General features: G+C 36.5%; 2 protein-coding genes across 6 annotated transcripts; both read left to right on the top strand.

Moving 5' to 3' along the window:
• Positions 1-39,195: 39,195 nt before the first annotated feature.
• On the top strand, positions 39,196-51,048 carry wrm1 (wurmchen 1 transmembrane protein). Of its 5 annotated transcripts, none has more exons than XM_081727955.1 (3): positions 39,196-39,331; positions 45,388-45,598; positions 50,891-51,048. In XM_081727955.1, the coding sequence occupies exons 2-3, from the start codon at positions 45,409-45,411 to the stop codon at positions 51,046-51,048; spliced, it is 348 nt and encodes a 115-aa protein (XP_081584081.1). In that variant the 5' UTR covers positions 39,196-39,331; positions 45,388-45,408. The 5 variants fall into 5 exon arrangements, with proteins under 5 accessions (XP_081584081.1, XP_081584082.1, XP_081584078.1 ...); XM_081727956.1 differs by lacking the exon at positions 39,196-39,331 and adding an exon at positions 39,362-39,493; XM_081727952.1 differs by lacking the exon at positions 39,196-39,331 and adding an exon at positions 39,440-39,596.
• Positions 51,049-51,060: 12 nt separating this feature from the next.
• wrm2 (wurmchen 2 transmembrane micropeptide) lies at positions 51,061-54,988 on the top strand. The gene has a single exon (XM_081727958.1). It carries the CDS (start codon positions 51,061-51,063, stop codon positions 51,235-51,237), a length of 177 nt encoding a protein of 58 aa, XP_081584084.1. The 3' UTR covers positions 51,238-54,988.
• Positions 54,989-55,218: the final 230 nt, after the last annotated feature.

Here is a 55,218-nt window from a genome sequence, read left to right as displayed (position 1 = left end):
CAAATGAATAATACAGATGGTATGTACAAAGTTACAATAGAAATTTGTGTAGTATAGTGATTGGGGTTTGATTATTAAGGAGATACTTTTTGAATTTGTGTGTGTGTATATGTGTGTGTGTGTGTGTTCATAAAATCATGCGTTCCTTTCACACGGTGTCAAGTTATGTAATAACATAAAGCACAAAGCATACTGACAGGTCATAGAGTCCTCCTATGATTGTCAGCACTGAACGAGACATTTTGAAGGTTCAGTAATCAAACGATACGCTTTGAGTAATAACTGACTGTTCGGATGACGAACGAATGATTGAATGATAATGACTGTTCAGAATTGCTAGTTTTTATACTAGTTTGTAAGTTATTTTGAAGTACATTAAAAGAAAAATATTTTTTTTTTTTTTGGTCAAAATAGTCACTTAGACAGTGTTTATGTAATGTGTTTTGCTTATTTTGGAAATTTTATTTGCACACTCGTTTCTAACAACAAGATCATGGGACTTGTTATTTCGTTTTAATTTTGTTTCTGGATTATTTTTAAAGTTACCTTCACGGAAGAAACACAAAATTCTAGTGAGTATAGCAATTGTTTAATTTTTTCATTACTTATGGCATTGGAACATAATCACACATCTACAATACATTCCCATCCATTTATTGTCGTGCAAAGTTTCACAAGGAGTTTCAGGCCTCCGCCTTCTTTCCACACCTTTACAGGAGCTAACCCAGTGTCTACTTTTGCAAGTATTGGTAAAGCTACCGCATGGAAAATGTGGATGGCATTTCATGACGTTGACAAAACTTCTTTAGACTATTCCAAAGTTCCTGACGACATCTGTGAAGATGAAAAATTATCCTTACTCATTCAGGATTTCTTTGTTCCAATGTATCATTTCTCAAGTTCAGTGGAGACAGCGAATGAAAACTGACGGGTTTTATTTATGCAGCTAAACAGATCAATTGAAAATCTTCCACCAATATGTAATATTCTGCTGCACCACCTGTAGAGAGCTATTATCCAGTGCTCTTTGTGGACAAATTGTCTCACTACTATAGGGATTTCTCAACAGTCAACGCCGAGATCACTATGGACAAGCTACGACATCTAATATTATGTAAATCCAAGAGAGCTGCAATGTGTAAAATTTGGCTTAAATTGTACTTTGCTGTGCAGATGTGAGGCTCAATGTAGAAATCAAACAAAACCATAGATTAAAACAACTTGTTTTTCACTTCCTTTCAGATTGCTGCCGCAATAACTCCTAAGCCGTTCATTTTACTCAAAATATTTCAAATGACATATGAAAACATTAGAATATCCTGTCCGTAACTTCAGGGAATTTTGGGGGGAATTTGGACTGGGGCTGAATCCGCGCTGTGTAAGGAAAGATGAGTCAGGGGAGAATGATGTACACCATCAACAATAGACCTAATATACATATTTTAAGAACTCAGTAAGTTTTCATAGTAGTTGAAAGTCTTCATAGGTGTATGATCCCAGGAGCGAAAGCGTTAAAGTTCCTCTCCATGAACAATATACTACCGTTATTTCTTTAAGAAAATTTTCTCTGGAAGAGACGAACACAAAATGTGAGAAATGTTGTAATGATTTTCAACAGCCCTTAAAACATTAATATTTCTCCTGCCGTGCCATCGTTTCCTGAATGGTGAAGAAACACTATTCTTTAGTTTTGGTATACAACGACTTTCAAAATCTCTGTTAGCCACTTCTTCCGTCGCCGAATTGTTTACATTACCAGTAACTCCGAGATTCCTAAACTCAATTCCAGACATTACCTTGTCTCTGTCCTACATGGACATATTTTGTTCGAATATCTCCTATGTGGGTTCACATTTCATATATGGTCTTTATGCTGAAAAGAGAAGTTAATTTGCAATTAAAAGCAAAGTCTGTTCGGTTTCCAATTTCCTTGGAAGTATTTAATTGCATACGAGGATGATTCAGACACTTTTTCAAGTTCTGACTATGGTGTCGAACAACAATAGTTATGAGATTTTAATTACCACTGGTGAATTCGATGAACTTTGACCTATGAAAACATATATCAGTGTAAGTTCAAATCTACACAATGTGAGTAAGGCAACTTTGGGAGTTCAGTTTAGTTACAGTACCTGATAGTTAAATATGAATTTCTGGAAGAATTTTTGATTGTACTTTTACACAAATTACAAGCTAATTGAGAGTTAGGAAACTCCATGAGAACTTGAAAGAAGTTTATAAGAATCTAGTGTATTCATTGGGCACCACTGCCCAGAGTCGTATCTAAAATGGGGCAAGCAGGGCACGTGCCCTGGACGCAGCTGCCAGAGAAGCCCAAAATGTCGTACCGGAGGATATAACAGCTAGGCTCCACATCAGTAGCTTCATGATTGCTATTGTGCACAGTGTCAGGTTCTCTTGTATATTCCTTTACCTGTAATATTTGATTGACTTTTTTCTGATACATTTGAACTTTGATGAATTCATCTACTTAATGGAATCCTGTTCCGTAGAGGTTTTTGGAAAGCTAAGAACTATGGCTTAATATTTGACTCCACTCCCGATCAAAGACACCAAGAGCAGATGTCAGAAGTAGTAAAGTATGTTGAAGTTATTCTGATGAGGAAACGACTCAAGTGTGATACGAAATTGTGGACGAGTTTATGCTCAAATGAAGTGTTTTTGAGTACAATTAAACCCATTAGAGGGAAAAACCCTCGATCTCAACCATTCTGGAGATATAGAGGAATAAGGGAAGGCTGGTGCTCCGATATTTTGCAAATTTTTGAATATGTAGCGATACCGTAGTACAAGTAAAAGAGACTTTTAAAAATGAATAATTCCTTCATCCACGAAACTTTAGTAATGAGTCGCCTTAGACATGAGGGTTACAAAACGTAAGAGTCCATAAAAATTCTAGGGGAAGAATGTTTTGGAGAGGGAAGGCAAAAATAACGGAGTTCTATTGTTGTCTGAAATAGGCGTGTAAGGTGTCTGTGTATAGGTTTCTTGGTACGCTGAATCGAATAAAAGCATCATCAGGTCAAATAGGTTGAAAAAGGTAAAAAATGGTGGCCGTCCGAATTTCCCAAACATTTGTAATTTCTACAATTATTAACTGATCGGACCTTTTGCACAGAATATTACCAGAATTTTTGTTCACATAAAACGTTTGTTCTGTTCCTTTGGCAATATAATTAATGCATTTTCATATCACCGTTTCTCATTTCCTACGAAATAAAGACATGACATATTAGCAAGTAATATCATACAATTTTGTTCTTCTGTCGACATTTGTTATTCCTCATAGCCCCTTCTTTTTCTGGTCCCAGGTAAAATTCACGCCACTCACCTCAACACTACTTTTTTTTTCGCTCTGGTGCATCTTTCGTAACGTTTAAATACAATTTTCAAATATATTCACTCGCAACATAGCCGAAAATCTACAAAATTCTAAGGAAGGAATTCCCGTTCTGCCTAATTTTCGCAAAACCGATATTTAAATTTCAGGGAAACTTATTAGTACTAATTTTGTTTCCTTGATTTTCAAATATATTCCAAAATCCTTTATTTGAGCGGACGAGTGAGGTGCAGAAATTGAACGTCCAGTTTTCTTAGTTAGATTGAACGCATCAGCAGAATGTTTTATATGATTAATTAGAGTTATTTTATGTGATCAAACAACCCTAAAAATCATTTTTAGTATAACAAATCTAGTGAAAGTGTCCAGTATGATGTAAAAAAAGCAAAACACTACAATTGCGTTGAGTAAAGTGGTTATTTATTTCAGATAAATACTTTCAAATATCTACAGCAGAAAGCTTTACAAGAACAAAGCTTGCACTACAATAACAAATTAAAATATGCAACAGGAACCACAGTTCTAATTTCTTAAAGGATTCACATATTGTGTATATGTTGTCAATTCGAAGGATAACAGAACCTTGAAACATTTTAAGAATCCTACTTATAAACACATAATATTGACACATATTTTGACACCTGCTTACATACAACCTTCATTGTTCCAAATGTAAGCAGTATGCGACAGCATCTACATACGAAATTAAATCCAAATAACCTAATTCGAGTTTACGCTGTTAAGAACTTGATCCTTTGGTGAACATGTTTATAGTTAAGTTTTTGTTTGGAAACGTTATACAGGATGTTTCAAAACAACACTGACAACGTTTGGGAGGTGATTCCTGACACCAAGATAAAACGAAAAGTATAGACCAACCTGGGTGCACAAATGCTTCCTTTCGGAGCTATAGACTGCCGAAAACATGAAAAAATTAACTTCAAAGGTCCATAGCTCCGAAACTACGGGACCTACAATAGTCGGGTCAAGACTTTAATTAGGAACTAGTATGCGCCCTATCCAAATATCCGTTTCAGAATCCTGCGATACTTCCGTAACAATTTTTATAGAGGTGGTTTGTGAGTACTTCAAATTATAAGACCGTAACCAAGCTCATTCTCCAAAAATTGTTTTGTGAGTACCTTTAGATTCTGGAAAGCCCCTCCCTGGCTCACGAAAATGTATTAAATTTCTTAAAAGTTTCTTAATACAAATAAAAAATACCAAAGTTAATATAGCAACCAGGGAGATGAGTCCCCAGAATATTTTCTTCGGGAGCCCATGAGATACACGGATATTAAATAAAGGAGGCGAATTATATGAGTGAAAGTAAGTGATTATAAAAGTGTTTGTGGCATGAACATTTTAGGAACGAACGGAAAACACCCTTCTCAACGTGGGTATTAACGCTCCGCCAGGAATGTGCCCTGATTTCCAAAGGGGTGCTGGGAAAGGGGCGATTGGGTGAGTTTGAGATTTCATGACCTATTAGGCCATTTCCTTATGAGGAAAGCCATTATGCCTTTTACAAATTATCAAAACTTTAAACTTTATTCTTTTTCTTTCTCATTTCTTTTTTTTTTTTAAACTAATGTAGATTCTTCAAGGCTGGTTTTAAAAATTGAAGCCGTTTGCTGCTTCGTCATTACTTTTGTCCAAATCTTACATTCAGCTCTGTCCATTAATGGATTATATTAAGATGAGGGTAGAACCTTACGACAATCGTATTTACCCAAGGAGAAACTAGGCTCGGAAACGTTGTGAGCCACTGCCCTAGATTACCAGCAACGTATATATAAAGTTACATGCTCTATGAAGTTGAATCAGAAATTTCTAAAATTCATACAATTTAATAGTATTGAAACAAAAACCCTCTGCATTTCAAAATAAGTTTTTGTTTCCACTTCATAGTGAAAAGTTAAAGAAAGAAATGTAGAATGTGCCACAAAGCTCCTTCTACTGCCATTTTGTTGCCTAGCCTTTCAAATGCTGAATTATTATAAATTATTGTAGAGATAATAGGGTATCTGTCCTGATGTGTTTTACAAATAACCTATTTCAAATATGGATTGCCCTGCCCTCTTCTGTTAAAATATTACAATTTTCAGTCTTTCAGAAATTCTTATTGATTTTGATACCATTATAATTAAGAAGTTGTCTGTTCATTGTCAAATGTATGATTTTAGTGTATAAGACATTGAAATGAAGTTTCTTATCATAAGTTAACATTAAGAAAATGCTAACCTTTTCAGAACATGATTTTTCACAGATTACAACGTATTATAGAGTAGTAATGAATTGAAATGCCATTATATTCTATTATTATGCCATTTAGAGTGATTGATAAAATGAACGAATATGAAGTAATTGGTGGAATGGGAATGTGAGAGAATACGGAAAAACCACATACACGATGTCGTCCACCACAGTTTCGTGCTGCCGGGGACGGAATCACGGACTTCTCGTATCACACGTGAGTATCTACCACTAAGACACCGTGTCCCGAACGATAACGTTTCTCATCCTGAACTTACATTTGAATCTGCAACCTTTCACACTAAAGATTAATCATGGCCAATGAATCAGAATATTCTCCCTCTTACATCCTTATAACTTAAAGCTGTTCGATATATTTTTCGGTATTTTAATATATTTTTAATAATCAAAAATAATTAAAATTTCACGTAATACGCATGTGCTAACTTACCAAAATTCTGCAATTTTTTGATTATAAAATGTTTGAAAAAGTTTTTTTTTTTCACTTTTGACAATTACATCATCAAAGCGCACGGTTAACTTTATATGCAGTATTGTTGAATAATGGAAAATGCCTTAATAACAAATACCAATTAAATAACTTATTCCACATAGGTTTCGTTCATTAAGCAGAAATAAAAATATATCTGATTTCTATTTTGTCACTGCAACATTATGATGAATGGATAGTTGCACTTTTACTTCCCTTTCCTTATAATGCTCAATTTAAGTCAGCACAACGTTGCTAATTTAATTTCAGAGAAGCTGAAATGATATAATGAAATGAAGGGGTCCTGAAAACAACTGCAATCGTCGGGAAAATAATTAGTATTTAATTTCCCTTAAATCTAAATATCTCTCTCTCTGCGAATATGAGGCAGAAAGGGAATTTGGCAGAACAGGAATTCCTATTCTGATTAAAGAAAAGATTAGATAGAAAATGTGTTACAAACTGCTGGAGGATCATTAGGCAGAACAGGAAGATACCGGTGAGGATAGAGGCAGGAAGTAGGGACGCACTTTTTGCTCTAGCCCCAGACGCTGTTAACATTAACACACTGCCGTTCTCAGATTCAATGATTTGAGCAGGGGGGGGGGGGGAGAACTGCAGTGATAATAAACACTCTGACAATCTCGGAAATTGTGAACAAGAGGACCATTCACAGGTTGAGACAGATAATAAAAGATTGTCATATCACCGTGTAGTTGTTAAATATGGAAGTTGGCATTGATGCGAAACTCACTATCATTTATAAACTGCGAAGGATCACCAGTAGGTTATTGCATACCAGAAGGTTGGACCATAGATGGGATGCTATGTATAATAATTTTTCATTGGACCCTATAATTAAAGAATTAAAAACATGACATCCGAAAACAGGAACCTCGAGGCTACTGCTTTTGCATAATAAAGTATCTGCTCACAAAGCGTTTATTTGTACAGAAACTGAATGATGAACAATCCAGTCTCTTGAAGATCCACTCTACAGTCCCGATCTTGCACCATGTGACTGGTTGTTTCTTCGGGTGAAATCTGTCATTGGCAGAAAGCCTTTTACAAGGATGCAGGACCTTGCTTATGCCATAAATTCAGATCTTCTGACAACACTCTAGTCGGGGCACCGTGGTGCCTTTGATAAGTGATTAAAGCACCTTAAAAGTATGTGGAATGGAATATAATGGAGGACACTTTGAAGAATATTTAGTACATCTTATCAAATGGATTTTGAAAGGCCACTTGCAAAACTTTTTTAATTAACCTCGTATATTTACACAAGATTCAGAGAACTATGAGATTTGAGGTAAGCTACTCGGAGCTTGCAAAAAGAAATGTAAATTATAAAATAATGTCCAATTCGTTCATTTTTTTAAAGTAAATACCATGTAGGAAAGAGTATGCTTCGTTCATGCTATATATCAACTAACAAAAAAAATGTTTATTGAACGTTAATACGATTTCCTTCCAAATGGACACACTGTTACCTGGTAACACTTCAATCAACAAATAGCTTTTTTCTTTTTAAACTTCTCTTCAAATTCTGATCGTTTCGCAGGTGATGTTTAATTGTTTATCAAGATCTTGAAAGTAAATTCTTTCTATCCTCTTCATTTTCCTTTCCGACTGCTAAATGTTTGGAGCTTTGCTGTTTAAATAAGCAATTTCTAATCCGAGAACATTTGCTTTGTTTGTGCATCAGGCCTAATTATCCTGCAAACTTGTTTCCAGGGATTGAATCTGTTAGTGAAGCAACAGCGTTCGTTGGTCCGGGCACGCCTGTAATTGCAATTTGATTTCTTTCTTTTCTTCTTCCACTCTCAGCTCTTGTTGCGACGGGGAAAAACAATGTTGCTTAACGGGGACAATGAATTTACAAGAGATTGTTTGGAAATCTAATTATAAATGTGCTGTTATGTAGACATGTTTTGGCAATATTTGGAGAATTTAGTTTTGATAATAAAGGGTGAGGTTTGTGACTGTAAGAACTGTTTGAAAAGTTTTTTTCTGTTTGATTGTCGAGTGTTTCTATGATTTTCTGAATGAAATTCATTGATAAGACAATATACGTATTCTTCATATTACTGAACTAGTGTCTTCGTGGTAAAAAGTTCACTCTGAAGAACAATTTTGCGGGTTTGAACCCTTGTCTTCCCATAGGTGTGGAGGTTATAGTTACCTCCGGGCTTTTCCATTTTATAACTTCATTAATTTCAAAAATCATTGTTAACATTTACAATAGTTTTCCATCATGTAAGCAATCTTAAACTTTTATTCATTTCACATATTATGAATCTGAACCACATATTATGAAGTTGTTTTAGGCCCTGCCGCAAAATTCGAAAATAGACCCCTTCTTTTCATCTTTCTCTTAGGCTAGTTTTAGACGGAAGCATTTATGGTAGCATTTCTCGTAGCAAAAATCGTATCATCAATATCCTACCGTGTAAAGTAGCAAATGCTATAGTATTTCCCAAGCCATGGCATATCCTATGACATTTCTTGTCGATAGAACCTGTTCTATTTCGTAGCATTTTCCCCAGTGTTGCCAACAAGTTGATTCAAAAAGTCGCTAAATAGGGGATGAAATGACTAATTTTGGGTGAAAAGTCGCTAAAAAAAAATATTCCTGCAAGTTCGTCTTTATCTCTCTCTCTCATATATATATATATATATATATATATATATATATATATATATATATATATATATATATATATATATATATGGGGGGGGTGTATAAGATATGTGATCAATTCAAGTCATAGTACTACCTAGGCCACAAAAGCTTAAGTGAAAGAATCATATCTAACTAACAATAACTTCACTTTTAATTTTTAACTTTATGATCAATTTCACTTCAACGAAATCAAAAATAAGTTTAGGAAAACGAACAAAAGTAAAAGTCTACAAAGAAGAAAATATTATTTCTCGTCTACTCACGCTTCTACAGATAATCAGTTTGTATTATTTATGTCTCTAAACGGTAGCTCTAGAAACTAAAGAACATTAAAAGGTTTTAGTTGTTCCTCGTTACAGAGCAAAAGATAACAGCAATCAAAGGGAGAACACGGACATAAATGCTATGTATTTTCCCAGCTGGTTAACGCTTGCGCTGATTCAAACAAGAAAAAGGGAAATAAACATAGGTCTATATCTGTACTGATTCGAGCTAAGAGTACTTGATAACAGGGCAAGTTGTTTGCAACAAAAAGTCGCTAGATTTATAAGTAAGTCGCCAAATTGTAATTCAAAAATCACCAAAAAAGTACCTATTCGAAAAAAATATTTTTTGTCTCTATCCTGGAAGTCGAATCCCCTAGATTTAGCGATTTTCCCCCCAAATTGGCAACACTGATTTTCCCCAGCATTTCTGGTCCGATTGCGGCGCCGTGGTGTGTTAAAACGAGGCAAAAGATTTTGTGCCAAATATCCAGGCTCTATCTTTTGTGTGGGAAATTGAATTGTAGTAAAGAAAAATGAGTTGGAGTAGGGATGCTCTTTGCCCACATACTTCCTTGTGATTTTCTTTTTTAATATGACCGGCGAGAACTGTTGTTACAATTACTATAGCTTTAGCTACCTCACACTTAATTTCGGAATCATAATTGCGCTTTTCTCCAGTGATTTGTTTGCTACGTCACGACAGAAGCTTTACCGTTTAAAAGCACCATATACGTTTGATGCCATAGAATATTATATGAAATTTTTGGGAGCACATCTGCTACGAGAAATGCTACGATAAATGCTTCCGTCTAAAACTAGCCTTACTCTTTGTGGGGCCCCCGGAGCCTGTGGGCTCACTCCTCTCCCCAGGGCCCGTTCCATACATGACAAATTAATTAAGGGGGCAATTGTCAAATCTCAAAGCCATACGAATAAATATTTTTTTAGGGCCCTTAGTAGTAGACATTTTTTTATTAAAATGGACCCACAACTCATTCTTGTTTTATTTACCTTTTGTGTGCTGTTTTGTTTATGTAATGTAGTGAACCTGTTTGATGCTTCATTTATAATTTCATGTTCGTATCGTAGCCTATATGGAGTAAGAAAATTTTGTCTTAAAGTGGGCCCTCGTCGAACGGCGGGAGGTTCTCTGGGGGGACAGTTGCCCCTCCTGACCCCCACAAGTTACAGCTCTGATAAAAAGGAAGGGAATATTATTGTTTCTCCACCAAAATACTAGTTTGTGACCCTGGCTCACTTGGTAGTGATCATTGTTCAAAATAGTGTGGACGTATGGCATAAAATCTAACGCATTAAACACGAACCAACTTGTGTTAGATGGTCACTAAAAAGCGTGAATGCTATCTAACCGAGTCAGGACAGGAGCGCAGCAGGGGGACCCGAGCGGGTGCGTTCATAGGAAGCAGGCTTGTCAGTGGCAATGGGTATACGCATAAATGACGATAGTGGAAAACACTTTATATGTCAAAATGCATGGCGTATGCATTACACAGCTTTGGAGAAGATACTGAATGACATCCAATAAAGTACCAAAATCTACTAAATTATGTTAGATTAGATTAGGTTTGGTTAGATGTTCCTCTTTTCTGTAGTTTCAAATCGTTTCTATATTTACGACAAATTGTTCTCCTGTTTACCACATGCCGTAAACGTCGTCAACGCCTAGTGGCTCACTTGCCGGTAAATGTCGATCGTCGCTATAGCGACGAGTCAAAGGTTTGCCGTTAGTGTGCCACTGGCGGCAGGGTTTCATTGAGTCGAAACAGATATCTAGAGCTGGGGTATTGAAGTTACCACCACGTAAAAGCGATGACTTTATTTTGGCCCGCGCTCCTTCGATTCTCGGGGAGAATCGCAAAGGGACCAACACGAACTATCGCCAGTCATGTGCATGTGGTTATTGCTGTATTTTATTTTTTCCTGACAAATTGTTTCTAAAGTGAGCTCCAGGGATCAAGTGTAACCCCTGACACTTCAGCATGAAGTGAAAAATCTTAACATGAGTACTTATAATTGCATCAATTTAGATGGCAACTGTAGCCGATCATTTGAAAGTGAATATGGGAGAACCATGAAATAAATTAAATAGACGCGCGTCATTTTGTTATAAAATTACATGGCGGGCGGATTTTATTTGATCCCAAACGGTTATCGTCGAATATACACGGTTACAGGAACACTCAGATTAGCCAAATTAAAAAGACCTAAACAATTTATCACTCTACAAACGACGTTTTCTTCATTGGCTCCGTGGGTAAGTCGGAAGAGCACGCGGTTGGTAATCAAAAGGTTGGTGGTTCGCACCCACCTCGAGGTATTCTTTTAGTGTTTTTCAGACTCACCTTAATGTAAACAAATTACGCATATAAACGATTTATCATATTTTGGGGGAGTAATTTTGTTCATTGGCGTTTCGTTGTGTCTCTGCCGCTGGTGTATAATTTTCAAAACGGAAGTGGGGTCACCAATTTTTGGCGAGATGTTGGTAGTTGCCCATCGATAGTCCATCGACGCTTACGGCATGGGGTAGTCCAATTTCACACAATTTCAATAACTGATACTCCTTATTTTTGTGCAACTCGAGAAAACTCAAACACGATATGTGATAATCTTGTCATTTACGCACGATTTCCATACTGCCTTTCCCATAAATCAAACAAGTGTACCTCTCCGCCAAATAATCCCTTCCGCCTCCTCATATAGTGCCATTTACAACATCAAAAACATCTAACAATTAACAATAACAAACATTTTCTTAGCTTCAACTATTCCCAATTCCCCTTATCTGACTTTCACTCAGTCTTCCTCACAAACCAAAATAAATTATCCAATTCATCTGGTATTTTTTTTTAAAATTGGTTTGGCGATACAGCAGTTAACCCGTGTTTCAGGATACAAAAGATTTTTGAATACACATCTTAACATATTTTTTCCCGTAATATCCTATTGAGAGGGGAGGTTAAAATCCATAAACCCAATTCTTGCATACGCTACTCTGTATCATGAAATGTGTGGTGGACAAACACCGTGTGCGTGGGTTTTCTCGAGGTTCTCCCGTTTCCTCCCACTTTCTTTATTCCACCATTTCATTCATTTCACATAATCACCGTCTCCTTTAGCCTAACCAGCATATCCGTGGGACGTAAAACTCAAAGATTTCATTTCATTTCTACGCCACTCTGTATCACATATCAAGTCACAAATGGTTAATGGAGATTGCTTTATTTTCTTCTATTAGTAATAATATATTAAATAGAAATTTGTCTGTCATGTGATATGAAATGTGTGTAAATACTATTAATCGCTTGTCTCACCCTAGGGTTGCCATCTTGCCGAAGAAAAATGTCAGGGCGCTTCATGCAACTATGGAGGCGGGAGGGGAAATATACCAGCCTCTGTTTCTTTTTCCGTAATAATGTAATGCTTTATGTAATATTAATAATAAATAATTGTATGTGTAATGTGTTGTATGGTCTGTGATTGTATATACTGTTATTCTCAGATGTTCGCTTTCTCGGGACCAAGGTGCGTTTGAGTATATCACCAATTTAACCAGCTACAAGTCTATATTGCCATCACAGAAGAATAGCTCGCAACCAGAGATGCACTCATTCACTCCATAGTCGTGGAAGAAAGAATCGGAACTCAAATGACCTGCCCTAAAAATGTGTACAGTCTGTATGAAGTTTGCGGAACGAACAAAGAACTCGAAATTTAGGAAAATAAAACAAATTCAGAACTCGTGATATCCAGCGATGGGTTCCCTGTAAAATTTCCTCTATGCCATTTTCCTACAGTGACTTGTCAGCATGGCAGATAGAAAGTTGAGTTGAGTTGATTTTAGTTTAGCGTCCCTTTCAGCAGCGAGGCTATATGAGACGTGGACCTACTGATTAACGTGGAATCCGAACCACATGAGCTCCCGCCGGGAATCGAATGACAGATAGGAAGACGAACTATCGTGCAAATACTGATCAAGCTGTACTGTACCAACCATTAAAAAAAAAGTTATTCTACTGTACTACTTCTTTGAAATGAAATAAAACAGCTTTTTTCAATCTAAACCTTTACTTGTTTCAAGGAAGGTGTGAAGTATTATAACAAAAGGGTTTACAGAAGATAGGGAGCAACAATACGTTTGCTTTATACTCCTATTGTCAAGCTGTACCAAAGTACATGTCAACATTTGTGACCAAGCATTTTAAAATTGCACATACATACATGACATTCTATATTTTTCGCACACATCACATCAACTTTCATACTATATACAAATCTTTTGCTTTGTTTACATGTATGTGCCTTCTTTAATTTATTTTTAGTATTTTCATCAATTGTTTAAAATTCTAATTATCATAGCTGTACACTACAGCTTGCATTAATAGGCACCACATCCCACAGTTATTATCCTGTCTAGGCTAAATGAGACGGTAATGATGAGAAATAAGTGAAATTATGGGATGAACAAAGTGGGAGAACCCCGAGAAAACTCACACACACGGTGTTTGTCCACCATAAAGTTCACTTGGCGCGAGCTGGGATCGAAGTAAGAACCCCATGCACCAGAGGTGAACACTGAGTCACCGCGGCCCATAGCTTATTTGAATAAGCAGCCTATATATAGTAATTCAATAATACAAACACGAGACTAAAAAGTCTCCTGTGATTTTTTTCTTGCTGCCACCACAGAGTAGTTATCATATATCTGCTTCATAAATATGATATTTTTTGGATAGAATATGAATATGTGACTAAGTAAATAATTCATTTTTCTTTTTTTAACGTCCCATGATTATGCACTGCGGATAATGGAGATAATAATGATGAAAATGGGTAATAATAGTGAAATGAAGAAAGTAAGAGAAAAATCCCCAGAAAACTCACGCATACAGTGTTTGTCCACCACAAAGCTCACTAGCGCAGGCTGGGATCGAACCAGGAACATCACACATCAGAGGTGAATGCTCTATTACTAACAAGCAACATACAGAACAAGGCACGATCAGATCCGACTCAAACTTCGCCCAGAGAACATATAATACAAAAGAAGAAAAAATGCCAAATTAGAGCTGCCCCCATCCAGAAACACCGGAGATATGCTCCGCAACATAACGCACCACGCGACAATATGATATAAGGTAAACGTCGCTAGATACCCCTTTATGTCGGAAACGGAAAGGATGGGCAGCACCAGGATATCAAGATATTTGATATGCTATAACACTGACTTGGCGGCCATCTTGAAAGCCGCCATCTTGGATATAGCGTAAGGTATTGAAATGAGAAGCGGGGTGTATGATATATCAATGTAAGGTAAAATGCAAAAGGAAAACCAATGATGTAACCGCGAAAAACATATGTATGATGGTATGGACGGGACGAAGCGTAGAAGACTCGGGCAAAACAAACGTGTATTCTATGGACAGAATAATAGGGCACGACTCCACGATAAATGGTACGCGACAAGTAACTGCAACAGTGTCTGTGCATGGAAGTGCATCCTCCTTGACAGATTATGCCTTCCGAGGATACTGGGATTCCGTTTGGAACAGTGAAAACAACAATTGCAACCCGCGATACGATCACTCGTTTGGAGACTACATAATCTACAAAGGACTACCTCTTATGGAACAGCAATTCGGCACCTCACTCCGGAGTGTAGGACATATCATCTTGGATTGGTGATCAAAAGCGCGACCTACCTGTGATTGAAGCCCACTCCTGGACACCGTTTTGTACGTTTCTTGTTCAATTTTCTTGTTGTTTCGTGTGAACAAGAGACATTTCGGCCCACGTTTGTTTAAACAACACTATCTGAAACAAAGTGCGTACGGATGGGAAAGGCCAGCCCTGTTCTAGCTTACATTTCTTTACGAATGTATCTTTTCCTTTGCACGGTTTGCTACACTGTTTCACGACGGTCCCAAACAGTCACAATATCAGAGAAAGGCACCAATATCCTCGGAAGGCATAATCTGTCAAGGCGGATGCACTTCCATGCACAGACACTGTTGCAGTTACTTGTCGCGTACCATTTATCGTGGGGTCTTGCCCTATTATTCTGCCCTTCGAATACACGTTTGTTTTGCCCGAGTCTTCTACACTTCGTCCCGTCCATACCATTACACATATGTTTTTCGCGGTTACATCATTGGTTTTCCTTTTGCATTTTACCTTACATTGATATATCATACACCCCGCTTCTCATTTCAATACCTTACGCTATATCCAAGATGGCGACTTTCAAGATGGCCGCCAAGTCAGTGTTATAGCATATCAAATATCTTGATATCCTGGTGCTGCTCTTCCTTTCCGTTTTCAACGTAAACTGGTATCTTGCCATGTTTACCTTATATCATATTGTCGCGTGGTGCGTTATGTTGCGAAGCATATCTCCGGTGTTTCTGGATGGGGCAGCTCTAATTTGGCATTGTTTCTTCTTTTCTATTATGTGTTCTCTGGGCGAAGTTTGAGTCGGGTCTGATCGTGCCTTGTTCTGTACATTGCTTGTAAACCACCGCGGCCCCTTTATATTCTTCACGTAGCTTAAGTCTTTTTTGCAGTAATGTGTCTTGAGATAAGTTACATCTATACAAAATTAAATTTTATAGCTACAGATTAAGGGAAGAAAGAAAAGCTGTAAACAAGAATGTGTGAATTAGATAATCTTTCTTCTCTTGGCTTGTAAGCAACATTTAATAAAATTTTAATTGCCGAATAAAATCTAAATTTTTACCTATGTTGTTTCCTTTAAGAGCAACAATTGGTTTTGTAAGATAAAATATTAAGGACTGTAGAAAATAAAATAATTGGTTGTTTAAATAAATGTAGGAACATTTTCGCGTCTCGACTTCAGTTGAAAAAATTCGGGATTAGGACCGAAAAAAAAAAGGACTGTCCCGAATAAATCGAGATGCCTAGTAACCATACGCATAAATCAAATAAGGGACCGAAATATTGCAAAACATTTGACTCGTGTTTATATTATTATTACAAATTGTGTTATGTAATCTTTAAAATACAGTAAAGCCACGATTATCCGCGAAAATATTTTTTAATCCTAATGCAGTTACTCTTAATTATTTCTCGTAAGTAGTCAATGCGAAATGACACCCCGCATACAAATAAGTACTGTATGTTCTAAAACAAAAACAAATTGCTTTGTAAAAATAAATATTTCCAACAATAGTGCACGTTTTGCTTCGAAATATAACTCTCTCAGATAAGCAGGAGCCGATTGTTGTAAGGTATGAGAAACGGGAATTAGGAGAAGTGATTTGTGTGGTAGTAAATTGCATTAGTTGTTCCCTGCGGAGTGAAAGTCCGCGGGTGACCACTGAAGGGTTAATTACGAACCTATAATAATAATAATAATAATAATAATAATAATAATAATAATAATAATAATAATAATAATAATAATAATAATAATAATCGAAACCAACAACTGGGAAAATACAATAGGTCCTACAGTGCAAAGGCCGAAAATTACTAACAGGCTTATTGTGCATTGTAATCCTATAGGCCCTCTCGTAATTTGTGGATGGGAGGCAGGCTCTTGCTCTTTTGTTTTGGTCATGGCTTTCATATTCTCTGATCATTGACTTTAACGATCCGAGCAATGCAGACAATAAAACATAGTTCTTATGCTGAAATACTGTATTTTTTTCCGTGTTCGCACCTCAGTTTTAGTCGTTTTTCGGGTTATTTGTGATTTTCGCTATCCGCGGTGTCCTTGCCACCCATTCCGTGGATAATCGAGCTTTACTGTATTAACACAGAGTTTTAATCATGAAAATATTTTTATTAAGAATACAACAGAATTAATGAGCACGCTACCTAGTTAATAACATAAGTATACCAAAACTTTCCAGAATATTTAATATGTAATTGTGATGGATTATTTTTCTGAACGAAGTTACTCGTATAACTGCGAATATAATCAAAGCAACAAGAGCGATGTTTAAAAACGTTACAAAATATTGTAAACAAACAAAAAGAAAGTATAATTTATTTAATTATGATTAACATTGTAAATTTTGCATTGAAATTAAGTGTGGCTATTGTAAATGTTAACAAATTATTTTGTACTATTATTGTGTTGTTCAGCTGAATGTATGTTAAATGTTGTAAGCTAGAAAAAATATTGCAGATTTTCAAAATAATTTCATTTTCATACAAACAAGTCCATTAAAATGTTCAATGATTTGATATAATTTGTACTGACAGCAGTGGCGGATCCAGGGGGCGATCGGGGCAATCGCCCTCCCCCCAAGAAGAGGAAACTTTTTTATTTTATATATAAATAAAACCCATACCAGAGTTTGGAGCTCTTAAAAGTAGCTCTAAGTAGTAGTATTACAACCCACCGCCCCACCCCAGAAGTCGGTCCTGGATCCGCCCCTGACTGACAGAGTAAATTGCTATCAGTTGAGCATCAATGAATAATAAAGAAGGAGCCACCCGTTTTAATATCACATAAACGGTATTAACTTTTGTTTTAGAGGGAAAGCTGGACATTCTGAGTCCCAAATACTTCCTGGAAGGACAAATTATTCAAATCTGGAACTATCTCAGCTAAACTTAGACTTCTAGAGCTCTTACTCATATAGAATGTTTCTCTTGAAACAATCTGCAAATTCAATTTTACGTCTAACTTAAACTGTACTACAGGCTGCAGCAACTCTTCTCCGGTTTGAAAACGCTTTTCTTTGACAAGACAAAACTTATCTTCGATTGTTATGGATTAGAATCTGTTTGCGAGCACAGTTCTGATACTGTTTCCACAAGAATGTTACACCATTTCTTGTAGACATTTTGGCTACTTCACTCTGATACACTAACAAAACATGCGACTTCATTTAGATAGTGTCCAATGTAACGCCAAAATATAATGACCAACTTTTGATATTCTGTTTCATTTTTGCTACGACCCATTTTAACGATCTGTTTTCATAGAAAAAACTGGCACATTCACATCAATTTAGTGCAGTTGCAATATACGTGAGGGGTTGATTCATTTAGTCATTTAGTCACCAGTGAAACATAATCTATAAAAATGTTAGCTCTAGAGAGGGTAACTAATTTTTTATTCCTATGTGAGGGAAAACCATCTCATTTGCTGGTATGACAACTGTGCATGACCGTCCAAAACGTGGTCTTTCACTTCACTTTCACTACTGTTGAAATGTGCTACCCACCTCCTAACATTCACTGTCTACACTCCATAAAAATTCAACAAGACTCGATGGATTTCAATCGGTGCTACTTTTTTTTTCTGCGCGAAGATATTCAATTGCACATTCAAACGGGTATCCAAGTCAGACTTTGCACCTACAGGATTCTTATCTGCCGCTATCTATCCCACAGCAACGAACTATCAAGTACATTTGCAGAATGATTATGAAAGCATTACTTTCGGAGCAACCCTCGTAAATATATATATATTAATAAATACAGAACTCAGTGGAAATACTTCACCAATTTGTTCGCTATGTTGCCACTTGAAGACATTGTAGATACCTACATTATTTGTGTAACTGCACTCAGAAATTGAAGTAAAGTGTCGAAACAAGGAAAATGTCTTTCTTTTGCATTTTCTTCCTCCGCGAATGGCAAATAAGAATTTTCATGTCTTCGCTATTGACAGTCATCGAAGAATTGGAAAATATAAGAAGCAAGAGCTGCTATTTCCAATAACATGATACTATTTTTGAGCTTCTCTGAGAAAATGTCATACAAAGACAGATACAATGTAAAAAGTTGAGAACAGGAATGAGACGAAGAAAAGCGATAGTTTGGATCCTTGTGCGTGTGAGAAGAGAAGAAGTTTACGACTTGTCAAATCTCTTTTTCATCTTCTTCTTCCTCTTCTTATTTTTTCGTTGTATCGTACCAAGTGATAGGAAATTCCACGAAAATTGAGGTAAGAAATTCTATCCCTCTCCAAGTTTCTTCCTTTCTTATACTACCAACTTTATTATTGAAGTTTTTTTATTATTATTGAACAAACTGTGTCATTTATGATACTACAAAAAATATAAAACAAAACTTCATCGTCTATATCTCTTCCACAAACACTTTTTTTTAAAAAAAAAAATAAAAGAAATCATTGTCAATTTTTCACGAATTCTCTGGTTTTTCTCTGAAGAATCGGAAGAGATTATTATACATAAATAGCATATGGATGATGTCTTTTATGGTGAAAGTTGCAGAAACAAAAATGAAATGAAATCTTTCAGTTTTACGTCCCACGATTATGCCGACTAGTCTAAAGGAGACGGTGATAATGAGAAATGAAATGAATAATTGAATAAAGAAAGTGGGAGGAAACGGAGGAACCCCGAGAAAACCCACACACACGGTGTTTATCCACCACAAAGCCCACTGAACCACCGCGACCCGCAGAAACTAAATCACAGGCGTAACTATCGGGGTCAAGCCTCTCAGGAGCCGTGCTGGTCATGCTCAGAATATTGTACTAGACGAAAATAATATAATAAGTTTACCTCAATTTACGCAAAACCCTTTTAAGTGCCATTCGCCTTAGACATATTTAATAAGGACTTTACTTCGACCACCCATCTATTTTTTTAAGTATGGCCTTGGCTCCTGAATGTAATGAAACTAGCTGGACCACTGTTATAGTGAATAGTGCAGCGGTCTCTCAAATTACACTACATACGTTTTTCATTTGAGTAACTTCATATATATAGTGAGAAAGTTTATTATTATTATTATTATTATTATTATTATTATTATTATTATTATTATTATTATTATTATTATTATTATTATTATTATTAGTTGTTGTTGTTGTTGTTGTAGTAGTAGTAGTAGTACCATATTTATAATAGTAATTTTTGAAAATCACTATTCAATTTGATTCTTGCTTTCCCTTTTTCTTTTTCTCTCTTTCTTTCTTTTAATTGCTATTCAACTCTAATATCCTTCTTTCCAGCCATTACATTGTTTCTCCTTTCTTTTTCTACTTTCTACAATAAATTAGTAGTGCTTTCTACTATAAATTAGTAGTGCTTTTTGTGTTCTACCAGCAGTAGCTCTAGAATATTACAAATTATAATATGAACTAATTTATATTGATAGGTCTAATACAAAATTTATATTTGTATCAGAGGCGGCCCGTCATAAGGGGCCCGGCCCGGCCTTACATCGATTTTGTATTAACATAGAAAAATGTATGTATCTTAAGTTATTCTGCTAGTATTGTTGCTATAATTTCCCTCTGAACCAAAAACAGTAGTTCTCACTCCTTCAAATCAGTTTTTTCATGTACTACCTACGCTTATGGGTACGCTATTCACGCGGTCAGTACAAAATAAAGGCAGAAAGGTCCTTGGTATAATCTCGCATTGACTCGTGTCCATGTGGCGAACAACGTGAAAACGCAGCTTGAATGTACATGCCATGGGTGCCATTTAGGTGCCATGGGCCAAGAATCGTAGGCCCTCATCACACGATTGCACCCGACAAATTCCGAACGAAAAGGTTTGAAGCTTGCTTGTGCCAAAATTCGTTCTGTCTATAGAGGCAGTGATGCCAACACATGGGGAAAATCCCATTTTGTGGGATATTTCGACATTAATTTTTCGAAAAGGGATAAAGGGAATTTTCGTAGAAATTGGCAGGATATATGGGATTTTTATATATTCACCTCATCAACTCTAACAAAGGTTCTTAATGGACGGGAAGTAGACTAATAAGTTTACAATAGGTCTAAAATCAGTGCTAATTGTCAAATTTTGTTACTGTAAAATGTATGCTGATATGGAAGTGATATACGCAGCGGCTTGAGAATCTCAACCAATCTCTTAAGAATCAAAATGGGAAATTTTGCCCCTCGAGATAGGATTTTGTAATGTTTGAGGTTGGCATCACTGTGTAGAGGTTGTTGATTCCGCACTTTCAGTTGTTTTGTCCCTTGACCTTGCTCTCCTGTCTTACTTCCGCTGAAGGAATCCAAAATCAACCGTGTGTCCACCCCTCAGTTTAGACGTTCATCTTCCTAGTGTCTTTTGTGCTATATTTCCCCTGTGTTTTCGTGTGGTTGTGCGAAAATGAATAAAGTACGCGTGTTAGAAAGTATTACGCGTGTTTCCAATACGTGAACTCTCAGAACTTTTCCACATTTAAACATTCCTTCCCGGAAAATGACTTAACAGTTGCATCCTGTTCCTATACGATGCTGAACAAAGAAAAGCTCAAATTCGAACTACCGGCCACATTGAGCAATGATATTCTCTGTGCAATTAATAACAAAAGTAACTTATTACTATTTCCGCATAACAATGACTTAACAGGTACTTTTTCTGATGTATCAAAACTGGTGGCCATAGTGTTGTTGCCTATGATTATACTTAACGTGTTAGTATGATAAGTTTTTCTGATTGCAATTTCGGGTTTTTAAAGCAATTCACTTAATAATAACAATAATAATACAGTAGTAGTAACCATAAAGAATTTCTCTTGAGGCTTGGCCCACTCCCCGGAAAATCAGCGCCCGGGGCGACAATATACGGCGGCGCCCCCATACATATATTCCAAGCAATTTTTCCTATCTTTTTTCCTTTTTCCTCCCGAATTTTTCGCCCCCTTACTTCGGCGCCCGGGGCCGTTGCCCCGCTCGCCCCCCCCCCACGGCACGGCCCTGTTCCACGAGCCGCCACTGATTTGTATTATGCTTTAGTATCTTCTTTCAATGGTACAAGTTTCTCAGAATTTAATGCATTTAGGAACATCCACTAGCAGGTTTGAACACAGTCTATGCAGCAGAAACCATTTCTCTAGTTACTGCAGCAAGAATCGTGTACTTAGCGCATTCCCCTTCGCTCCACCTCCACCCACATGGCACGAACGAGCTGTCAAGTAACACCAGTTAGTTGCCTCTAGAGTATTTGATTTCTTGTAGCGTGAGGGAAGTATAAACCGAATCAAAATAGCGCATTTTGGAGGGGGGGGGGGTCTTTGATAATTATCTTGGACATCTTGAGCCCGTTTTGTAACGTTTTGCTTCAACGCTACACAAACTTTGTGTTTTACGGTACTTTGCGATAATCGGTATATCTGCTTGGGCATCTTTACATTCAAATTACTGGTCGAATGGACCAAACCAGAGCAAGCCAACAAATAGGCTTCTATTTTGATTGAAATAATTGAACAGAATGCAAAGAACGCGTTCCGTATAGTCGCTTCAATTTAGTATTAACTGCAGAGAATCGATTAACCGTGCGACTAACTGTAAGTCGAACAAGTGAATACGGGAAAAGCTCCCGTTTCCAGCCTGCTCTGCCTGCTTAGGGGGTCCAATAACCCTTCACCCCTCTGGATTCGCCTGTGAATGTAACCAAGGTTAATGGGGGTAGTAAGGTTGGATCATATCGAAAACATGACGCTGAATGGCTGGTGATATTGCGTCGCTACAGGGGCAGAGCGAAAGAAATGCATAGTCACAAACAATACTTGACATCTCTAGAAGAAATAATGATATTTATCGTTGAATATCTTATTTTTCTGGTTAATTGTTTTGGACTTCATAGTAGCAATGTCTGTAGCTGAGGCAAATTTGGACTTTGATCTTTGTGCCCCTGGGTCCCTGCTCCAGGACCCATGGTTCCTGGCTTGGTCAATGACCCAGGAAAATCCCAAATCTAAAAATTTGGTATGGTAGTATAGGACCATGATATGTACCTCTGTATGTTTTAGGGGTCCATCTCGTTCCCTTTCATGGCTAAAAAATTGCCAAAAATTCAAATTTCGGAGGTTTTTTCACCCAATTTATCCCCTTTGATGAGGTTTTATTACTTTATATGGTTATATAAGCATGTACAGAAGACCATTCCCTTTATAAGATGTGAATATATTGGTGCACTCCTTTGAAACATTTGGGAGGGGTACATTGGCTCACCCCTTAAATTTTGAAAATTGCCAAATTTAAAAACTCGGTACAGTAGTATAGTAACCTAACATGTATCACTATAAATTGTAGTGATCCATCTCGTTCACTTTTATGGGTTAAAAATTCCCAAAAATGAGTACGACCACATGTTCGGTTCTTGTCCCTATTGATTCCTTTTGATATAAGGTCTTACTATCTTATATGATTACATATGTATGTACAGGGGCCAATTCCCTTTCATAAGGCATGGGTACCTTGCCTCACCTTCTAAATTGAGGGAAGGGTACATTGGCCCACCTCCATTAAATTTCAGAAATTGCCAAATTTAAAAAAAAATGATATAGTAATATAGGACCATAATAAATACCACTCTAATTTTGGGTAGTTCATCTCGTTCCCTTTTATCGGCAAAAAGAATTGCCAAAATATAAACGCAAACAATACGTTGTATCATGTGGAAGGTGTTCGATTGACATAACTTATCTTCTTTGAGGTCATATTATCTTATATGAGTGTATATGTGGGTCCATTCCGTTTCATGAGGCATGAGTACATTAATGTTTCCTTCGGAGAGGTACCTAGGACCGCCTCTTTCAATTTATCAAAAAAGAATTTGGTAGCACCCTTTTGTAAGTTTTGGTGATTCATCTTGAGTGTCAAATATTAGTACGGTTACGTGGTCCTAAGTACCTTTGATGATTCTTTATTACCTTAGGGAAATTCAAACAAAGTTTTCAAATAAAAAAAATTCAAATTAAAAATTCAAAGCAATATTTTAATATAAAAAGTTTCAAATCAAAATTGTCAAACAAAACTTCAAACTAAAATTTTTAAACAAAATTTTCAAACAATAAATTTTCGAACTAAAATTTTAAACAAAAATTGAAATTAAAAATTACAAACAAAAATTTTCAAACAAGTTTAACTAAAAATTTTCAAAGAAGTGCATCAATATATCCACGTTTTATAAAAGGGAACCGACCCCTGTACATGCCCATATAACCATATAAGGTAATAAGACCTCATCAAAGTCATGTAATCAAGCAAAGATTCAATCAAATACAGTATATCAAAATTATGGGAAGTCCAATCAAACTTTAGCGGGATAATTTACCTAATTGAGAGGAAATGCATCTTTGGGCGATGTATCCTGCAAGATATGGAAAGTTTTTTGCTAGTTTGATATTTTGGAAACACACAAAGAAAGTTGAAACGTAAGTAGTCATTCCTTTGACACTAGAGAAATCTACCTTTGACACTGGTCTTTTCTTGGGGTTCTCCTATTTCCTCCTATATCCTCATTCCACCAATTCTTTCATAAACAATCACTTTAACTAATTATGAATCTCCTTACACCTACAGGACATAGGAGGGGAACGTAAACCTGAAAAGTTTTATTATTTCTGTGTAAAAATGTGTTGTTTGTAAAAGAAGGATATACTATGTTTGCACCAGATCTCCCTTGTATATGCATACGGTATATGGTTATCGTATACATCCTCGGCGCGAGAGATTGGGGTTAGATTTCCCGCTGGAGCTAATGTGGTGTGTGTGTTAAGCAGTATATATATATATCCTCACTGCTGAGACACTCAAGTCACATACAACAACAAGTACATTTGTATTTCTACTGCACTTGGCACATCGCGCACCGAGTTATTCTTTTTACGTTGCCTTATGTAAACAGTGTACCCTTGTGACCATAAAATAAAATAAAAATTCTTACTTAAATTTGACTTAAGCACAGTATGTAATACTCACACATGCACACACACACACACACACACACACAACTATCACTAAATCTTCTAAATAAGTCTATATTATTTTTTAAAAAAGAAAATAAGCACTTCAATAGCTCAAGGCCAATTGAGAAACCCGAGAAATTTCAGTTAAAAGTTCTCTTAATAGAGTAATTTTTCACGCGAAAAGTATATGAAAAGCATTTAAAATACTTTTCTATCCTTTTGGATATATATTTTAATCAAAGAGAAATGATAAATACATAAATCAAATCAAGAGCTAAGTACAATATTGCAAGGATCCCCACATCACAACAGACGCACGTATCAGCTCAACACGTGCTAATGATTACAAACAACCTAGCAGACAACAGGCCAACCCGGAAGACACCGAGGAACACCGAAAGCAGACGGACCTCACGGAAGGACCCGAGGAGGACAAATAAAAGGAGGACCACCGAGGGACTCAGCATCAGTGGGAGAGAGAGCTACGGGGACATACTTAGAGAGGAGTTAATGTGCAGTGTAGGAGCAAAGCTGATTGATCGCCTTGCGAAGATAGAAGTTTCGTCAATGAAGAGAGGCTTCAAGAGAGAAGATAGGCATTCCGGGAAGACCTTGCGGTGTTAACGAGGAATTGCCGTGAAAACAAAGGATTGCACATCCTTTGCATAAAGAGAAAACTGTTTATCTAAATAAAGATAGCTAACAACACACTACACACATCGCTTCCTGGAGAAATAGGCATTGTTTTCCGTCGGCTGGACCCCCTATTGTGAGTCAAGCTTCGCGCTGGCCATATAGGTTGTACAGCCTTTAGCGACAGTCGGCTGACGGGAACTCAATACTATCTCTTTGGGATAGCATTAGAGTGGCATTTTACACTAAATTAGAGCGCCAAACCCTGCATAACTCATAACTTAACTCATACTAGAAGACCGGCCCTTACTAGAGCCATGCCAAGACCCAGAAAGAAGACACCGACGAGAAGACCGCCAGAGAAGGAAGAAGATGAAGAGTTCATCGATGTTGTCACCGTCACTGAAGCAGTCCCGCCAGATGATACGTTCCAGAGAGTTGCCCCAGTGACAATCGAGAAGACGTTCCTAGGAGCTACAGAAGCCTACCTCAACAGAGTCATAAGTCTTAGGATACTCAAAGAAGAATTCCATGTAACCCAAATAGAAGAAACCACATACAGAGTGCTCTTCAAGACTGAAGCCACCAGAGAGAGATTCTTTAAGTTATTCCAAGACGCAGATTTTGGCTCGAAGGCTAAGATCCTGGAGAAACATAACGAAACCAAACACAGAGAAGAGACCCAATCGTCGAAACAGAAAACTAAAACAAAAGTCCCCGCACAGGCAGAGAAACCAAAGCACACGCAGGTGGAAAAAACCAAGCTCAGGCTCTTACGAGGACCACGCAAACATACAGGTGAAAAGCCAAACCATCCAGACGCAGAAATCACCCGCAAATGAAAAACCAGGCCCTTATGAGGACCATGACGCATCGCCCCAAGACGAGGACGCGCCTAACAGCCACAAAAAAGAGGATGACTTCCAAACAGTGAAAAGAAAAAACAGAAGGAGAAAGGCAGCAGAAGATGTTGAAGCACCACAAGAAGACGAAAAAAGAACACCAAGACGTGAATCAACATTCACATGCGTGATTAAAGGTGTACCCACTTCAGTAGATATGAACGAAATCAAAGCAGCCCTTAGAAAGGAGAAAATTCAGTTCACCAACATCATTCGTGTACAGACAGCAACAGGACCAGCGCCAATGTTAAGAGTATTCTCGAAGAATGCCGATGACGTAAACCGCTTAACTTCTTATGGGCTGAAAACTAAAGACCACCACTACAAAGCAGAGAACTCAAGACTTCAACCAAGACCGATGCCGTGCTGGAACTGCTACCAATACGGCCATCGTAGATTCCAGTGCAATTCCGAACGTGTTTGCTTCCGGTGTGGTAACACTCATAAAGAAGATTGTGGAAAGCCCATAAATAAGAACTTTTGTGCTACATGTAAAACCAGTAACCACAGAACAGGAAGCAGCAACAGCCCATCAAGACCAAAAGGCAATATCCAACAAAGAATAAGAAACATCACCTTCGAAAGAGAAGCACGACCAGCCAGGCCTACTGGCCCTTTTCAGGTCCAGCGCAGCCAACATCAGATCCCACCAGCTAAAGAACCACAACAATCAGATACAACAGAAGAAAACCTAAAAGAAGCAACTGAAGCAGCAACCAACCAAATAATAACCTGGCTTACTACAGTATTAACCATCTCAAGCCCACAGAAGGAACACCATAGGATGTTAAGCGCAATACAAATAGCCACCAAAAAAGTTTTTGGAAAAACAATTAACGCTCTTACCACAACAACAGGACACCTTCATATCACGAAGCCAACATACGCACAAAAAATCAAGGAGAAAGTAGCCGCACTCAACACTGAAAACCAAAGCAGACCGGAAGTACATCCTCAACCTACACGCAGTAGAAGCAGTGGAGGAGAAACACAGGGGAGAAAGTAGCTGCAACCTGCAAACCGATGACGACTCAAGCACAGACAATGGCCCATGAATTGGAAAATTGCATGTTCAAAAAAATAACAGATATCCCCACTAACATAACACCTCCCCAATACAGACAACACAGATAGCTTAACATATACAGATAGGTTTTTTGTAATTTAAATTAAAATTATAATTTATTAATTTATTAATACAGACATTTTTACATGGATTTTCACCACCCTTCACAAGTGGTTTTGCCATGTAAATACTATTGCATGCAGCATGACCGATACAGGGTTTTTTTCCTGGTTTCCAGGTTTTTTATCCCTCTATCAAGACAATAAAATCTTCTTTCGCGCTTTCCTATCTTCTATCTTACCCTTCTTTCTTTCTATTTACACTTTATTTACAGATACGCGAGTAAATGTCTTCCGAAAAGATAGAAACCGCGAGACATACCCACCGACAGCAGCTTTAGGCTACTAATTGCATGTGAGGAGAGGCATGTAGATAGATGGTTGATGCCTTACTCTCTGTAAGGGCGCGGGCTTTCCCCAGCGGCGTCCTTATTTTCTGTTTCTGTTTCTGACTCAGCATCAGTCGACCAACTGATCGCCTAATCTTTACCTTCCTATGTCGCTGTGGACTAGGAGCACCTCTCCCTTACCCTATGTCGCACTGGGCTAGGGATCCATCTTAAACTTATAATCCAAGTCTAACCTACAACCTGCCAAAGTGTTCTGGAAACTGCCATGAGTGGAAGAGGCACCCAGCAAAACATTTAGTATTCCTTCATTTGGTCATTGAGGAAGAGACATTGAATTAGAGACACTTGTATTTATTATATTATATTTTGTAATAAAAATTGGTGAAGGGGAAAAGACACCCGGTCTATCATTTGACTCTACCAAACATTACAATATATTCAAATTTATTTCAAACAGTTCAACTGATTCTTCATATATCATAAATCGGAAACAAAAATTGTATAGAAATTAACCCCTTCCCCCTTTACAACTGACATTTTTGCAAACACTCAATACTTGTTCAGTTTTCATTTTAATTAGTATCCCTAGCTAGCTTTCACCTAAGTCGAAATTTATATACCAAATTTTCTCTTTTTAACTTGCTTGTAATATATTCTATTTTTGGCATATAATTTGGACTATCTCTGTCCGGCCCTGGCACTAAAATGAATATTGGAATAAAAATGACATTATATAAACGCGACCCGAGCCTCATGCTAAGCATATTCGAAAATTCATTTCAATCCATTCAACTATTAGTCCAGTGCATTTAGGCAGATTTTGAGCCAAACCTGGATAAAAATAATAACAAAGCGAAACCACTTGGGTTAAGTTCAGTGTGCTTTCCAGAACCAATCCTGAAAATTCCCACCTTCTCCCACTTTGGGAAAATCTGCCATCTTGGATTCAATATGGCGACCAGACCGAGACATAGACTCACACTTAAATGACAATATCTACTCACAGAATTAAGATGAAAACTTCGTTCTTGTGACAGTTTCAAGATAATAGAATGGGTTAAAGAATTTACGTTTACATCGTTTTATGTGTTGCAGGACATTAATACTGGAAAATGGCGGACATTATGCAATTCTCCTTTCACAATAATGTTTTAAGGTTGGTGTAAAGGGACAAGTTTTGCCAATAGATGTCACTGCAGTCTTAGTCTCTCTCTCTCTCATGTATTTTTTACCTTTCACAAAAATTTACAATTTTTCTTACAAATTTCGACCTAGAGACTTCAAACTTTTGGGGAAGGAACTTCATAACCTATCGAAGGCAACAATCCGTGCCGATTTCTTATTTTGAATTTTCTTCATTGTTGAAAGAGTTATATTTTTAAAGGTTTGGATATTCCTTTCAATAAAAAAGCCATTTCAACAATGAAGAAAATTTTAAATTAAAAAATCGGCACGGATTGTTGCCTTTGATAGGTTACGAAGTTCCTTTTCTAAAAGTTTGAAATCTCTAAGTTCAAATTTGTAAGACAAATTTTGAATTTTCGTGAAAGGTAAAAAATACATGAGGAAGATATGAAGACTGTAATGACATCTATAGGCAAAACTTATCCCTTTAAACTAACCTTAATGGCATATTACTCAGAAACTAACCGAGATAAACGTGATAGAGAATAATCGTAGCTTTCAAACGATGTAACTTATGTCGGTCTATTTTAAAAAATAAGGGAATTATTCGAATTTTTGTGGCACTGAGTGTGCAATTTTCCATAAGATGGCATTATCTTCAGGTGCCTGCTATATACGGTTTCATACGCTCTCATATGTCTCCTCTATTTGACTTGTGATACTTGCTTAATTTTCTTAGAGCATAAAAAATATTTAATCAGATTCCCTGAATATGGTCGATAAGACCGCCATTTCGGATTCAATATGGTGTCCAGATGAAGAGGCTAATATAACACTTAGAAAATAATAACTTATTAAAGATATAAGCTGGAAACTTCGTTCTTTTTGTCAATTTCTAGATAATAGTTATTTCCTTCTTACCCATTGTTGCCATATTAAAATATTGCCGTTATTGTTCTAAGAGAGAAATTTTCTGGTTCCTAAATGCTGTGTCAATGCCTATTCTTTATGCTGCATAGGACGTTGAAAACCTAGCTAAATCAGAGAATAGTTTTCGTAAACTTTGATCAGCCAATTTGTCATAAAGCCTTTGAGATTCTATCGTCGGCTGCTCCTGAAAGCCCCTTGTCTGCGCTGGAGTCCGTCTGGGAGGATTTTTTCACCTCTTATTGTATTTTGTTGGTGCAATCAGTATGATTATGGGAGGAAATAGCTTAGAAGATCTTCGGAATACACTCTATGCAAGTAATAGTATAGTTCAAATGATGAACTGTAGCCAGTACTCAACAGCCTTACGTGCACATTTTCTCACACAGTAAGCTTTGGCTGAACTAAATTTTGAGCTGTTAACTGAAGGAGACATTATCAAGCGTCAGTTGGAGGCTATATATATATATTTTAATGTTAGGGATGTACAATTGCTTCCAAGTTCTGTCAGTGAAAACACAAACATTCAGACAGCTCTTACTGTGTTCTATCAAAAAGTAGATCAACTGATAACTCACAGTCGAACAACAAAATTATGGGTCCAATATTAGCATCTTGTAGAAATTGTGCGACTTTATATTATTGCAGAACGTGCTGATGATTGGAATCTTCACTTGTACTGTATTCAAATGATGTGTTTTTTTCATGTTGCAGGACATTTTAACTATACAAAGACAGCACATATTTATTTGCAGGGCATAGAAAACACAAAAAGCCTCCTAATGAATACATACAATTTGTCAGGAGTTCCTATTTTACTGTAAGAAGAACAGATAAATATTGGACTGAAATTTGATCATACGTGATCATTGAGCAGTTTCTTATGCTCTCGATGAAATCTATTGGCGGACTGACCCATAGACGAAGGTTAAGTACTTTCACTGGGCCTTATGCAGAGTCGTTTTGAAGCGCAATTAGTGCCATACTAAAGAGTTCTACTAACATAAGTCTCCTGCAGTAGTCAGTGCTTAAGTACGATCCTAATCATACGTCGAAACGACTCTGCATAAAGCGGACTGTTGCTAAATGGATAAACTATAACTAGCTATAACTAGGGTTGCTGATAACAGAATAAAAAGTGAAGTGTTACATTCGACTTCAGATCAGCACGTATAACATCGAAATTCAAGATGAAGCAGGGACGCGTCTGATACTAAGATGATCGAGTGGTTATACGTACACAATCCCTCCCATAAAGAGTCGTTTGATTTTGTGTCTCTTACTAATGGATTGGTTGCTACAATTGGCATAAAGTGTGATTCGGCTAAATAAGGTGGCCTCCATGCAATGAAATCTATAACTGACGAATCTTTTAACAACATTCATCTTCAGAGAAGAGACGCGGTCAAAATTTTTGGAATTATGACAAAAGGTATCAAAATCAGAGAAGACATTGTAGATGTTAATTCTACCCAACATTTTTATCACATACTCTACGTTGTGCACTCTGACGAACAACTTGCAACGTATCTTCGATTCGAGCTTGCAGCTTGGTCTCAGGAAAGGATTTTGAAGAATGTATTCTCAGAAAAGGATCGGCAAAATCTGCTCTCATTCCAGTCCTGGAGAGTTATTCAAAGCCAGAGCATAGATTTTCTATGCCCAATTTGAGAGTTTCTTACACCATGGATGGAGGATACTAGTTGCATACAGTAGTTCGGCAACAAAGTCAAACATATATAAACAAAAATGTGGAGAAATATGTTACAGACATTACAAGCTATTACGATATGGATGTGATAGTTGTGTTTGATGATTTCAATAAGTGTACTAAGGGTAAAGAACGCACTCGTCGTGAAACATCCCCGAAGTATTTCTAGAGGAAAGTCATATGGTGTATCCTCTCGTAATGTGTTCCTTACAAATTCAAAGAACAAGACACGACTTATATCAACACTTTCAAAACATCTACAGCTAGCAGGAGTTAAAATACTGCAAGCAGAACCCGATGACAATACATTAATAGTGACCGCTGCAATTGATACCTCACATACCGAAAAGAGTTGGAGAGGGTACAGACGTCTTAGTTTTACTAATTGCACATGCTTCTTCTCAGGATGATATTTACATGCTCGTCCCAAGCAAAAAGAAATATCCTCAGAGAATATACAGTAGTAAAGCACTTCAATAATCTCTAGGTGAAATAAAAGACTTCATGCTCTTTCTTCATGCTGCTAGGGGATGTGACACCACTTCGACTCTGTATGGAAGTGGGAAAGCCAAAGGTTTTTATAAGCTTATGAATGATTCGGAACTACGAACGAAAGTTACTCTCTTTTAATGAAGAACAATCGTCACCGGATGATACTACAGAGGATAGAGAAAAGTTTCCTTGTGTAGTATACAGTGGAAAAAATAGTAATAATCTGAACCAGTTGCGATGCGAGCTCTATTTGAAAATTAGAGTGAAACAGTGTTACTAGAAATTTCAATCTAGCTACTTTTCCACCTACCTCAAACGAAGCAAGACAACATTCATTAAGAATTTTCTTCCAAGTTCAACAGTGGAAGGAAGTAACTATATATTCTACTCAATGAGGATGGAAATATTACAATGTAAAGTTAAATCCAATAAAAACTATGAAAGAGCCTGTTCGACGAAAACTAATTCGCATATTATCTTGTAACAGTAGAAAAGGATTTAACAATAATAATTGTAAATGCAGAAAAAGTGGACTTTAGTGCTCTAACCCTTTGGGGATCCCATGGTACAATTTGTACCATACGGGGTGTTTCATGGTACATTGCGTTATAACTCTCCTATTTGAGCTTTTTCGTCCTTTTTTTTTTTTTTTTGTTTGTTTGTTTGTTTTTGTATTTCAAGTCCAGAGGCATTGTAGAAGACATTACGTATGGTTTCACACCTTCCTGCGTCGAGCCATAGGAGGTGATGACGTCATAAGTCTAAAATTTATATTTTCGTGTAATACCTTTTTGGGGGGGTTTATGTAAAGTATTTTTGGCGGGCTTATTTTTGCACGTAGAAGATTGAAATTTTGCACAAACATGCAGTCCACCGAGTAGTATTTACCAGATTTTTTTCAGATTTCTGCGTTAAAACAGGGGGGATCCAGAGGGTCAAAAAGTTGAAAAAAGGGATATTTTTACCAAAAATTCCCGTTTTTCCTCATTTTCCCGCCTTAGATACATGATGGCGACAAGTGAATGGTACCGCCTGAAAGGCAGTTCTATTCTGAAGAGAATGATGTGCGACACATGGCCCTAGGATAAATTAGGGAAGTGTCAGGGAATTTTTATCAAAATATACTTCTGTATAGGGGAATTTTGGACATTTTCGGTATTATTCTTTGCGTGCTTTTTTTTTTTTTTTTTTTTTGCACCTAGAAGATTGAAATTGTGCACAAACATTCAGTCCACCGAGTAGTATTTTCCAGATTTTTTGATCAGATTTCTGCGTTAAAACAGTGGGGTACAAAGGGGCTAAACGTTGAAAAAGGGAAATTTTTACAAAAAATCCCTTTCACGGGATTTTCCCGCCTTAGATACATCATCGGGGCAAGTGAATGGTACCGCCTGAAAGGCAGTTCTCTTCTAAAGAGAATGATGGGCGAAACAAGACCCTAGGGTAATAAGGGATGTCTCAGGGAATGTTTAAAAATTCCCCTCTGTATACGGGAATATGGGACATTGTCGGTATATATTTTTTTGACGGGCTTACTTTTGCACCTGGAAAATTGGAATTGTGCATAAACATTCAGCCCACCGAGTAGTATTTACCAGATTTTTTTTCAGATCTCTGCGTTAAAACAGGGGGGTCCAGGGGGGGCTAAAAGTTGAAAAAAGGATATTTAGACCCAAAAAATCCCGTTTTTCCTCATTTTCCCGCCTTAGATATATGATGGAGACACGTGAGTCATACCGTCTGAAGAGAATGATGGGCGAAACATGACCCTAGGGTAATTAGGGATGTCTCAGGAAATTTTTTACCTGAGATCATGGTGTTTTACGGTAATTTGGGGCATAGTGGGAATTCCTGATAAAATTTCCACCGCCCTTGGTGTTCAAGATAGAAACTTGAAATTTGGCACACACATTCAGTATACTAAGTACTATTTATCAGATTTTTTTTTAGATGTCTATGTTCACACAGGGCCGCTCCAGAGGGGCCCAAAGTGAGAGAAAGAAATTTTCCCTCCAAAATTTTCCCTTTGACATCATTTTTCCCGCTCCTGGTATATGGTATGAGCATGCAAGTGGTATCATTTGAAAGCCAGCTCCATTGTGAAGAGAATGAGGTATGAACCATGATCCTAGGATAAACAGTGACGATGCAATAGCTGCTTGACTGAAAGTCTAAAAAATAGCCCCAAAACCCCGGATCTCTTAAGGGCTAACATGTGTGGGTTCTGTACAGGATATGATTGCAGTAACCGTTTGACTCCAGTAAATGAAAATGATCTAGAAGATTCTTCCAGTGTATATTGATTTTCATAATTCGCAAAATCATACCTCACATTTCTTTAAAAAAAAATATATACAATACTCCTTATTTAGGATTCTGTTGTATATTGTAATTAACAAACATAATTTCCATAAAATATATGTTTGTGTAACCTAGTGTAGTTGCTCTGTTATTGTTATGCAAAGAATATGTATTTTCCGTTAATTTTTAAATGACCAATGATCAATTAAAAACTTTGGTTTATTCCCAGAAATGTTCCTTAAACATTATAGTTTGAAATTTATTTGCCATTGATACAACACTTAGAAACCACAAAATTATTCTTTTAGGACAATAACGGCCATATTTTAATATGCCAACAATAGATATGAAGGAAATAACTATGTATTATCTAGAAATTGACCAAAAGGACGAAGTTTCCAGTTTATTTCTTTAATAAGATGTTATTCTCTAAGTATTATATTGGCCTCTTCATCTGGACGCCATATTGAATCCAAAATGGCAGTCTTATCTACCATATTCAGGTAATCTGATTAAGTTTTTCTATGCCCTAAGAACATTAATCAAGTATAACAAGTCAAATAGAGGAGACATGTGAGAGCATACGAAGCTATATACTGTACAGGGTGGCCCAAAAGTAGTTATACAGTACTGTACTGATCAGATCGTTGCACTTTATATCATTTCTTATTGTTATCCATCCGGTAGACTTAGTTTCTTTATTATTTGTTCTAAATGTGTTTTCACTTACATCTTAAGCTCCAAAAAACTGAAGCAAATAAACCCATAAACTAGAATATTATACTTGAACAATGCAGGGATGTATATCTACTTTTAGGACACCCTGTATAGCGAGCACCTAAAGATAATGTTATCTTATGAAAAATTGCACACCCAGTGTCACAAAAATTCGACTAGTTCCCTTTTAAGATAGACTGACATAAGTTACATCGTTTGAAAGCTACGATTATGTTCTCTCACGTTTATTGCGAGGTATTTTTAATATCTCGGTTAGTTTCTGAGTAATATGCCAATAAAACATTAGTGTGAAATGAGAATAACTATAATTTTTACATAATGTCAGCCATTTTTCAGTATTGGAGCAACACGTAGAATGATACAAACTTGCAATCTTTAACCCAGGGATCCAAATAACCACTCGCCCGGGGCGAGTGGTTCATCAGAGCGGGCGAGTATTTAATATCATACCGATGATAACTAAATTATTTCTATTGTGGAATGTGAGCTATGGACGAGTAAAATTTTGTTGCTTATTTGCATCCCTGCTTTAACCTATTCTATTATGTTGAAACTGACACAAGAACGAAGTTTCCAGCTTAATTCTGTTAATAGATATTGTCATTTAAGTGTAAGTCGATGTCCCGGTCTGGTCGCCATATTGAATCCAAGATGGCGGATTTTCCCAAAGTGGAAGAAGGTGGGAATTTTCAGGATTTGTTCTGGAAAGCATAATGAACCTAACCCAAGTGGTTTCACTTTGTTATTATGTTTGTCTAGGTTTGGCTCAAAATCTACCTAAATGCACTGGACTATACGTATATTCTTGTGAAAGGGCGACACTGAACATCCTTTATTTTTGTTATAGAATATTCACCTGTTACTATCCCGACGTCATGCGTATAGCTGGAATTAAAAAATGGATCTACACTTCGCGTTAAGAGCTCCTCTGGAATGTAACCTAATAGTGATAAACAGTGCTTAACTTGTATTTTGTCTGCTGCAATATGGCATAATTAATTGTAACTCATTTAATTACTGTAAGATTTTTGGAAACCCGAAATTGATTTTTGCAGACGGATCCACAAAATTATCGTTACGCCGCTGTGTTTATGTTTTACCGAATATATTGATATTATTCAATAAAATTAAGATCTTGTTATTGTTTTTAATGTTGATGTTCAGTTAATATTGCTAGTACAACCATGGCCGTCCGCAGCCGGGGGTCATTGTATTTTCAAAAGGTGTTCAGTTCTTGGAAATACATGCCAAAATATACGAATTTGTTTTCATATACTATAGTTTTTAATATAATTATATTAAATAACATAGTTTATTTCCTGTACTTAATAAGGATAGGCCTATGTGCGTAAATTAGAGGTCTGCATGGGCTCGGGCCGAGCTCTCAGGTCTAAGCCCGAACCAGCCCGCAGGCCGAGTTCGGACCTACAAATCATATACCACTTCGGGCCGAAGCTGTCAATTTTTAAATTTACAATCATATTTCTCTGTCAATTTCGGGCCTAACTTTGTACATATACTGTACAACGATATATATTGCACCGTTCTTCCTGGAGCACTTTTAAAGCACAACGGCAAAATTAAACCTCTAATTGCTGTAAATAAAAATACAATTTTGCGTTAATTATTAAGCTTCTGTAATTCGGGTTTATTTCGGGCTCATTTGATTATCACACGTGCTCGGGCAGGGCTCGGGCCTAAATGCTAAATCATATTTCGTACTCGGATCGGGCTTCACATTCTAAATTCACGGGCCGGGCCGGGATCGGGCAATTATTCCCGACCAGTGCAGAATTTTAGTGTAAATAACTGTTATTTTATATGGTGCATTATAAAGATCAAAGTACAGTATATGTGTATTTGCAGCTGCACTTATTTGTTAGTCTCTCTCCCCTTGGAAAAATCCTGCTCTCGTCGCTGGGTAGGCCTGCAACCATGCTCAAAGGTTGAGTTGAGTTGATTTTGAGTTTAACGTCCCTTTTCAGCAGCGAGGCTATATGAGACGTGGACCTACTGATTAACATGGAATCCGAACCACATGAGCTCCCGCCGGGAATCGAACCCGGGTCTTTCCATGCTCAAAAGAGTATGGCTATTTACTAATCCGTAAAAACTCGTAATCTTAGCAATAGTCCCTACTGCGTGTTAAAAGATGCACGTTTGGTTGATTGAGACCTCTATTTCAAGCTATAGTATAAACATTTTCGATGAACATTGCGAGAATATACTCTTTAAAAAAAGAGATGAATGGCCAGGTTTATCTCTATCGTCTCTTTTTTTTTCTCTTTTATATATTTCAAGAGACTGCGCCTCAACTTCGTTTTTTTTTCTGATCTCCGAAAATTTGAAATGTTCAGAAAATTTGACATAATTTTCATCCCTCACTGCATGATAGAAAGTATACAAATCTGAGAAGAGGGGGCAAAGTTAGAAATGAAGCTGTTGCTTTTAAATGTAAATGAGAAAATTTTTATACATATAAATTTAAAATCAGTAACTAGTTAGGCTACTATACACTATGAGATAAATTCTAGGAATTCTCTTACGATTTGTCCTAGTGTCAAAATCTCAATATGTATGGCATCAGATCGCATGTCACTTCTTATGCTCTGAACGATCGTATGAGATTCCTCTTGTTTAGAACACGCTCCATTTGGTAAAGAAAATTTGTAAGATTTCGATGTAAGTGTGTGGTGGACAAACACCGTGCTCGTGGGTTTTCTCGGGGTTCTCCCGTTTCCTCCCACTTTCTTCATTCCACCATTTCATTCATTTCTCATCATCACCGTCTCCTTTAGCCTAAACCGGCATAACCGTGGGACGTAAAACTCAAATAAAGATGCTCCCGGCGGGAGCTCATGTGGTTCAGATTCCACGTTAATCAGCCGTTCCACGTCTCATATAGCCTCGCTGCTGAACGGGACGTTAAATTCAAAATCAACTCAAATAAAGATGCTGTTTGCGCACTTATTAATGCATACGAGGAGCATATATATTTATACTAATTAATATTGAGTCAACGCTCTTCACAACAGACATGCAAGACAGAAGGCATTGGCAAACATTACTGGCAGAGTATGCGTTGTGAGACCTGATACAAGTACCTCTTCGGAGGATGTTAAGCAGGAAAGATCTTCATATGTATGACACAAAAGGGTAGGGTTTCCTACGAAATATGTCGTAACATTTTTCCTAAGATAAATCCTAAGATATTTCCTAGGATTTATCTCATAGTGTATTGCTTTCCTTACTGCTATGTCCAATAGCGTAACGCAAAAATGTCGCCCCCCCCCGCAGGATTAGTTTTGGGCCCCCTTCCCACGCCCATCAACTTCCCACTATATTATGTCCCTGTAGAAGACAATGGTTAATAAATCCATGGAACAGTGGCGTATTTACGATTTTGTTTCGGGGGGCTTGGCTAACTTTGGGGGGGGGGCTTTGCCTGAAAATGTGAAAATTCTGCAAGATATTTCATATACTTTACTATAGTAAGTAAGATTTCGGGGGGGCTTAAGCCCGGAAGCCCCCCCTAAATACGCGACTGCCATGGAATATAATAAAATTACAATTAAAATTAATACTCACCGAAAAGACAAGTTATTTTCCCTTAACCTTCGAGTGCTAAGATGATTTTTTAAATTGGTGTTGCTAGAATTGATGAATTTTCACCCAGAGCATATTTTTCTTTCCTAAAGTAAATAATGTTGTTCAGGGAAATTGATATTCCTTATTCAGCTCACTTTTTGTAGCCTATAGTTCTTGGCAGGCCCGTATCCAGCGGAGTGTAGGGGGCCGCCCCCTAAATTTTTGCTGCTCCCCCCTAAAATTTTCACGGTAGGCTTGCAAATGAACTATAATATGGTTGGATCGGACCCCCTAACTTCAGCCGGGCCCCCTTACATTTTTGGGCTGGCTACGGGCCTAGTTCTTGGCATTTGCTTCGTCGTGGGCCCCAAACCCTGCGGGCCTTTCCGCACTGCAGGCCCTGCGTGACCCTCAGTTACGCCACTGGCTATCTCGACTATCGAAAATATTGTTATATTGAGGCAAACCGCTACAGAATGAGGTCCTAGCACATAAAATAGCACACATAGCTGCTTCGAACCTAGTTTTTAATAACAAATCAAAAGTGAACTATCGTATGCTTAAGACGGAGTCAATCTAGGTTTCTAAGTTCATTGTGAAGAGTGAACCATTTCTAAGAAACTGGCAATATTGTTTATGTCATAGCATACAAATACATAGTATAAGTGCCACTGTTTTGCTTGCCTGCAGATCGAGGTGAATTAACATTTCCTTTCTTGCCGTTTTCAGTTAGGAAAGAAATACATCATATTTTTTTACTATTCTTATACTTTAATAGTGATTATTATTTTAATCAGTAAACTTTTTCAAAGAAAATTACCTAAGTAGCAAAGTTGAATCATCAAAAATACCTACTTTGTAAGTTGAAACTAAACATTTCTTCACTGGGTTTTACTTTAATTTGGGCGTGTTTATATTTTGGATGGATGTTTGCTGACACGTTTATAATAGCAGGAATTTGGTGTTTTGTAAGTGATATGTACTAGAAATTAAGTTAATTGAAAGATTTTTATTTCAGTTCTAATTGGTATAGCTTGTATTCGCGAAAAACAAGTAGATCATATTTCTTTTCCGGTGCTTGTGAAACAGGTCAACACCCATGGAAGTAAACAAAACCAATTGGTTTTAATGGGAATGGATACACTTTCATATTTCGAAATTTTGTTATTATTAACCGAAAACGTTTATAAAGATAAACGAGCGTGAAGTTTTACTATACGGATCCATAGTATAAGTAGTAATAGTAGTAGCAGTAGGAGTAGGAACGGGTTAGAAGCCCCGCAGTGGTTCGTTGGGTTCTTTCTCGACATAAAATGGAGAAATTACAGACCCCCAAAATTTTCCGTATATTTTACAACCTGTGGATCCGTATAGTAAAACTGCACCTAAACGAGTTAGTAAGAAGTAGTTTTTCTTGTTTGTTATGATGATCTGCGTCAATCGTACATAAATTTCCTGAGTCGATTCTCCTTTGCTTGTTTTTATACTTGCAGGTCAAGTTAGGGACACCACTCAAAATAATTGTAACAATTTGCGTGTAAATACAGCGTCCAAACATGTACCATGCAACCTACAGTGCAAAAAGCACAAACCAAACGTGCTGGGTGGCTATTTAAAACACGAATGCTTACGAGTCAGGGCAGGAGGAAGCTGATAAGCCTACTCGCGGATGCATGCGAAAGGAGCAAGCGCGTCAGCGATAGTAAACATGTGTGTAAGTAAATATAGTGAAAACACGTAGGTTTTCGCAGAGTACAGGTGAAGTTTAGGCATCATTCGAAATAATTCTTAAAAAATAATAATTCTTTCACTGATTTCTCTCTTATATTCTCCTCCAAAAGATTTACGCTGGGCATAACAATACCTCGCATAGCCTAGATGAAATATGAGAGGCTACCAGAAGTAATTCTTGAAAAAGGACAATTCTTTCACAACTTGCGTATAAATATAGTATCCGGATATGTGGCATACCAATCTCGGCTATGTGGCCACCAAAAAATAAATGGTATCAAAGTAGGAATAGGAGTGCGTCCGAAGGAAGCAAGCGCGTCAGCGATGATGTGTGGGCGGGTGGATTTTTGAAGTGATACGAGTTCATACAATACTTCTAATGATTTTACACTAGAAACGTTACACTTGAAAATATAATATTAAGAGTTTGCACACTGTGTAGAAATATTCCGACGTTGAAAAATAATATCTAATATAGGTAGTGTAGCCGGCCAATTATAAACTTTTTGGTACCGGTACTTTGACTTCAAATTTAATATTGTTTCTCAAGAAGATGAAGAACAAGATTATTACACATACTTTCATGTTAGAAAATGTTAAGAATTAATATATAATCTCGTCTCTGAATTCACTTTATGTGCTGAAGACAGCTTAACTTATATAATGAACTTCCTCATTAAGTAAATCTTACATTGAAAGATTTCCATCACTTGACCAAAGTCCGATTTGTACATGAACCCGGATTTCTGGGTCAGTCTTTCTGGTCATGTCATAACTACGTGCACTTTAGGTACCGGTGTGTGTAACAATTAAATATATTTTCATTTTGGAAGCAACTCAATCTAACTTTGCAGCTACGTTTAACTTAAAGATACAGCCTTACTAATGTGAACACACATTATTACTAATCTCTGCTAGGTTTCTGATGAAGGCCATCGATTTGTTGTCGAAAGTGTAACACAAATCAATTACAGTAAGTGTATGCTTTAACATAGATGCAGTCTAGCACAGTTTGTTTCTGAAATCATACTAGTATTGTAGCAATCCTTTTAAGACTTCCAGGTACTTTATAGGTGAGTGTTAATTAACTTTATGTGTGTATTTGGTCAGATTTTATATTTATTTAAGTAATAGTTTCATTATAACAATGTTTGAAATCTTGTTTGTTTATTTGACGTATCAGGAAGATCATACCAATAACTGAGAAACAGCAGAAATTTAGGCTGATGTTGTTTGTCTCAGCGACCGTAAGAGACTATACATATAGCAAGTAATTTATAGCGAAAATATCGCGTAGCAGTATTTAAAGAAAAAAAAAAGTAAATCGTGCATTTTTCGCTAAATGCTTCATCAGACAGCGGGAGAAAGAACAAAAAAGTAATATTGTATCCTACCTGTTCTCTCTATGTGATAAAACGTTTAGGAATGGTGATAAACATATCAGGTGTTTTAAAATTGGCGCCCACAGACCACAGAGTACTATTCTACAGGTCAAAATAAAGCGAAAATGTTATATGATGTTTGCCCTCCGGGGCCTCCTTCAGGCGCTATGGGGAATCAAAATTTCACAATGTGGCACGTCGCGGATCAACTTTGACCCATTAACATTACTCTACGAATACAACAAGTAGAATCGATTGCTACACTAATGAGTGATGCTAGTGTCAATGAATATCGACTTTAGCTGCCATCTGGAAACAATTGATATAACTATTTGATAGATTGGTAGATCTAATCTAGGGTTCTTTATTTGCGATGTTGCCACATAGTGCAATTTGCGTCTCCAGACGAAGGCTCGAAAGGTATACAAATATATATAGCTTTATTTTGACTTGTAGAATAATGCTCTGTGGTCCGTGGGCGCTATTTTTAGAACACCCGATATATATGTATATAAAAGTGAATGATTATTGATGGAATAATTGGTGAAATTGTAATTGATGATGATAATTGAGCCACCGTACCTTTCACATGAAAGTGTTGTAAGCCTGTAAGTAGTTGGAGTGAATGGAGGAGGGTAAAACTAATAGGACGGGTGGATTGATAAGAGTGGAAGGAAACGAAGAGTAGTAATAAATGAAAAGAAAAGTCATATAATAAGAATAGGATTGAAAAGTGAAAATTATTGCAAAATAATAAATAGAAAGCGTGAAATGTTGTTATATATATACACAGTGAAACCTGTCAACTTGGCCACCTGCTTATCTTGGCCTAGTTCGTCTTGAACCTGCATTTTCCCATAAAACATTCATTACTTACTACTCTATAAGTTGGCCACCTGTCTATCTTGGAAGTTGGCCACACTGAAACAATGTTTATCCTATGATGACAATGATAAAGTTTCCTGCGTATCTTGGCCAAGCAAAATACCGTTTTGTTATTTTTCTAAACTCTAACTCTTTCGAATTCCCATATGTGAGGCAGATGTTCTGTATTTGTGACTGGAGAAAAGAAGCAAGGATTAGCGTGATATGCTCTTGGAGGTCAATCGCCAGAAGCCTACCCTGATAAAGGGGTGGTGAAGGAAGATGTGAATAAGAAAAAGCACGTACAGGAATTCAGGGAATGGTTGTACATATTTGTTTACCCTGTCTGTTTTGGCAAAACCATTAGCTATATCAGCTCCTCTCATCAGTGGGGAGCTTTAGTAATGCCGGAAAATTCTCAAGGTTAAAACTAACCATCTCAATTGTCAACTATTGGCACCTGTCGGCTTGTCAAAAGATAGCGGAGTTTTTGAGATATGAATTCCCTCAAGATTTTCTCAAAACATCTTTTGCTCCGAGGGAAATACTTCAAGCTCATTAACGAGGTAGTTAACTACAATATTAGAGTGTGCATATCTGCCAAAAAGAATAAAACAAATACGTCCAGAATGAACCACCATTCAGTAACAACTGAAAAAAGTCATGTAAATTGCATATGAATTTCTCAATTTATAACTTAGGTTTTCTTGTTTTCAATCTGATTAACTCAGTGTGCTATAATATCAATTTCAATAAATTGCGTACACAAGCTTCAATTTAATGGTTGTTTGTGTTATTGTGTTTTCAATCCGAATAATCCAATGTACCAGACTAGTTTTCAGGAAGAGAAAGGTATGCACATATGTTAATCATACTATAGTAATATTTTCTAGTACTGTATATTTTTATTACTCTATATGCATTATTTATAAGTAGCTGTCGTGCCACTGCTAACTGAAATTTTACAATCAAGTAATACTAGAAATCCTATTCTAAAAATACACCTATCACGCTTGTTTTCTGTAAGTTGGCCACTTTTCGATGGAACAGATGGTGGCCAACATAGACAGGTTTCACTGTATATGAAAACCCACACACATGGTGTTTGTCCACCACAAAGCCCACTTGACGGAATCTGCAATCGAACTAGGGAACCCAAGCACCAGAGATGAGTGCTTACTACTGAGCCAAGTCACGGTAGCCCCCAAATGTTGTAATAGATTAGAAACGTGAGATAAGAAAACAATGAACGGTTAGCGTACGCGCCTTCGACGTGTGAGATCCTAGGTTCGATTTCCGGTGAACACTCATGTAGTTCGGACCTACGTTAAGCTGTCGCTCCACGTCTAATATAGTCTCGCTGCTGAAAGGGACGCTAAACTCAACATCAAAATCAAGTCAACAAAATAATGAAGTGTGTAAGAGAAGTAATTGTAAGTAATAGTAACAAATGAAATTAGTAAGATTTTTAAAGGTAAAAAGAAAGAATGGAAAGTATAGCGAGTATAATGAGATATAATATTATGACAGTTAAGACGAGAGTGGGACGTTTGTGAACCAAAATGGTAAAGTAAGTATTTTCCCATGTCTTTCTGAGGGACATGGAAGGGTCTAGGGAAAGAAACTTCTGAGGACAGTTAAGACGCAATGCGTGGTAGTCAATTGTACTGGTGTGAAGAGTGTGTGTTCTGGAACAAATAGACACTGAATTCGAGCGCTGCAGGACTACTGATTGTGGGTGCGAATCGAAACAAGATTCTGCATTCTCCAGTTTTCATTTCTATCGTACTTATATGATGTTCCGGTAGGGACACTCGGTCGGAGAGGTGTGTAAGCTTTTGAGGGCTGTTGAGTGAAGTTTTCCCTGAATTGTCCTCATTTACACCAGGCAAATGGCGAGATGGTACCTAACTTAAAGGTGCCAAACTGCTCTTTTCCTTTCTCATTTCCCCGCATAATGTGATACTGAGGGACGTCATCCTTCATACGTGACGGGCTAATAAAATGACCATAAATATCAGAAGCTCAGAAATATAATTCCTGATGCCTCAAAGCTTATTCGATAAATTAATGGATTGGTGTACCTTATGCAAATCTAGAAAAATCACGGAGAGTCATGTTGTTGTGCTCTGAAAAAGAAAAAAAAAATGTTATTAATGTCATTTTTGAAATTGGTAAAAATTCTTATTAGCTATCTTTTACACTAGAGAAAATGAACACCCAATGTCAAGTGCATCACAACATTTAAAATATGTGACATTAATGGAACTAAAATCATGTATGCATCCAATATTAATATAGATAGAAGGTGATAAATTTTGTAAAAGAAACTGAGAACTATTTCGATAAATGGTAGTCAAATAAAACTGCAAGGCTTCCTATCTGCTGTCAGATTGTCAGCTCTAAATCTGGACATTATGTAGTACGGCAGTAAACCAAGATAATTAGAACTTGTTTCTGTTAGTCTGTTGTTTAGAAAGGACTCAGATGTAAGACCTTATCATATTAATCTACCTTCAGTTTTACTTCACTCTCAATTGTTGTTCATACTACTATTACGTGAGGAGGGTGGAAGTAATTTAAAATTACTGGATAGTAATTGTCTTCAATCATCGCATAATTTTCACTAAAACTGTAAGTGTTAAGTAAATACTATTGTTTCTATTGATTGAGAACAAAAATAACTTAACAATGTTCGAAATAGGAATGGAGTGCTCTTTCCCAGCAGTCCAAGATTAACTTAAAAATAATAATTCTCTTTCTGTTTGTTTCCAGAATATGAGGAGAGTGTAGATCATGTCTGTTCTTCAGGACCGAGACGAATACTTGAAAAATCCATATTTTACAAAACACGAATACGGAGATTTTACAAGCTTTTATGTAGCTATCACCATTTGCACTGTCCTTGGAGCATTCTTATTTATATTGAACGTCATCTGTTGTTGCTGCTCGAGGTACAAGGATTATTGGCAGGACAGTAACACAGGTAGGAAAATAATTCATTATTTAGGTATTAGTAGATTAAGTTTTAAATGTAAGAAACAAGTAGAATAATTCAGAAATGTAAAGTGTTAAGCTTTCAAGGTAGGACTGTGATGACAGCTGAGTTTACTCGGAAGACAATATACAGGGTGTATCAAAAAAGGCTGTACAGCTGTGAAAACTCATTGATTTATTCATTTATATTACAGACATGGTTTTGGTGTCGTTTTGTAGCAAAATACATCAATTGTTGACTCACGTAGTACACTAGTTCAGAAACAAGCCACCGCAAGCGCTAGCGGCAGTTGCAGCAAAGCCTTTACTGGTCCCGAGCGTGCTAGCTGTGTATTTTGGTTTGAAAAAACCAAGTCTCTGAAGCTGTACAACGTAATTTTCGCACAAAGTATGGTAAAGATCCTTCAAGTAAGCCTTCTATAATATTTATGAGTGGCATAAGTGCTTTATTGAAACTGGAGGTTCGGTAAAACACAACAAATCTTTAGGTCGTCCCTGTATGTATGAAGACTTGTAGAGCAAGTGAGACTTCAGATGGGATGTGTGTTGCATCGCCAATAGAAAGCGTATTGAACCTCTTTAGGTGTAAGGTTAACAACTTCATATATTTGTTAACAAAATGACACCAAAATCATGTCTCTAAGCTAAATAAATAAATCAGTATGAGTTTTCAAAGTTGTGAAGTTCTTTTGGACACACCTTGTATAATTTATTGTAACATTTTCGACATAGATTAAAAATCTGCATGACAACCCATAATATGTGAATCTTATGGTGGTTATAAGAAGGGTGAGCTTTTAAGCTGTATAACAAATGCTTTATTCTACATTTGAATTGATAACTGGTGATCTTGTGTTTATTGCTAATTCATTTTTTTTTCTTTCTTCTCTGAATTTCAAATTATATACAAGGGTCGATATGAGTTTCAGAACTGATACTGGTACCTGGGAATTTGAAGCTGCAGGAGCAAACTGCAGTCAGAATGATTAAAAGTAGTCTGTTCATTTTTACGCACTGATTTACCCGTTTCGCGAGATCTTTGAAACTGGCTTTAACGTCATTCTCTGGAGTGTAATTTAATTGTGCCATTAAGGGTGTCTGGATACGAATAGTCGTGAAATGCTGTCCTCAATGCCAGTTTAAGTTTGGGGAATGGGAAGAAGTCTGCATAAGTCAAATGGGAGGAATGAGGAGACTGGATGAACCTGGAGACCCCACATTTCGCCAAGAGATGTGTGAGAATAACTGCTGAGTGAGGACGACCATTGTCATTTCTGGGAAAACAGCTGCTGCGCTCTGACAGATGTGGTCTCACACAATGAACTGGCTTCAGTAAGCGATCAAGAGCGTCGCGATAAAATGGACCGTTGATTGTTGCGCCCGTAGAAACCCATTCTTTATGAATAATGCCTCGGCTGTCAGTCGTTTTGGATAGTGGTGAATTTGTTCCCCTCCACTTCATGCTTTTGTTGATGGATAATGTTTATAGCACCAGATTTTGTTGCCTATGAAAATGTGGTGTAGCAACGAAAAGCCCTACTTCACGAACTTAATCACCTTTGTGCAGCACTCGTTTCTCAGAGCTTCATGTCGAAGAATGGGGGCATAGACACCGTACACAGATTCCTTTTTTTCAGATCTTGTTTCGGGATCTGCTGGATCGCTTCACTGCAAATGTGATCACAACCTCCATCATGCAATGACCTTGACTGCAGAGGATCGTGACGACGCTCCATATTATCCTCTGAACTACTGGTTGACCGACGTCCAATTTACCGGTAATCAGGAACGACTTCACGCCCATCACGAAATCGAGCGTATCATTCAAACATACGACCACGAGATAGGGCATTCTCACAGATAATAATTCTGATAACCTTTTATATATCTGTTTCTGATTTTCATGCCTTCAAGTAAAGATTAATGCTCGTCTTATTTTTCATGTAAGAGTCCATGACGTTGTGTGTGTGGTTAATGCTTCGATGACCTATGTTTAGAAGGGTACAGATACTCTCTTCACTATTTCTTCCATATGTCCGTTGTAAACAGTTCCCTGTCATCAGTAGTCACGGAGTACCAGCATCTGTCCTGAAACTTTATTGTCAAACCTCGATATATATATATAGAGAGAGAGATGTCTCATATGTATCAGTATTTCCATATTTTAAATACAAAGAGAGAAATGAGTTAGTCAACCTAACCGTCATTTACCAGTATTACCAGCATAGACAGAAGGGAGCTCAGAGGGCTCACGCTCCCTTTCATCCCTTGAAAAAATAACTTCTTCCTTATTCCGTTTGCAATGCAACCATAAAACCGAAGAAAAACCTTAAAAATGAAAACGAGTAACAATTTTCAGTAATTTTGTAGAAAGGAAATTAAAAGCAAAAAGTAGAGTAAAAATCAATACGTTATTGGGAAGTCTTCAGATTTCCTGGAAAACAGGTAAAAGGTATTGCTTTTGTATGTATATACGAAAGATAAACAAATGAAATCATTGAGATAATAGAAATACATATTGACAATAAAAACAGCTAATGTTAGGAATAAAGTGGTGTACGCCTATGTTTCGTACCAGTTGCGTTTTTATAGGGTTGAAAGTATACTACGATTATAAAACATAACGGACACAAAAAATAAAGTATACTTCTTTAAGTTTGAAGTTGAAGGAAACAGGACCTGTGTTTTCAAATTTTACATTTTTTCTGCTTATAAGCAACATGTATCTGAAGTGTCGTGTTCTATTTAATTTACTGTAATAAAATAGGATCAGTATAGTAATGAGCATAAATACAATTAGAACGTATTTTTAATTGTCATAAGCTGTATAGGTTTACTTGCGCCTGTGATTAAGTTAGCTATACAAGAATTACAATATTTACAAAAGGTAGTGGTTTCTCTGACATGAATATTAGGAAAGGTTTGAAACTAGATGGAATCGTTGTAAATTTTTATTGTAATTTTCATAGATTCCCAAAGTGTCTGGCTTTTCATCTCTTTATTTCTGTGTTTAATATTCACAGCATTTTGTGTTTCTGTAGTTAATATGTTGTCACGATCAATTCGTCTGTATTGGTTTAGATTATATTTGTTTAATAGATTTAATGAATTTTATGGAGGTACTCATTTTAGGAACTTTGTAACTCGGATTTCGTATTAGAAAATTGGAGGTGTAATGCTTTTTCTCAGTTACTAGAGATGATTGTAATTGTTCTGTTCTTTCAAATGCATTGCTTGTAACATTCATGTTGCTGTATTACTGTGTGAATGAACCTAATGTAACCTGATGAGTGTCATCTGGAGATCTGTGTGACTGAACAATTAGTAGAAGTACAGCAACACCCAAAAGTACTGTTGGTAAGAGAGGTACCGCAAGCAGGTCTGTAGATATAGTCAGTCCTCTCCAGAAATATTTCCTGACTACACCTATGATGAGTGTCACACACATATTTAAATATCTGGTATTTCAGTTTAGTGTAATTTAATGTGTGGGACTTACAATAATTTAAAATAGTATTACCTAATGAAATGAAAGTGTGGCTGGTCAAAACCAAGCCATAGTGTTTTCGGAAAGTTAAATTTTTGTGTTTTACCTCCTTATGGAATACCGAAGTAGTAAAGGACAAGACGTGCTTGAATTCGGTGCAGTTGACGGGTGTACAGACCAGAGATGAGCTCCCTCAGTCATTTTTGCCTTCAAGAGGGCCCCTCTCACCCTTATTTTGGTAGATGAGTGTGAGGGAGTGGATTGACGGTGAGTATGGCTGAGGGTGAGGGCATCAACAATATTTGAGTGTGAGGGCGAGTGAGTGTGAATGAATCGATTGAGAGTGATTTCATCAACAATATTTGAATGTGAGTCGATTGAGGGTGAGTGTAACTGAGGGTATCTACAATATTTGAGTGTGGATGCGAGTGAGTCGATTGAGGGTGAATGTAACTGAGGCTGAGGGCATCTACAATATTTGAATGTGAATGCGAGTGAGAGAGAGTCGATTGAGGGTGAGGGCATCAACAATATGAGTGTGAGGGCGAGTGAGTGGGAGTGTTTTGATTGAAGGTGAGTGTGAGTGAGGCTTAGCAATAATGCCTATCTCTAGTGCAGACCATCATGCAAGATCAACCGTCACACTATAGGCCGTTTTCCACCACACTATTTTGCCTCCAAGAGAGCTAGAGGAGAGGATTGTTGATGTAGAAGTAAAGTTGATGTACGTGGGAAAATTTTAAATTTATTACCTAGGCAATTATATGAAAGTGCTTTTGAAATTTTCATACAGTGACGGCTTAGAGTCCAAATTTAATCCATTCGAGTCCCAGCACCCGTTAGCCCTTTCCAGAATATATTTAAAAATTACAGATAGGTAATTAATCCTTTCCTAGGTCCCACGACCTCGAATACTCAAAATGTTTTTAAGTGTACGCGTAAATACAATGGATTTTAAAGTAATATGTTAACAAATAATAATAATAATAATAATAATAATTAAATAAAAATGTATAACAAAAGAATTAAAAATATAAAACAAGGAAAATCATAGGAAATGCTTCCGCTGCAACTTCCAACAACGAACTGAACAATAAAGCATATGGGTGGCCCGATTCCTGGGAAGATGTGCGCACAGACACACACAAACATCTTTCACGTTCAGATCCCAAGGTGTTCGAGTCCTAGGCCTTCCGACTCCGGAAACAATACAGTAATTCTAGGAATTTCAAAATTAGATTTATTGTTGTGAACCAATACAGAGTATGTTCCGACATTGGTATTCTTTTAAGAGGGGCACGGTGACTCTGTAGTAGAGCGCTTACCTCTGGTGCGTGGGGTCTCTCATTCGATCCCCGGCCAAGTTAGTGACAACATCGTGTCCGTAGGTTTTTTCGGGGTACTCCCGTTTCCTCCCACTCTCTCATTCCAGTAATTCTATCATTATCATTCGCTTGCTTTAATCATGTCCCTTAAGCTAAAGGGCATAAATGTGGGACGTTAAACTGAAGGATTTCATTTTAATATTTTCTTACTAAAGAGAAAATGTCAATGTATTAATGTCTATCCTGCTTTTTTACACCATGCTGAATCTAACTAACGTTCTCATTGCCATGAATATTGTTATGCACCTAAAGAAAAAAATAAATAAAATAAAATAAGAACGTAGTATATGTTTCGTGGATAGAGACAGTTGTCAGAATAAGCAGTGAATCATTGTTAGTTTTAATGTGTTTTCTTCACAAAGACCCTTATTTTTGTTGTAATTGGTTATTTTGTAATCTTTCTTTTCAGGAAACCGGTGGGTCTTTCCGATTTGGATAAAAACTCCTCATAAACAACCACCACTTGATTATACTGAATTGGAAGAAACCACCAGGGAACTAGTATACAAACGTCCACCACCTGTCGATTATTTGGAGCTTGAAATCAGAGAACCAAAGACTTACTAAATAATACGCGGAATGGCTTTCCACATTTGGTGGCCACCTGTTGTAACCTTAACTTTGTTCATTGTTCTTGTTATCATGCTCATACTCCGATTTGGAGGAAGATTATGTCGAGCTCGGCATGTCGCGCACGAGCAAGACTTTGAGTGGGAAGCTGGGAGAACGTACGAGCAAAAGGTTTCCCCTACTTAGTTTTACATAAAATGCTGGTCCCGATTCACGAGTAACTATTGTCTGATATACGAAAAGTGAAAATATGGTCTGAATAACTAAGCACCGATCTGCAGAGTAATAGAATATATGGCTATTCAAGGAGTGAACTTGATAGTGTAGAGGTAAAACGCGTAGGCACTGGAAGCCAGAGGCCCAGGTTCGATTCACGTCCAGTCGTGGTTTTTCTAAAACTTTTGGAGTAAGTTTTAGAGGAATTAGTGCAATGTGAAATCAGTTATTTTCTTTAGTTACCATATGTACTTACTGTTCGGTTAATTCATTGGAACATCTGCAAATTGTCACAAAGTTTTTATTTATTTTTTATTCCATAAAATGAACTTCGATTGTTATGCTTCATTAAGTTTACTGAAGTGAATATGAAGTACACTTTAGAATCACTATATTGTCGTGTATTTCAGCGTACTAAGATCTTCTAAAACGCCAAATTGTTGATTTTATTTTTCTTTTGAACAGTAAGTTATCATGATATTGAAGAACCTGTTAATCAGTAAATATCATGCGATACGAAGCAGAAATGCGAAATATTCTCTTTCACAGCAATACTTCACTGAAGTATACATTGAAAAAAAAAAAAAAAAAAAAAAAAGAATGGAAAGGAAAGAAAGAAATAGGTGTGCGAAATTTCTTGAAATTTTGTGATTCGAAGTATTTTACGCAAGTCTTTGCACCACAAGTGTAGATTTATACGTGACTAGAACAAAAGGACGATATTCAGAATAGAACCTACCATTTTACATGGAAACCGAATCGTGCTTGATTCTTCCATCTGAGGTTTTGTGAGCTCCTTCGTGGATAAGTAGTTAGCGTATGCGCCTTTGGCGTGGGAGACCCGAGTTCGATTCTCAGCAGGAGCTCGTATGATTCGGATTCCACGTTAATCAGTAGGTCCACGTCTCATATAGCTTCGCTGCTGAAAGAGACGTTAAACTCAAAATCAACTCAACTCTGAGGTTTTGTGAGCTTCCTATTTGAAAATTCTGGAACAGCGTTAAATGTTGGTATATTCCTTTAGTCAACGTATCTTGAAAGAAAAACTATAATATTTTTCAGAATATAGTTACTTGTGAATCGGTAATAGATCTCTTGACAGAAATATTGGGAACGAACGTACCATACAAATTTTTTCATACTTTACGTAAAACTTATTTAATCGTGAGGTCGGGATAAAAGTATGGAAGAAAGGAAGTTAAATTTTTACTGTTGAAGAGTGAGAAATTTGTTGTGGGTTTCTTAATAAGTGTTGACGATAGTTTTTAATATACCACTGTAATCAGTTTTCTACTTGTAGTCCATAAATACCATAATTATATTTTATGCCGAATACGTATTGTGTTTTGAAGAGCTATAGCCAGAGAAGGTACGAATTGATTCAGTAACTTAAATATGATATGTCCTGTGCATATTAATAGAAAACTGTTTGGTAGCTAAGTAAGTTCTTTGAATGAATTCCGTCCATATATTATGTTAAGATTTCGATGTATTTTTTATAAACATATTGGAAGACTGTAAGTAGGTGCTGGTGCAATTCAGATTTGAACTTGTATTTTTCACAACACAACACTTGATATTTTTGTACACTTCAAAGAGAAATGTATAAACTCAGAATCTGTAAGATTTTATCATACTAGTACAGTAAAACTTTCGAAGTTTTGTTGCAATAGGTATTATCGGGGATGGTTTAAATATTTTTAGTGTTCTGAATTTTTTGTGTTAAATAAAAAGTACTCAGGTTTCAAAAATATCTTTCCAGTAATAATAGTATTATTAGCTGCAATTCTTTTATTTGTTTGTTAGTAGGCAGTATTATGTAGTATTGCCATATTACAGAATAGTACCAATTAGAATATAACTTTCATGATATCTGTGATTTTCAGATGTCTGTTTATCTATTGGTAGAAAAATAAGTATATTCTAATGAACACTACTTTTCTTCGTTGACTATACATGGATTAAATTATTTCTGAGTATAGTGATTTTTAAATCTTACACATTCCATCAGTTTTGTATTAACAATCATCCCTCCTCTCAAAATAAATTACAGTTAAATTTAATGCACAATTTAATTTGATATTTGAGGATTACTTTGAGGCAAAAAGAAAAAGAAAAATCCATTATTGGAGCTTTTGACTTTAAAAAAAGTGAAAGTGATGTTTATAATGTAAAGAGTAAAAGTTCATAGTGACTTAGTATCTTTAGAAATTCAATGTCAGTTCGATGATTTAAGTTTCATTCATTTTTAAACTTATCAGATTTATCGGACGTAATCTTATCTGTTGATAAAATTTTGTTATCTACTATGTTTCTTAAAATATCTCAAGTTTAAACTAGAAGCATGTATTTTTTACTCTTGTGATATAACAGTGAGTTCTGAATACAATATGGAAAGTGGACAGTAGTAATTTCTTATAATTGACAGCGTAGTAGGCGCACGGAACTTTGGAGGACCACATAGTATAGTATAATTTATCTTACTTCGATAATCATAGTATTTATTTACATTCATTTTAGCTGTGAACTATAAATAATATTATGATCATTTATCGTTTTTAAAGTTGAATAGTGACTGAATAAAGCGAGTACTGTTATAGTTGTACTAATTATCGAAGTAGTGGTTTCGAATTATATTTTAGCCGTTGTCGAATGGTGTTTTGTTAGGAATATTAGTTGCATATGTTTTTGTTCATATAATTTTCATAACAATAGATCAGTTAGAGTGTCAGGTTATTATTTGTTGATAACGATTATGTAATCAATTTTTCACAAAAGCTATTGTAAAGGTATATGCATGAAGTGGATATTTCAAATTTAATCTCTGACTGAATAAGCTGTAGCATTATTTAAGTCACGAAACAGGTAACACTTGTTTTACTCGAAATTGAAAATTCATATTTCCAGGTTTTCTAAAAGTAACTTTTTAGTTCAGTAATGAATATGTTTTTAAATATTCCATGGTTTACGTTAGTTTGATTTGTATAATTCGTCGATATTTCTGATTTTTTTTTTCATACTTGGCAAAAGGAAAAAAAAAAAGCATTCTTTTTAAAGTGTAAGCTGCGAATAAACATTGTAAAATACAGCGGTTAAAAGTAGGAGCTGTTAACAATTACATCGATAAACAGTCAATTGTTGCAGAAAAAGCTTTAGTATTTCATAATATTGCTGAGTAACTACATTTGAATCATAAATTCCACCGAAGAAATATTTGAGAATAATATCCCAAACCATGTCTACGGTTAATTTGACGTATATACTGTTTACAGTATTACTTATTAAACTAATGCTATTATTGTTGTTACAGTAACTAGATTTGCAATTTTTAAAAAGTATTTTGTAAAAGTGGTCAAGAAATACTCCAGGTTCTGTTTTTAAAGGTTTATATATAATGAATCTCAGAGTTAACTCCAGAACATGGTCAGCAATAGGTTTAAATTTATTGCTGAATCAGTAATAAAATTCAAATGTAAGAGCTTGTTAGCATTCCAAATTTCACTGTTTCAAGTTTCGAAAAGTATTTTTTACAGAGTATTATGTGTTAAATAACTTTATCCGTCCTCTTCGTGCTTTTTTTGGAGTTAGTGTTTTGTATATGTTGTTACAGTGAGTTATCTTTAGATAAGCGCATACTTCAGTGTATTTTTGTACACTTAGAAGTTGTAAACTCTTTGTACTTTTATATATTAAGGAAATAAATTTTTACAGTTCTTGCTAACTGAAACGTGTTACTTCGCTGAATATTATGAATTACGGCATAAAATCGTAGATAATGATGTGCTTTTAAGCGAGATATAATTATTACTTTTACAAAAACAATAATTAGTTCAGAGTGTAAAGGGGTTGGATACTTTTTTTTTTTTAACAACATTGTTTATAATTAAGTCGGCTGGCTGACATAATGACTTATCTCAATTCTATAAGAAAGAAAGAAAGTTTGTACATGCA

This window comes from Thermobia domestica, chromosome 10, assembly GCF_964235325.1.
Source record: "Thermobia domestica chromosome 10, izTheDome1.hap1.1, whole genome shotgun sequence".
NCBI lineage: Eukaryota > Metazoa > Arthropoda > Insecta > Zygentoma > Lepismatidae > Thermobia > Thermobia domestica.
Note: the sequence above shows the minus strand (reverse complement) of the source record. Positions and strands in the feature narration are given on the sequence as shown.

Bases quoted from the DNA above. Each gene is read 5' to 3' on its own strand.
- wrm1 (XM_081727955.1), top strand. From the start codon at position 45,409: ATGTCTGTTCTTCAGGACCGAGACGAATACTTGAAAAATCCATATTTT. The intron at 45,599-50,890 runs GTAGGAAAATAA...CTTTCTTTTCAG, and splicing joins TTGGCAGGACAGTAACACAG to GAAACCGGTGGGTCTTTCCG.
- wrm2 (XM_081727958.1), top strand. From the start codon at position 51,061: ATGGCTTTCCACATTTGGTGGCCACCTGTTGTAACCTTAACTTTGTTC.